The sequence below is a fragment of the Anser brachyrhynchus genome, assembly GCF_964034855.1.
Source record: "Anser brachyrhynchus genome assembly, chromosome: 7".
In the NCBI taxonomy this organism is placed as follows: Eukaryota; Metazoa; Chordata; class Aves; order Anseriformes; family Anatidae; genus Anser; species Anser brachyrhynchus.
Window position 1 is genome coordinate 12,209,691 of NC_137701.1, and position 58,135 is coordinate 12,267,825.

Sequence of the window (58,135 nt, forward strand, 5' to 3'; positions counted from 1 at the left end):
GATTACTCTACACTTGGACTGTGTTTGCAGAAATATTTGCCAAGGTTCAGCAACAAGGTTCAGAGCAAATTCTGAAACCAGGTGTATAATGCCTTTCAGGGAGTTTACTGCAAAGTCCATGTACACCTACAGAAGATTTTCTACCTGCTGAAGCAGAGCACTGCATGCTCAGAGGTGGGGCATGAGGCAGATCAGGAGCCTGCACTGCCATTTCTTCTCATGAATTCATTGAGTAAAGCATTCAGGGCAGCTTTATTGTCTCTGGTTAGCTCTGCGACATCTGTCCTGACAATACAGAAACTTGGTAAAATGCATACAGAAAGAATGTCATAAGTCCTTGGGTACAGAAACCATTTTTTCTGTTGTATGCTGCACTATACCTAGCACAAGTTGCAGAGGTGACCTGAGATCCTAGAAAAAAGAGGGCCATGTTTCCCAATCCACACCACTCACTCATGATAAAATGCCTCTTTTTTTTAAATTTCGTTTTGCTAGAACATAATGTGTTTAACCAGCACCATTTGTTATCATCCTTTCAGCAGTTTAGACTGTAAAAAACAAACAAACAAACAAACAACAAAATAACCAAACCCCAAAACAAGAAAACAGTGCTTTTAACAGTAAGTTTGGTTTCAGCATTTTCAGGACAAGACATTTCCATTTCAAAATACACCAGTTCTTCTTAAAGGAATGCAAGCAGAAGAAAGACAACCTGCTCCATTTTATCCATTTGTGTTTTTAATCTAACTAAAGAAAACAGGACCATTAAAAAAAAAAAAGGAAAGAAAGAAAAAGAAAAAGAAGAAAGAAGTCAAATAAATTTGGAGGGAGCTGGCCAACGAAGAAAAAGATTTGCTATTCAAAATAGTGATCACTGAGCTCTTCAGCACCAGAACATCAGTAACTATGGGCTCATTTCAGCTTTTCTTTGTCTTCCTTATCTGAACCAAAAAGTGTCATGCCCAGACATTAGCTAGAGGGGAACTTAGCTTTGAACTTCTGTTGCAGGGGAATTTCTGACATTTCAGTGCTTGCTCTGTGCTCTGAAACAGCACAAAAAGTTGAAATTCCAAATATGGATCCAAGACCACTCTCCAGAAAACAAAAACAAGCAAACAAACAAACAATATATTTAGAAAAAATCAGAACTGACATGATATGTAGGTAGATTGAAATGTAGAAGGTCAAAACAGGAATTGAAATGACTATAGAATACTTACCTTCAAGTCATTACATTATTACACCTAATTTCCCCGCATGCTTTGTCTTATGTCGAGGGTGCACAACACCTACCCTGTTGGTGAATGGAAGCAGAGAGAGACTCGGGAGAGGGATCTCAGTACAATTTCTTTTTAAATTATTCTCCTTTATGTACTCTCAAAATCTAGTCACTGATTGAGAGGAAATAAATGTTAACTGAGCCATTTTATATCTTACTGCTTTTGGATGCTCTTCTTTGTAACATGGAAGCAGGACCCTAGATTAGTACTATTCCCATGGAGTTAGCCAGCACAAAAGTCACTCTTTGCCTCATGGGCACTGAGGTCCTCCTGAGAGCACAACCATAATAAAGAAAAAGATCTGGAGCTGCACTTTCCCTGGGGGAAGTTGAAGTGTATTCTGAATTGATTTGAAACCAATCCAGTCACAAGAATGAAATATTCCCCAATCTGGTCAAACTGACCAAAATGAAGTGTTTCATTTCAGGTTCGTCTCCCCCCACACTTCAAAATAAAACAGAAAATAATATAAAAGGAAGAACACTGAAGGTTTCCAGCACAATCACATTTCTTCTCCCTGGAAAACAGCAAATCCATGGAAGTGGCAAGCTTCCTTTGAAAAATCGTTCTCATCAGCACTTCTGCTCTGTGCATAACCTCCACAAAGTCTATTACCCCGATCTGGGAGCTTCCCAGGAGTTGTGGCTCAGGTGTGTCACCAATCCCCTGCAGACAACAAAGAGTCTTTGGCCATCATGAGTCTGAGACCATGACATACCTAAAATACAATTCCAAGGAACACTGATCCCCTTCCTTCTCTTTTACTTGTATTTCTGCAAAAATAAAGTGTGTGTAAACATAGAAGTGTGCATGTGTGAGTGCGTAAAATCACATTTTTTGGTAGAAAACACCATCAACTTCAGGCAGTACCAATGTCCAGCAGGTGAGGCAGAGGAGATCAAGACTTGCCCAGCATCAAGCCATTGTCTCCATTGCATGTGTCCATGGCTGAATGCTGAAACACAGCCATCTGCGCTGAACCAGGCATGACAGCAACACACCAGCCTCCTGAAAAAGAGGAGGAAGGCCTAAGGCATTTCCCTTTTCCCTAACTTCGCAGCTCAGCTTGCAGCACTGCCTTAATATCTTTCATATACTTGCTCCAACACTGCCTGGAAGCGGTGCAGTTATTAGCCCCTTAGCTAGCCCCTTAGCACAGTTATTGCAGGGGCTGCACATTATTCTTTGTGGCAAGCTGACACACTGAGAGATGATAAATTAGATTTTCAGAGGGTTTTCTGAGAACAGAAGGGATGAATTCCTAAATGCCTTCCCAAACAGTGCTAAGGGATGCTCTAGGGAAACAGCAGAGAGTAGGTGAGAGAGGGCATCAGTCAGCATCCAGCTGCTGAAGCACCATTTGGGCTCCAAAAAGCTGGCTTCCAGCAACCCCCTTACAAGGACTTTCTGTGTTATACCAGCTAGGCAAGGAGTTGTGCAATTAGATGTCAAAAATGTTTGGAGAACAAAGTGTGTAAACGGGATGTAATGCAATACTACGTGTTTATTTCTGAACATGAATCCAAGCAAATCCATCCATGGCTGCTTTGCAAGACAAATAAAATCTACCAGCTTAAGGCTTCTTGCAGTATTTCTTCTCTTTCCTCCTTTGCTAAAGAACTGGGATGAAATGTTTTTAATAAAACCTTCTTTTTTATACATATATATATCAAAGTTCAAATAAATCTTTACTATAATCAGAAGAATGCAGAGAATTGTAAAAGTTTAGAAGGGGTCACTTCTGACTGGCCCCTACTCCATAAAGTACAGTTTGATGTCCTGTAGTTTATGGCTGCACAAAGCCCAGCTCTTCTGCATTCAGATTGGCTGTTAATGTTGTAATGATGTTTAACTGCTGACAAATGAATTACAGGTGGGGAGCGCATTGCCCATTTAAGACAAGGACTGTTTAAGTAAAAAAATCTGTCATTTTTATTTGGTTGCTTTTTTATGTTTCTTTTTAATTCCCTCAAGCAAACAGATTAAGGAACATCATAGCCTGTCAAGTAATGTATGTTTGTAAAAACACCACATCTCTTTGATGCATCTATCATGTGCTGGAGAGGAGAGAGAGGGGTTTTCTTTCACTTGCAGTGTAGCTTCTTTTTATTTTTTGCCACTAATTATGGAATTTCTCATTAAAATAACAAGAAGCACGTCTGGCTGGGATTCCAGCACATGTTTTCACTTTTGCAAACCAATGGGAACCGTATGCTTTCCTCCTTCTTCCCTGTCCGATGCAGCAATGGCAGCACGCAGTTCAGCATCAGCACCCATGCACAGCTCCACCAGCCCCATCACCAGGCGCCAGGAGAAGACAATCTCCCAAAGGCAGCCCCAGCTGGGGAGCCCAGCTCACTCTGCACACAATGGGTAAGGCCACATTCGCTGACTAAGTGTAAACATTTATAAATCACAACATTCCCCAGGTTCTGGACCTGCTTTTTCTTTCTTCTCCCTCTTAGGCCTCTGTCCTCTCCTCTTCCTTTCCCCTCCCTCTGTGTCCTGTTGCATTGGTCTCGTGGCAAGACTCACACAGACCTGCCGTGGTTATTTATAAACTCTCCTTGAATGCCAAAGCGCCAAGAACAATTGCTTTCCTCCAGTTTACAGGAACATTCAAAGTGCTCCGAAACATATTTTCAACATAACTCATCACTTTGAAGATGAGTCCAAGCTTTTGTTCATGTTTATTGACAGGAAGTTGTTTTTCATTGCTCAAATCAGGAGGGGGATGACGGGGGAAATAGAGGAGGAAGGGGTTTGCCAAGTGGTTGAAGCAGCACCCTTCAAAACCCAACCCTGCATTCCTGGTGTGCGTCTTGGCTTCCCCCTGCCACCCACCACCCAGCCCTGCTCACTCATCCCCTTCTCTCCAGGCCAGGATGAACTCACCCCCTTTTCTTTTCAGGAGGGAAAAATGCCATCGGAGCGTAAAAAGGGGTAAATTAGAGCAAGGACTGATGCAGGCAGGTGAGAAGAGAAGGAGAAATTTCCATCATCCAGCACAGCTTTGTAGGAAGAGGGTGTTTTTGGGGGCACCACTCCTTTCCTTGGCTCTGGAGGGCAGGGGTGAGGCACGAGCACCCATTTTGTCTCCTGGAGTGAGGCTGCACTGGGGACCAGGCCAGCACAGCAGGATCATCCCCTTTCGCAACTGGGAGGCTTAGGGGAAATGGTGACTCACTGGGGGGAGGAGTGGGGACAGGACTGAATCACCATGCCGCTGCAGCGCAGCCATCGCCACCCCCAGCTCGGGGTGCAGGCGCTGGGGTTCATGGAGGGGCTTGTTGGGGTGCTCCTTGTGGGGACAAGAGGTCTGCAGGGTGGCCAGCTGAGGATGGGAGCCCTTCTAGATGGGTGTCCCCTGAGCTGAAGAGCTGGGGAGGAACTGGGGGGAACCAGGCAGATAGTGAAGGGAGAGGGGTAACCCAGACATCACTGCTGCACGCCAAGCAAAGTCTTTCGGGCATACCCTGTGCTAGCTTAAACCATCCTCAACTTCAGCAAAGAGCAGCATCCTTTCTCGAGGGGCATGCTGATACTCATCTCCTGCCTTGTCTTGTTGAGGAAACTAGCAGAGGAGGAGGACAAGTCCCCAGGGTTCACAGGGAAGAGGCAGCAGAACCCAAGGTGTGGACCTCAGCCAGCAAAACAGGACTCCCATCACAGGGAAGCACCATGTGAAACACCACGGACCTGTTGGTCCTGACCTCATGGACGCATTTGAAACCACTCAGCAGCTCTGGCACAAATCACTGCTGCACTCTGTTTAAAAGGGAAAAGAGAGATTTTAAATAAGGTTGTATCAACCTTTTTTATATTGACAATGGGACTGGTTATTACATACTGTGTGCCTGAGGTTCTTCCACTGAAAGGAGCATAATGCAACACTGGGGGCAATTCTTGATTCCACTTACTCCCAATAATTATTACTTTTTGGCTTGTTCCTACACTATATAGTGTAATGTTATTGCTTGGAATGGTATGTTAACTTAGTTTTTACTGATACCATGTGTTCCCCCTCTTTTATCCCAGTAGTGTGTCAAGAACTGTTTTACTAAGGATGGTCAAGGGAATATGATTCTAATATTACTGTAGATGATATAAAAAGTTTTATAGACAGTATTCCACGTTTGAACTGGGAGCCCAGAATTCAGACATGAGGGCCTTAATAAGACATTTGAATTGCGTGTTTTGAAGGCACTTACTTCACTACAGGCAATTGCCATTTTCAAAGTCTAGATGCTAGAACTGCACTTAGAGAAAAACAAACAAAAAGAACAAAACAGAAATATCTGAAAACTAGGCTTTCGATATGCAATTTCAAGCATCATTTTGCTCTAGAACCATGATTTAAGTCTGAAAAATGCACAAGGACAGGTTTCTTAGTATGTCATTCCCATAAGCAGACCTGTGAATCTGTGCCTGTTAATACAACGGTTCCTGTTTTTGCCGGCAGAGCTTGGGTAGAACCAAGGTCCTCCATATCTCAGAACAGAAGCAACCAAAAGAGCTACAGAACCAGACAAAGTGATGATTAAAGAGGAGTTCTGCATAGCAAGAAGGTGCATGCAGAAGGGGACTTGTAATATGTATGATGCATGGACTGAGCAATGACTCCATGTTGGCACAGGGGGAGGAAGAGGAGGAAAAAGAGAAAGAGGAGGTAGAGGAAAAGGAGGAGGAGGAGAAGGAGGAGAAAGAAGAAGAGGAAGAGGAGAAGGAGAAGGAGGAGGAGATAGTAGGACTACACGCTTGTTTGTGGCACTTGGGGTGATGGCTGGGCTGAAAGAGTGGAGTGGAGCTGGGCTGCTGAAACTTTCTTCTGGGACTGGAGCACAATCATCGTCTCTGCTATTTTCTCTGCTTCATGCCAACATTTTCAGTGCCATTACTTTCTCGGGTCTGCAGCTGAAGTTGAGGTTTATCCAGCTTGGGAAGCTGCTGGTTCAGCTATTCAGGCTCCTGTGAGAAACTGCAGAAGACAGAGACCCTGCACACTCCTCTCTGTTGCATTCAAGATTTCTGTGTTTACTAACAGCATGCTTTCCTTTCAGTCATCAAGGTATTTCTTTCTATATTTTATAGCAAAACAGCTCCAGCGTGCAAAAGAAGGGGACTTCGAAGGCAGATAGCAACAGCAGGCAGAGTTTTCCAACCCTGTTAAACTTTTACGAGCACTTCCATAATAGCATTTCCAACACTTGGGCCACAACTGCAGTGACAGTTGACGCCTAATACATCATAATCTGCTTTCTATTTAAAAAAAAAAAAAAAAACCACCACAATGATGCTGTTTTATTTATTGCAGGTGATTACCTTTGCCTGGGACTAACAGGCCTGGAAATTCCAACACTTTCGTTTCAGCAGCAGGCTGGCTTGCCCTGTCTGACAGAGTGTTCATCACTGGGGCTGTGTTCTCCTAATTTTGCAGGTCACTTGATTGCCTTGAAATACTACACAGCCTCCACTGCTATGATAGCTGGAACTTCAGAGATTTCCTGGGTGTTTCTAGCACCCTTGCGTGTGTATTTGTGAGGGCTGAGAAGCAAACCTTTCCTTCTAACCCAGGGGAACTTCAATTGTACTGCAAGCTGGCAGTGCATTTTCCTGACTTGGTGACCGCTTATGCAGGCTCAGGCAGACATACATCTGTTTTTCTCTCTTTGGACCTTTCCTTTATTTCACTTCTAAAATCTCATCGAAGCTAACTTCTGGGACATCCTGTACTAGTCATCAATTTTTCCACCAATTGCTTGTTGCAGTTTGCATTGACCACAAAGGAACTAGAGCTCTCTCTCAGGAGAACCAGCTGGTGTGGGGCAGAGCAGCACAGGGTGAGCCAAGATGAAGGCTGGGAGAAGTCCTGCCTAGTCAAGCAAGGAAGGGGGGCATGGGGGAATGTGGTGGAACAGGAGGGAGATGAGGCAGACTCTTGATCAGCCCCTTGCTCATCAATCATCAGGATGAGAAGAAGTGGGTGACATCAAACCTACCTGTCCCCACATATGCAGCAATGAAAGTACTTCTACTCACCACCTCATCTGGAGTTCCTTACTTTATAAAATGAAGGCAAAGTTTGTTAGCTGCAAGGCTAAGAAGTCACCAAGCTGACGCGAACACATCATGTACGAAAAGCTAGGTTAGGTGAAGTCATTAGTCCACAAGCTTCAGCCAAGCCACTGACTTTGCAAAGCACAGCTGGGCTTAAAGCCGGACAAACACCTGCTCTGGAGACCTTCCAAAGCCAGAGCTGTCCAATACTGACTGTAACTGCCTAAACAAGACCTAAGTATCTCCAATTCCTCCTCTTCCTACTCATACTTGAAAAACTCTCTTAGAAACCACAGAGAGTACACATCTGTATGTCTAATCCAAATGAGGGAGCTCTTACGCATCCCTCTCTGGCCTTCTGAACATGCCTCACCCCATCTCCTCCGAGGCTTTGACTACCAAACTACAGGACCTGCTGATTCATAGTGCATTTCAAAACCTGGCAAAAATTTCTGCCCATATATTGCAGTCTGGCCAAATCAACCCATTTCTGCATTGACGTAGCCTTTGTGTATTAAATAATAAATAAATAAATAAATTGCCAAGCAAGAGGTTCCCTTCAATTTCTGCAGGAACAAAGCTCCTTCTTTCAGCTCAGCTCCATCAGATCCTGGTGAGTTCATTGTAAATGAGAGCTTATGTCTCAAAACCTTCAGACTCCGGTCATGGAGATGACCTGTAGGATCCCTCACCAGCATGAGCTAAAAATGAACCGCTTGGACCACAGACATATGCAAGCTCTGCTGCATCCCTGACCAACTCATCTCCCTTTCATTTGTTTTCTTGTGGTGGAAGAAGAATACTGCTGCTATCCACACAATCCCTGCTGGGATTTAACGGCAAAGAATCCCACCTTGGGTTCCTGGGAGCCTCATTTAACTCCAAGAGGCAATTTGCTTCACAGTGCTTCCTGGCATCAGTGCTGGGGAGACCTTGGTTCTGTTTTCAGACAGTTTTTCTTTGCACCCTCCACTCACTCCATCTCTATAACTCTCTTTTCCCACCTGTAAAATCAAGGTAATGATCCAAAAGCCCTGTATAACTTGCTCTGAGCATTCTGCAGGAGAAGCCCAAGGCGTTACTATTCTATGGACACACTGCTTTGAAAGCTGTTGGCCCACAGGTTTATAAAGAACATAAGAGATTTAAGACAGCACAGTGTGAAGAACAGTCTATACGCGAGATTACAGCTACTGCTCCTGGTTTCCCTCTCTCTCGCTGTATAAAATATAAAAAGCCCAATTTAAATGTGAATGGCTTGCAAATGAACCATGGCGTTTCTTAATGAAGGGAAAAAGAAGAACAATCTCCACACATGTCCACAGCCAGGCTTTGCAGAGAGTGCCTGAATGCGGGATGCATGCTGCACACACACTGGACAGGGGAATTTGGGGGCCCTAGGTAATGCTGGGAAGGGTTGCTCTGCTGCATTTCTTTTTCAAATGAAAGCCCGACCTGGAAAGCATCAACATTGTTCCAGCATGAGGAGGCAATTTTTTTCTTTTTGGGCCTGACATGCAATCTTCTGAAGCTGAAATTAAAATTTCACGCTGCTGAGAGCTTGGGATATCTTTCAGGGATCAAACCAGTGCTCATCTCCAGTCCATCCAGAGATGTGTAATGAGGCCAAATGTTTTTCTGGAATTAGCACAAGGACAAAATGACACTGTGCTGTGGAGCCTGCATTTTTGAAGAACAAATTGGATCTCTTTGTTATTGTTGTTAGGTTCAGTTATGGGGTGGGGTGGGGAATCCAACAGGGGGGAGCATCCTCCTGGTGATCTGGTAAATGCATCATCTAAATACAATCTGCTCTTGCAAACAGGCGAGCCCAGGGAGATGAAGGAAACCACATTAAAAACATGATGAAAGTTGCCTCGAGGCTCCTTATGTCACACTTGGGCTTTGGGCAGTTGGGGTTTTTATTTCTTCTCTTTTTCTTCCGTTAATAAACCAAAACCTAGCATTCTTCACTTTGCTGTTAAAGGTTGAGAAGACCCTTCAGCTTCTCCCCCCAAGAAGGCACACACACGTGTGCGTGTGTTCTTGCATGTGAAGGATGCTCCTTGCTGCTGCCCAGGCTGCGAGCCAAGGGCACGGGAAAGACTCCAAGGTGAGAGGGATTTGGGTTCCTGGCTCTCACTGGCTTCTCTGGGCCTTTCAGCAGCTGCCTCCTCGGGTGGAAACAAAGCTATTTGCATGGGAAGTATTCTGCTAAATGCTGGTCTGGGCCCAAACAGATAACTCCTGTTGACACCAGGATCCCCTGGTGTCCTCAGATGGGGACGAGTGACACCGAGAGGAAAGGGACAGTGTCAGCACACCCCATGGTTTCATCCCACAGCACATGATGCTGGAAAGGGGAGAAAAGAGGCAAACCCCAAAGCACCGCACTGTGTTTCAACCCCGTTGTGAACTCTCTTCAGCAACAGCGGAGCTAAATAAAACTCACACATGGTTTATTTTTGGATTACCCCCTTCCCCCACCCCCTCCATTCCCCTCCCAAATTGATTTATGGCGCTATTGTTCTGTGCTCCGACCTAACACACCGAAAGCTTTGCGCTTTGCAGCTCTCTCCCTGCTCCTTCGATCACACAGGTGTAACTGCTGTAACAGCACTGGAGAGGGAGAGGAGGGAGAGGGAGGAAGAGAACCGAAGAGAAAACAAGGGGAAAAAGTCGAGGCTGCAGACACACACATCTGCTTTCTGACTAATTCAGGGTATGGCACACCCGTATGGGTCCCTTTTTATTGCTAACATTCCTTATAAGTTAGCAACATTTTTACCCCCGCCCCCCCTCCCCACCTTTCCTCCAAACTTCAGATGTCCCAGAGGAATGTTTAAATTATTATGGAATCCCAGAGGAGTTTGCCGCTTCCCTTTTTAATTTGTTCCATGCTAGTCACTGGTTTTTTAAGCAGCGCCCAGCTTACTGCTTCCTAAAGTCAAGCCCAGGGCTCCTTGTTCCGGCTCTGGCCCGGAATTCATTGTAACTCTGCTCCCAAATCCCTATGGGTTTTATAGCATGGCTATAATGATTTACTCGATGTTGAAATTTGCAATTACCTGCTCTGATTTTTGAGCTTTTGTTTAAGTAGAAACGCTAAAAATACCAACTAAAGCCAATCAAAAAAGGCATTATTGGCTCTTTTTCCCTTGGCCGGCTTTCACAGGCGAGCTGCCGTCCTGCAAGGCCAATGCAATGGCTGGTGTATCTAGCCCAATGAAGACAAGCTGATGTCTCTTTAGGGAAAAAAATCAATACAGAGTGAAGAGGAGAAGGCTGAGAGCAGGTTTTGACCTTCATGGTTCAGTGACAGCAAGCAACTGGGTTTGCAGGAGCACAGCAGGGGACTTGCTGTTTTCACCTCAACAGCCCAAGCTCACAGGTAACTGGATATAAACCTGATGCATTTGTGGTAATGCACATCCAGTGAAATCCATATTCTTACGTCCTATTCTCCTTGCAGTCTCTGCAGCTGCTTCCCTCTCCCTCGTGAATATGAACCTGTAGATGGACAACTGCAGGACCCGATAAAAGGTGCCTGGCCCCGTGGTTGATGCTGAGCCCGGGATGCACAGCAAGAGCAGATTTTTGTGCTCTGGTCAGACAGTGCCAGGCTTCCTCCCACCCTACTGCTGGTTACAAGACCTCTCTGCCCTTTGGCCAATGCTCCAAGGTCAGGGAGCAATGGCAGAAGCCAAGATGGGACCAAGGGCATGCTGAAAGTGTGTGGCACTAGAAGGATTTAAATTTACCCTTCTCAAAATGCCCTGGTTTTGAGAAGTCCTCTGGCTTTGCAGCCTTCTGCGGCTGCTGGCCTTCCTTTATTTTTCCATTACCAGCATTAGCACAGACCTACTCTCCCTGGCTCCTATTCCCCTGTAATCCCTTTGTCTGGAGGGAAACCATCTCATTGGCATTATGGATGTCCCGTAGCAACAGTTGTTTCCAGACTAAAGGCATAAAAGTCTCAGACACAGAGCAGCAAGGAGATGCCTGCACTAGGAAATGAAATTTATAAAGCGAAGTATTTAAGGAGTCTTCTCTAAACACAGCACTTCCCTAAATACTGCTGGGAGGAGTGATGCATCTTGAAACATCCCTTATTAATTAAGAGAAGATAAGCAAATACTGGCCACACATGTCATTAATAGAGCCAGTTAACACTCTTAAGCCCAGCATTTTGTCAAATGAAGTATTGCTTCTGCATGTAAGAGGTTAGTTGTTTCCCTTTCATTAAGAAAACACACTTCAGTGAAAACACAATGCTACATTTCTGTTGGTGAAAACTACTTTCCACCTAGCTCTGTATCCAAGTGCCTTTGAATATTAGTGAAGGACTTTTCCGTGTCACGAATGAGATATAGCCTTTTGGGGAATGACAGTGGGGAAAATGTTAAAATAGTTGTTTCAAGGGAAGAACAAGGATTAAGGTACTGCTCTAAGAAATCTGCTACTAGCAAAGTGGGACACGACTGAGCAGGAGAAAACATGGAAACAAATAACCAAACTCAACCATGATTTGGAAGGCAGCTGGGAGAGATGATCTAACGGAGCTTGTCCATGTCTGTGCTATGCTTGACAGTACAAAGGAATGGCATTCCTGCCTAGGCAGGAGGGGCTGCTTCAAGTTCCTCAGAGCATGACTGGTACACACCATGCCAGGTCCGTGATCCCACAAAGGAACAAGCATTTAATTCCAGAGGAAGACCTGATATCCCCACTGCATAAATGGGCCGTGAAGCATTTTGAGCCAGAAACCCAGAGGTGACTTAAGGACATGAGAGCTACAAGGGGCTGCAAGAGCCATCCGAGGGGCCATGACAAAGAGGGTGATGTTACTTTCATACATGCTTGTTACTATGAGTTGTCTTTGTTTCCCAGAAGAAAAACAGAATTTTCCCTGGAAAAACATCTCCCCTCGATTGGATGCTCATTCCAGAAGTCCTGGTTCACTGGGACTCCAGACAGGTCCAGCATACTACAATGTACCCCTTGGGTATTTTGCACAGGGTAGGCGCTGTTTGCATCTTTCAGATGCATTTATTCAGGGAAGTACCTGCTTTGGAACGGTCTTTGAGAACGGAGCAATTCAGTGCATTTCTGCCCAGATAATTAAAGCTTCTCTTACTTCATGGAATCCAAAAATAATTGAAAAGGGAGCTGATACTAATCCTGAAACCTGATAATCCCCTGTGCAGTGAGATGTTACTGCTTTTCTACTGCCAAGAGCACAGCTAGGGCTTCACTGCTTTGTGTTAATGTTACGAAAGTTTGGCAAAGAAGATTTTCGTGGTACCATCAGATGGGTGAAATATTTCCCCTGCCACTCACAGGCACGTGCCCCTTGCTTGCTTTCAGATCTCATTACTCAGCTCAGTCCCTGGCTTTGGTTAAAAAACATTTCAATCAAACCAGCTCCGTTAATTTGGCTTGCAAAAGGTACTTTTTTTTTTTTTTTTAATTTCATTGTGATCATGTGGCTCCACCCCTGTTCTGCTCTGAAAGACTCTGTTCACTGGTGCTCACAATCAAAGGTAAAACTTAGGGGTGGGCAATCCCCAGGAAATGAACATCCACAAACTCTCCTGTGAACTGAGACAGCTGAAACTACGTGCCTTTATGGGGAAAATTAATTTTATGTATAATTCTCCCTTCCATTTCTATGTGTGGTATCCATGCTGTTTCAATTTCACTGTGACAAAATGTATTATTGATAGGAACCAGACCTGTGGCTGCTTTAGTACTTAGATATCTAAATACTTGCCTGCAAGTACCATCTATCACTAAAGTGAAAAACCATGTCACTTGCAATGTCCTTTGGGGAGGAGAAAACCACAATTCTTTCAAGATTTGCCAGTTACTTTACAAGTTAAGCCTGTCAGTTTAGCACTAAATCTTAGACTTAAAATGTTAAAATGAAAAAAAAAAAAAAAAAAGGTCCTTGTTTAAAAGCTGGAAAATTGAGCTTGTCTGAGATATTTTATGCTTGTGTTTGGGACTCGTGATGATTGATTCATGGGTTTGGGAACTGTGTGCGCTGACAGCTCTGAGTGTCCTGCCTTCACTTCTCGAGCATGGATTAGCTCTACTATAAACAGGCTGAAAAGGAAGAGATGGGTGAGTAAACAAGAGTGTTTTCCAGCTTGCTATCACCTCCCACCTGTCAGCCATGGGCTTTCCAAGCAGCCAGCGTTCAGCTCCCCCAGAGAGGTGAGGGTCTCCCTGCTTTGCCATCAGGCCTATGGAGATGTCCGGAGCTGCCTGCAGGCACTTACATCAACATTGTCATTAAGACCTGAAGCTTGCATCCCTTCCTGGATGATGCCTTTGCTGGAAGAGAGCTGAGGGTGTAAAAACTGTGCTTGTCCCATGGTGAGCTAGCAGTCAACCTTATTTCCCCTACTGTCAATGCAGGGCTGCTCACTTGGTTGGGACAGAGAGGCACTGGTGCCACTGGAGCAGTGGCTGGTCACCACATGCAGAAGCATGCTCAGGGAGCCTTTGACCTTACCCTTTGCAAGCACATCAGCATATGTACCTTAAAATATCACCTGCAGCCAAAGACACCAACCACAGATGACACATTAACAGACTGTCTCAAGAACCTGCTCAGATTTCCTGTAATGACTGCAAATGCACATGAGCTGCATCCCTTGTAGGTGGCATTATCAAGGCACTTTGCTTTGGTCTAAATGCACTGTCTGTGAGTCAAGCAAACCCTGGATCTCTCATCCCGGGAACTTGCCAGAGTGGTCCTGGCATGGTGAAGAAAGCTGGGGAAAGGAAAAGGCAAGGAAAGGTGGGGAAAAGAACAGGCTATATTTATACTGCTCCCCATCAGGAGAGAGAGAACAGGATTTATGTTTGAAAGGAAGGGGTCAAACATTCTCATTCACAACATTTAATAAAAATCATCTTCTTTTTCCCTCCCCCCCTCCTCCCAAAATGGTTTTCATGGAAATGTCAGCTTTCAATTCCATTCTGGGGGGGTATACTGAAGAGCAGAGAAGTCCATCTTTTTGTTAATAAAATAATAAAGCCCCTCTATGTCTGAGGATACGAAAGTCAAAATAAGAAGAGTGAAAGAAAAGAGAGATTTTCTGAAGAAGGCTTTTTTCACTGCATTTATTTTTTCTTTCTTCAAATCTAATAGCATTTTAGCTGCAGTTTCTAGCAGAGAATAAGCCCTACTTACTTTATAACTCCTAGGGGTCTAATTGTCATTAGAGATTAATTGTATCTTGGCTTGCTTTGCAAAGAAAGAAGCAGCCTGTGCTGGCCATCAGAGGCAATCATCTGCTCTTTTGATATGCATGTGTGTGCGCTTGTGTCTGTTTTCTCCTTTCATCTTTATATAAACTAGGAAGTGGAAGCCGCTGTGATCCTTCCGCACCTGACAGCTTTCCCTGCTCCGACAGCTTTACAGCCCGCTGCTGGGACTGAACCCACAGTGTTGCACAGGGCTACGACCGAAGCTGTCAGAACCAGACGCAGCCTTGTGAGCCGTTCTTTTTTCCTCCTGCCACCCCTGGCTGCAGTGTTCAGCAGGTGCTGCTCTTCCTTTTGTAGCAGATCTTTTTGAAATCACATCAAAATCTTCATTCGGCACAAGAACAGGGCATAAAAAGGGATGTTTGCTTAGGCTATATTTGTTCCCTAATTAGCACTTGTAATCTGGCATTACTAACAAATGGAAGTGGCTGTAATGGCTGCATTTTTAAGAGCTTAATGTATCTGAATCAACTTTCAGATTCGTAGCCAGATGAAACTCTTGTGTTTGTGCTTGAGCGCAAGTTGATTTCAAGGGGAACAAAACGGGTGAGCACAAGGGAATAGCATCCTCTGTTTTGTGTCATTTAAACTCATCAAGGTGCCAGCAAGGAGAGCTGGGAGGCTGAACAGGGAAGGAACCCACCACCCCTCGAAACAGGCTGGTGCTGGTCCAACACAGCATCCATCAGCTTTGCAAGAAGGAGTTGAAGGGCTCCAGGCAGACTGCATCAGAGCTGAAGCATGCCCTTCTTTCGCAAGTGGCAAAAACCATGAGATTTTCCACAAACTTCTTTTCTACTTAATTACCTTTCCTGGTCTCCTTGGGACTGGCTCACCTCCTGGGGTTTTCTGGCTGCAGAGGCTTGGCAGTGCCTTGGCTTCTCCTCCATGCACCTCCTTACAGAGTGGCTTTGTGTCTGCCCATCGCTCTCTGTGCTGTGAGCACATGTTGGGAGTGAAGGGCTTGATTTTTGGGGCTGTGGTTTAGCTTTCTAACGATGCGTGAATGCTGGGGGCAATTTGTATTTTTGGTTTTATAAATAGATGTTCTGTTTCCTTGGATTTCTGGTGGTGTGAGGTTTAGCACATTTATTACTCTCAGCATTTTAGGACCCCCCAAAAAAAGAAAAATAATAATCAGACAGTTCATGATTTTTCTTAATAGCATCCAGGGGAAAGAAAGCAACTTCCTCCCCTGCCCCATCCCTGCCAAAGCAACAGTGATTCAAAACATGAGGGCTGAGTGAGCAAAGTCATAGCATTTAAAGAGCAACACCAGTAGCAAAGTCTACAATTCTTCCCCTGTGGCTAAAAAGACAGTGAAAAAGGTCTGGGACCAGCTGTACCATCTAAAATGTAGATGGATTCAGGATGATCGTTACCAAAACAGCATTATCAGCTTTACTCTGAGACGAAATTTGTTCAGCACACCAGTTCTGCTGCCCCTCATCTAACCCTGCATACACTTCATGCTGTTTGGGAACCATCCATATCACTGACCTCATTTAGAGTTAAGGGCATGTTTCAGTCCTCCAAAACCAGGGGTTTCTTTAGGCACATGGAAACACCCTTCAGAATGATCACAGATGCAAACACAAACTGAGGTGTAGCTGATTTCCTACTGATTTCAATACAATCAATAATATAGGTCCTGTAGTAAGACAGCAGTGACAATTGCATTCATTAGCATATGGCTAATTAGCACATTAGTGTTTCTGCAGATGATGTATAGGGGAGTCAGGAGATGGGATAAAACTCTGCTCATTAGGAGGAGAATTATTTTTGATCATGCCTACATATACACTTCTCTCGAGCTGTCTAGTATGAAGTATTTTATCAGATACAACCAAAGATTAAGATGCAATGGGTGCCTTTCAGTTGCCCTCACATACCAAAAGTGCGAGGAATGTCCTTGGGTTCTTTCATACTTCCCTTCTCTTCATTCTGTAATTCAGAGAGGTTCCTTCCTATCTGAGCACTGCAGCCATACAAAAGCTGAAATTCTTCTGCACTACCATGCCTTTTGTTATATGAGGTTCAGAAATGCAAAAACAACTCCTAAAAGAGCCAGGAAGGAGCTTTCTGTGCTGTGAAATCTCACTGTAACCAAAGTGTTGAGCTGCTGCTGAGCTGTCTAAGTGTTTGGATATTTCTGGGAAAAAATTCCATTCTTAATATGTGGTGGTTTTACCATTAGCGGTGTGTTGGACTCTCCTGGCATCGTGCTTCTACAAACCTCACAGCTTTGCTGGGCAGTGCCTCCCCTTGCAGGGTGAGAGGAGAGCTCTGTCCCTGCTCCTCGCTGATTGAGGACAGCAGTCGGGAGGCCTGCTGTTCATCAGCCTTGCCCCACAAATTAACTGCAGTTAAGGTCAAGTGGTTTTGGAAAATATGAAGACCATCAAGCCAGCCGTCTGAGCAGGCAGTGAGCCTCCACCATAAAGAAACCACAAACGTAATCAAAGCAAACAATGCACAGCCCGCTGACCAGGAGCTGCAAGTAGTTCTGTGAAGAAATCTGGAGTTTTACTGAAATGGAGAAATCCAGATCATCATGAGGAGGTGGCTGGGAATCAACTGGATGGTACTTTTTGCTGTGCATTCTTAGCTCCATGACTCATGGAAACCTGTCCCCATCGCTTGGCACCATCTCTGCTAGCTTCCTATGACCTTGACGGCATCTCACGTCTTGGCTTGATGTAGATCAGCAGATCCATAGTCTTCTCTGAAGCCCTCTATAGCTGTGGGAACCAAACTGTCTTTTCTGTAAGTAATGTAGCACAGCATGTAATGTGGCATACAGGGATTCTCAGGGATTCCAAGGGATTGGCAAGGCGCAGAGACATGAAGGAAGGGGTACCTCTGCTGGAAAGAGGAGTGGGGTCCAAAGCATGTAGGGTCTTTCTCAGCACTACTAGATCTGAGCTGCAAGGTCATAATCAGAACTGCAATCTAAATTAGGCACGGTGACTACTGCACCAAGGACCAATGCAAAACAAACAAAAAAACAAACAAAAAAACACTCCAATTGCTTTTTCTGTTTCTTAGTAAAACAACCAAGACAATCCTGCCTGCTTAGCCTTGCATTCCCTCTCCTGCCTTACCACATCCAGCCTTTTCCCCAGACCTGGAAGCACGGCACGCTGTGGGCAGCCAAGATGCAGGGTGAGGGGCTCAGGCTGGGGGAATCTGATCGCTGCCGGATTTCACCTAGCCTGTTTTGCTGCTGGGACACACGGCAGGCAAGCTACGTGTGGGCTGCAAGTTGGACTGCGTCATTCCTCAAGACACCGCAATCTTCCTGATTGCATGACTTCATCACAGTGCTGAAAACTTCACAATTTATGGGGATTTTGATGCAGTTGGCTCTTGTACAGGGTTTCTTTTCTTCTGTATTTATTTCACATTTTACACGACTTTTTGCATTTTTTTTTTTTAATGAGTGGCTCCCTTTCTCATAATGCAATGCTTTATTTTTTTGCAATGCGTCCAAGTAACCATAAGCCAAATGCTCCTTTCTGGAACAAAGGGAAAGAAATGCTGTACATATCACACAACAGGCAAAGTCTCTGCAGCACGTCTGGGAACATTCCTTTACCAGGGACCAAGCCGGCTCTTCAGATACACTTGGTGGGCCATGCACTGTAATTGCAACACACACACACAGACTCAACAGCAGCGTGACAGTGGGCCTGTGGAATGAGTTGGGCTGCATTTCTTCTGCATTTTCTCACTCCTGACCTGTCTCTGACCTGGTAGGAATCTGGCATCTCACACACCACCATCGCATGGGTTCTCCTGGCTGAGCTCCGGGCATGCCTGCTGGGTGTGCAGTGCGTGGCTGGAGGATGTGTCCAGGCAAAGCCCACCTGCCTGCCTGGATGGAGAGAGATAGAGAAGCCTGCATCGGGCCTCTAGTAGATCTCCTCTCTGTCTTAAGATAAATATCACGGCTCCAGCTATTTCCAGTGGTATTTTTTCCCATCTGTGTACGCTCTGGCAAATGATCACTGCCTTAAGGTGCACAGGGAACTGCAGCTGAGTGCTGGATGGAGGAAGAAATATCACATACACTTCTCTTGAGCTGTATTTTTCTTTCAGCAAGCGCAGTTGGCTAGAATTGCAGGAAGAAGTGTGTCTTTCATCTGACACTGCCTACTGACTCTCTACTGAAGCACCCATTTTCTGCGCTTCTGTTGGTTAGGGGAGTAAGATATGCATCAAGCAGCTTAGCCTTGTCAAACAGATGTGGTTTCAGAGCCATCAAAAAGGAAAAGTCAGATGCAGGAGGAGTCAGAAAAGATATTTCATGCATTGGCTATACTTGTACAACAGTTGCCAAGAGAGTGATTTTTGGTTCAGATCATTCAGTTCCTGTCTAAAGCTCCAAGCCTGCTCCTCACATCTGTGGGGAAAAAGAAGAAAACAGGTAGGGGGTTGCTGAAATAATAGAGGTGAACACATATAAGTCCTGGGGCACATCAACTCATTAATCCTAGAACAGTTCCCAGCATGGTTTCTACTTGCTTGCTTATATGGTCATTTACTACTTCTCTAACACCTCAAAGTCCCAAAGTGTTTAAAAACAGAAAATCCACAGAAGAGAAGAATTCTTGGCTTCTGTGAAACGTGAAATACACTTTTTAGCATCCTGGAGACTATCCTGCCAATATTTCTGCCTGACCCTGAATCTTGCTTTCAGTCCTGAGTGTACCAGCTGTTCCTGAGTATGGAGTGCAGCATCTCTAAGGACCACACCTGATCATCACCCCACTGCATACAACAGGAGATGTAAGAAGTCCGTGCAGACACACCTATAAAGGAAGACAATTACCATACACAGATACCTGAGTACTTTCTGCTCCTATAAAAGACAGCAGTAATGCTGTGCATTTCTGAATGTCATCTCCAGGACCTTCACCCCTTTGTTACTCTACCTGTCTTTACCAACAGGTCTCCCTTGGGCCATTAAACACTGTACAGCAGTCATCGTTTGCAAGCACAAGGCCTGCTGTCCACAAATAAGATATTAAATTTTTCTTTTTTTAAAAGTTAATGAGTTTTAATTTTACTGAGCTATAAAGCCACCTAATTGAAAAGCTCTCCACATGGATGAGATTAGCCTGTCAACCAGGAACTGTCACTGTTAGCTGAGTGGGAGATTTGCATGGATAGTTCTCATTAGAGCTAATGCAAATCATATGGGACAAGAGTACTCTTCAGAAGAGCTGGGTTAAAGAGCATGTGTAGTGAAAAAGACACGGGATACTTGGGTGAAGACTGGGATTGCGTGACCTTTAGGTTAAATAAAGCTTGTCTGACAGATGTCCCACAACTCCTAGGAACTCAGCAGCACAGCAAACATTTAATGTGCTCCTCACATCCCCTTCTCCCCCGGGGCTCTAACCAGTGTTGACCAGTATTTGCCATCTGCAGTTGGTGATACCTGGAAGCTTAGGTCAGGGTGGTGTACCAGGTGTACAAACACATCAGTTGGTCCATGCTCTAGGGAGTTCACAGTCCAAGAAGTGGGCAGATGCAAGGAAAATGGAGGGGGAAAGATGGCAAAGAAACAATGACAACTAGCAAAAAGCGCACAGACAAAATCCCAGGTATCAGTGATCATCAGCAATTGTATTAATTTTCACTGCTATTACATCTATGGGCCTATTTTAAGGGGGAAATTTGGAGAAGGATGGCAAGCTTGATTATTACAGGACTACTCACAGGAGCAGAAACACGACAAGGAGTGGTCTGGAGGACTCCCCACTGACATGACTGCAGTCACACAAGAGACAGGAGCAAAGCCGAGGTGTTTTTTTTTCAGAAATCTTTCCTATCTTCTCAGTCCTGGATGAGTGCTTTAACAACTGATCCAGGTGCCCTTACTTCTAACACTGGAGTCTGAATGCAGGTGGTCGGACACAGCCAGCACCTTTCTCCAGGACTACTTACCACTAACAAAGAGTTGCCTTCACCACAGGTTTGCTGGTCTGTTTTTGCCACTTCAACTGTGTTGTATCTGTCCTTCACCTCTGCTCCTGTCCATTCATCCCTACTGAAAGCTACAGGACCTTTTCTCTTGCTACCTCTTGAATTTGCAAGGTTTTTTTTTTTTTTTTTTTTTTTTTTTTCAGAGGCACAGGGGGTTGAAGGCAAACTTACAGACTTCCTCTCTCCTGTGTTTGGCTTCATCTCAGCCATGTGGGAAGAGAAACTGCCAGTGTTGGCTTCTCTCCTTACTGCCAAACTTTATTCAGAAAGAAGAGTGAAAAAGAGAGATGTGTAGCTCCTGTTCTTCTCATGATTCCTTGGTAAATGGCATCAAAGCCTTGCCAGAAGACCCAATGCTCTTCCCTCTCTCAGAGGCTAACCGTTGCTTTTTCCTGTGCCTTAGTGTGTTGCCAGGCGTCTCACCTGAAAGCATGACAGAAGCTGAAGGACAAATAGTTTCTCCAGTCACCTCCTGGGATCCTCTCTCAAGTCAGAACAAAAGGCAATCAACATGGTATTTGCTGCTGGCACGCACAAGTGTCCTAAATTGCAACCACTTCCAAAAAGTTCTAGGTTAATGCCTTTGTAAATGCATAAAAACATCTTTCCATCCCTAAAATAAATGTATCTTCTGAGGAAAAGGAGACTTCAGCATGCCCATCACCATAAGCATTTGCCCCTGAGCTGATCTCTTTTTCCCCAAGGGAGACCACGAAACAGAACAGTGGTGGAAAACTGACATGTTGACAGTCAAATTAATTAATCCTGTCCTAGAACAAATTCTTGGTAAATGCTGTAATGAGCCAGCTAAGCATGTTGTCTACAGAGGAAACAATAAAACAATAAAAAAAGTTACAAAACAGATTCTCTTGCAAAATCCTTGCCCAAGAACTCCAAACCTGCAATAATCTTTGGCTCACACCACAAGAAAAGGTACCTCTGGCTTTATCTTTCACCCAACACTTGCCTCGTTGCCAAGTATTTTAAAACCTCACAGCAATATACTTCATATGTCTCCCAGACTGACTGCAGGTCAGGGGGGGAAGGGGAGGGAAGGCAGGGAAGTGAAGCAATTAGGCCAGCAGATGCCTAAATGCCATTTGCTCCATGTACCTCAACCATCGCTGAATTTTATCCCTGGAGCAAGACTCCCCCTGACAGCTTCTCCATCTGTTTGCATCTAAGAGTTCCCCAGCGGAGAAACCAGGTGTCCTATCCGAATGCATGCATGCAGTCAGCCACCACACATTTAAAAAACTGAGTATAAAACAAAACCAACAGAGCATGCCACAGTCCATCAGGTGCTATCTACCTCATTGCCTGGGGAAAATGGCTTCAGTATGTGCGACAGACGTGAAGCTGTCTGTTCCCAAGGTCTCAGAGCCTGTAATAAGTCCCTTTCCCCCAAGCTGCCCTTCCCCCGGCTCCTTTCAACCACCAAAAAAAAAGGGATGTACCTGCTTTCATTCACTTTAACATGCTTGAGCATATGTTGACAGTCAGTTCACTTGCTGTTGCCATTGGGACTGGCAGAGTTGGGGCTGCATTGTGAGAATTGCCCCGAACACATCAGGGAGTCAAACTGGAACCAGATGGATGAAGTGTGGTATGGACAGCAGGAGAAAAATGGGGGATAAGTTTCCCTGCTCTTCAAGCCTGACCCTTAGCCCCCGCTATCGTTTCTCGCAGCCCTCCTCTGCTCCGAACCACCCTTCTATCATCACATTCCTTGGCCTTGCACAAGGCACTGCTCGCTGCTACACTCCCCTTGTATTCCTCCAATGAGACAGACCAGTGCTTCCCACCTCGCAGACGACTGCAATCGCTGTATGAACTGGACCTTTCTCACCGCAGTGGCTGGCAGACTGAAGAGCAGCAAGGAAGCAAGGAAAGCTCCTTCTGCAGTGTTGGTCTGCAGCACAGGACAAGTGGCTGCAATGTTTTCCTTCCAATTTTCCTTACAAAACCTTGAATGCTGCTGGGGAGGTGATGGAGGTAACACATTGTGTCGCTGCAGCCCATGCATCCATCACTGAGGGAAGACAGGCCTGGGCAGTGCGAGTTAAACCCAACAGAGTTACTGGCGCTGATATTAAGGGGTGGTAAATCAAGGGCAGGAATTCAGCTCTGCTTCTGGGAGACTCAAGGCAATGCTCATATAAATCCAAAAGAAATTTACTCCTGGTCTCTGCTCCTTTAGTTTTAGCTCCACCGGGAGAGCAAAAGTAAAATTCACATTGAGGAATAAGTTAACAAAAAACCCTTGTAGGTACAGAAGACAATTTCTTCTTGCTATACCCAGCAATGAAAGTGTCTGAAACACACCCAAGCATCAACTAGTACAAGGCAAATACTCCTGCTGAAGTTAAGTGTTAGTCTGAACATAAAATACATGGAATAGCACTGACTTCAGCATAGCAGTTGGACAGATAAAACTAACAGCAGGCATGGTTAGTTGAACCTACATTAGTAGTGGTGCAAGAACCAGAGGAAAGCCAGCTTGGACCCCAGATCCTGCCTCCTCGCAACACACCAAAAATAGGTAGATAAGCCTTCTTAAAAAGTCACTTTTTTTGTACCTGAACTGAAAATGCAAATGTAAATCACTCCCAGGATCTCTCACTGGATCCTTCCATCTACCACTTGCTAGGACTGTTTGAAACATTTTGAGGGGAAGCAAAGCAGTAAGAACCACCTCAAAAGTCACAAGAGACTAGAAGCCTGTTGTTTTAGTGTCCCTGCTGCATTTTTGTTTTCTCTTTTTTTTCTTTTCTTGTAAAAGAGTTGAAGGGAACCAACAGAACAGACTCCTTTCGTGAGCTCTGGGTGACCCCTTTCCCCCGGATGCAAGTTAGTCACATAAATAGTGTCTCTAGCTGAATTGTCACATCTTGGACGCTAGCCTAAATTCACAACGGAGAATCTCTGGAAGAGCCACAAAGTGATCAGTGCCTTCCCAAATCCCAACCCATCAGCACGGGAACATTCTCATTATTTGGAGCTCATGTTCGTTTATGACACTTGAGATAAATGGGCCAACCTCCCTCCAGCCCATCAGGCTTCCAGTGGAAGTTTATAGATCAGGGAGACACTCTCAAACTTCAAGCTCTGTCTACATTAGCCTTTTTCAAACCAGAAACATGACATTTACCAGACATTTTTCTTCTCTATCATGGGCATTCACAGTGGCAGTAAGTTTGGTTACAAATGTGGGATTTAGTTTGGTTTAAGAAAACATTTTAGGAACTGGTTGAAGGGTGGGGAAGGAGAAATAACTTCAGAATTCCACATAGTTTCCTCTGGCCTCAAAAGCTGTATTCTTATTCCCCCATTGTCATAAGAGATTTCTCCTTTAAAATTCATTGAGATTTTGAGGCAACTCCAACTGCAATAATTTTATGATTTAGCTATTAAAAAGATGCTTTTGGCAAGTAGCCATTGGCTAGAAAAAGGAAGGGTAGATATGACTGGGAAAATGTTAACAAAAAACCCACCAGCCCTGCACATGAGAAGATAGCAAGAAAAGCATCAAACTTGCTGGCATTTGGTTCTTTCATGGCCTGTTTGGCAACCTTTCCAGCAGAAGTCATGCAGGGGACGAGACAAGACAGGAAGCTGTAAAAAACAAGAGACTAGTCTGAGTGCAGTTAGATGCTGGAGATGACTGAATGAATTATATGTTTTCATGTTTTTCCATGAGAACTTCAAGGGTCATCAGTGGCTCCTGCAAATTAATCTGTGCTCAGTGTGTTTGGAAGAGCTTGGCATTGCTGATCTAAGATCAGAGAGAGGCTTTCTGACCCTCCTGGGATGTGCTGTTCTGAAGGACACCAGCATCAAATCATCAGCTACACAATGCCATGGTACAGCAGGAGGCAGTGAAGCAACTTCAGCCCCCTGTAGGTGAGACCATGGCCCCACAGCCTGGCATATTTTGAATGCCAGTTTCCACTAAAATGTGATAAAATCTGGAAAGTTCTCTTCAGCCAGCCGCCACTGGCAACAAGTCAAGCAGCTCTGCTGTACAAAACATGCATAAAACCCTCCAAACCCCAACCCCACTTGCCCAAATTCCAGCTGATGGTTGGCTGATCCATCAGCTTCTGTCTGTACGGGAAGATGGTCTGTGCACGTGTGGCGAACAAGTGATGCAACTCCTCCTACAAGCTTGCCTCCTCCTCTTCACCTGACTCCTGATAGGTGTCACAGCTCTGAAAAGCCCTGAACTAGGTCTGGAAGCACCAGGAGACATCTTTACCTTCTCTGTGACCTAAACACGTAACATATTTTTTCATACATGAACCTGATGGTCCTTGCAAGGGGAAGAAAAAAGAGAGGAACAGTAACAAAGAGATCAGGTCATACACCAATACGAAGGGCTTGGGATAGCTTCTTATTCTGAAATGAAGAACAAAAGCAAATTCAAGTTAACTTGGCTTTACTCCCTCCTTTCTGTCACATGTTGTTGTCTTTAGCTTCAAACTGTTTCTTGAGCAGTGTAAAGGAATTATAATGACTCTGTGTAAAAGTTATGAAGAACCAGAATTGGAAATAATGGAGCCATAGTTTTTCAGTGCAAAGATAGGTCTAACTTCCATGTAAAAGGCATTTTCCTGAATCTTGAGTGTGATCTAGTCATGTAAGAAAGAAAAGGCATGCTGAAAAGGCAGAACAGTTCAACTTTCCTCTCAGAGCTACCCTTTGCAATGGATCTATGGGCAGGTCAGCCACAGGGCTTAGACCCAGCTCTTGTTGGCCTACTATACATTGAAGAACAACCATGTGCTGTCGCTGAACCAACCATGGCTCTCAGTATCAGCTCTTAAGCACCCATATTCAATCCCAGCTACAAGCCTGCAGTAAAGAAGAAAAACAGCTCCTGGAACAGACTGTTGAGTGCTTTTGACAAGATCTGTGAGGCTTTTTCCCTCCAGCTCAACACTGTCATGTTCTAGTTTCCTGAAATCCCAACAGACTACTCTAAGCCTCCAGCAGCTGGCTAAGAAAGAAGCATCCACTATAAAGGAAACGCTGGAGGCATCTAGAATAGTTTTCTGCTTGACCACAGTCCTGTCAAACAGGAGTAGCATTTCAGTAACACTTCAAAGACCAGACTTATCACAAAAGCACTTCACAAGAGGATCCTTCCTTCAGGGAATATGCATTCTCCTGCCCAGATCAGAACCCAGGAAGATGTGGAAGAAGCCAGAATATCAGCTGGAGTCAGAGCACCTCTCAGAGTGCCTCATTCTGTGATTTTATATGAACATGAGGTGCCTCAGAGCACTTCATTTCATATTTTTAAATCTTTAATTAGGGTAAGATTCCCATCACGCCTCCCTCATCTGTTCTTTTTTTTTTTTTTCCACCTGTCTTTTATTTTATTTCTGGCTCTTTATGGTCTCCCTGTCCAGCTGCTTACTATTATCACCTACGATTCTAATCCCTCCTTAACTGCTCACATAATCACCCCTTTATTTGGGAACCTGGATTCATACCCTTTGATCCACATGTTGTCCTTGTATTTCCTGATTCCGATTTGTTCCAGGGTGTCCAGTGGTTTCCAATGTCCTGCAGCTCTCATTTGTTTTAGCCTGTTCTTCTCTCACAGCACAGGAATGAAGTAAATAATTAGCACCAGAGCACGTGTGATTGGTCTAGCCTCTTTGCTCAGAGATGGACTGTAGTTTGCATTTGAATTCGCTGGATGCCCTCTCTCACATGTTATGGATAGGCTGCAGCACCAGTTCTGCTTTAGTTGCCATATGTCTTCTTACTACTTCAGTTGCGCCAAATGCTCTGATTCCACGTACCAAGTCTGGTTTTTCCTGCTCCTTCTGGCCACAATTGTCTGTGGCACCAGTCCTGCCCATGGCTACCCTGACTCACTGTTTGGGCAAACATCTGTGCTTACTCCACGAGATCTCATTTTCCAACTTGAGAGAGGCTCAAGACATATATATTGCTTCCAGGCTCAAACAGAACATTTTGACTGAACACTTGCTCCCCACTTTCATGATTTTACCCCTTGTCCACCACATCCTGCTCTGTCACCAAGACTTAAAGATGTCAAGAGGCAAGTATTGCTGCTATCTCCCATTTTGGCCAAAAACTTCCACTGCCATCCTTTTGTTAAGAAGATTTCTTCATTTCATAGTTCATAGCCAAACAAACCACTGTGGCAACCTACCTTGTCCTCACGTGTCACACAGACCAGAGGACTTCACACAGTGACCCCTGGAGCAGACACAATAGTTTACATCTGACTACAGCATACAACCCAGGAAGGCATCAGAGATATGACAGCACCAGTGCAAGCAGAACATGTTGATTCATCATGTGTGGTCTCCAAATGATGCCAGTAAAATAAAGACAAATGGAACTGCAACTCAGTGAAAAAATGCCTAACGATATGTGATATGAAAATATTACAGTGAATGTTTCTAACTATGATTTCAGAGACTCAAGAGAACAGACAGGCTAGTGAGAGGATCAGCATGTAGGGAATCTGATCTGGGCACTAACAGCATAATTGTTCTTAAATCGCCTTATGCATGTGCCAAGAGCTACTGCACAGATGCCAAGCAGCTCATCCAAAGCTACAGCTCAGCAAAGACTACTGTACTACCTAAGCATAAATGGAAGGGAGAAAGACACCAGTCCCTAAGACACAACAGAGCTCCACTGACGGTTCCTGTGGTTTCAGTGCCTCTGGCTGGCAAGGAGCCACATCAGATGTATTTTAAAGTTTGCATTTTCCTGATTATAACTTCTCCCTGTAATTGTTTTCAGATCTGTAGTCAAGGATGTTCTCTATAATTTGAGTAATACTCTCCCTCTTTTCACTACCCATTAGAAGCTCACCTAGTGTTAAAGTGCACTAAGATGAATGTGAAAAGGAACAAGGTGTATTTCTTCTCACACCCAAATGAAGCAGTTTTATTTTATTGCAATCCAGAAGAAGCATGGGAAGTGTAAGAGCTGAAGAGCACTTACGTTCCTTGCTGTAGAATCAGTAGACTTCTTTTGACAGTCTTTTCCTGAAGTGATACATCCCTATGTCTTCACCATCTGGATAAAACTCTCTTACATCCAAAACTGTCTACCCAAAGACGTATTTATAGACTAGGAAAGTCTATTTTCCCTCCTTATTTGCATACCCTCTGCCTTTTCTTGCATCTTCAGTTGAGGGTGGACTCTTACAGCTGGTATTATACGAAAGAGTTAGTAAAGAGAACCATTTTTAAATGACAGGTTGAGATAGATTGAAATTCTTTAATATGACCTGAATTAGATCCCAAAAGATATCTTAAAAGGAATTTGGGTTAGCTAAACAGCAGCAGCAATGTAAAGCATTGTTAAATATCAAGACAGCTGCGGGGGGAGGGGGATATTTTTTCAGTGATGGTGTTAACTGGGAATCTGCAAACATTTGAATTTTGTAACATGTAGATGTTTTGTTTAAGTGGGGAATTTCTAGTCGTTATTAATGTTAACATTTTTGTGTGATTAGGTAAAAAACATAATTATTCAGCATTCAGTTCTGAAGCAAGACAAGGTCATATCAGTTTCAGCTGGTCTTTTGACAACTTGTTCTAAACAACCAACTTTTATGGGAAACTGACCTGTACTTTGACAACTCCGTGAATGATTCACGATTCATCCATCTGATTCACTCCCATGTCCAGCTCCTTTTGCTACCACGATACATGCCACCTCACAACAAATTAATGTGTCATTTCTTCTTTCAAAGGATATGATTCAGCTCAGCTTATCGGAATTATATCTTCTACTGCAAATCAATATAACGCATGTATGCAGCTAAGAAAGTGGTTCAGTTCAGGTTTGGGTGATTGCTCTCTCCAGTTGAGGGAGGTGGTGGGGAACAGGGTATCTCTGAGAGGTACATCGCTGCATAACGAGAAGTCATCAAATCAGTATTCAGACTACATTTTATACTTCGGTCTCTGAGAGACATTCATGTTGTTGAGCCAGCCTTTGAGAGATGAGGAAGACATTGATGTGTTGTTATGCCAAAGTCCTTTTACATTGTTTTAGGTTCTAAAGGCTCCTACCAGGATATCACAGCTCATTTGATACATGAAGGATATGGAGCTCAGCCTGAGAGGAGCACACAAATGGAAAGTTTCATTGGCAGAACTCAATCTCTGCGAGGTACTTGGGCTTCTGGAATGAAGCACACGTCAGAGAAACTCTGGCTTTTGCTCGATCTCTTCTGTTACATGAATCTGTCCGCAATCAGGGTCATCATTCTCTTCCAGCACCCACTGAGGTTATTCAATCCCACCCTGGAAAGGAACATTTTCTGTGCCACCTCCTCACAAGATCATCCTTCCAAAAGAGGACTGATGCTTCTCATGTGCTGTGGTTAGGGCTGACTGCATGCAGCCTGGAGACTCAGCCAAAGCTGCAAGCTTAGAGCCACCCCATCACCCCATGGGAGGGACTGCCACCCGGGCACCCTGTCTGAGGAATTATTCAAAGTCTTTTTCGTTAGGCAGTTTTGTTAGGTGGTTCAGAATTTGCTTTTTCCAAGCCAAGGGATTGGTACTTTTTTAAAACCGCTGCAGGAAGGTGTAGCAGGTATGAAGCTGCGGGGCAGGGCTGGAGCTCAGTGTGGGTATTTACATGAGCTAACTGCAGTTCTTCTATGCTTCTAGTCATCTTTAAATTTTGCAGTGGGGCAACACCAGTGTAAAGATGTTTATGAACATGAGCTGTATACACCACAAACAATGCAGGGAAACTAAAGCAGAACCCTCTCCTGCCAGCCTTTATCTTAAAATTTCTTTAATTTTCTAGTCAAATTCCTCTATGAAAAAAAAAAAAAAGTATTTGTTTGCAGAAGGAATAAAGACACAGGTCTGTTTCTGGTTCAGTTTGCAGAGTACCTCCAAGCATGCTGAGCATCAGAAAGGCAACAGGGTAAAGTTATACCAACAAATATTTGTTACACCTACTGCCATGTCACATTCTGCACAGCTACAGGAGAAGTAGTTGGATGTATCCTGCCCACAGGACACAAAGTTGTTGGCAAAGTACTTTTTGAACTTCCACAATATGAATTCCTAAACAGAGTCACAAATGAACAAGATATTAATTCCATCCTCTCAGAAAAAAAATATATATATATTTTTTGTTTCTGTCTTACTACAAAAACACCTCTGGAGATTTCCAGAGAGGATACTACAGGTGAAATTCAACAGGCAACAGGCATGCCTTTGGTTTTAGTGAAGGTCAGATGCTACCACATTTTAAGGCTGCCTGCAAAATTAAACCCACTGTAGCCAGAAACCTACAAAATTTGTTAAGTGTTCTGGCAGTGGAGATGATCAATGTACAACACCCTCAAAGCCATACAACACCAGGGCCACCTGCACGCTTTTGTCTCTCACCAACCTGAGCTACACTGCACACAAAACGCCATGCCATCAGCTTTGCACACATGCTCACGTCACCTGATGTCAAAGTGCTGTGTTGGTGGGAGAGTTAGGCACTCAGAAGCTGAAAATGCCTGATCCAAGCTTACCTGGGCAGCCATAATTCGGCTTCCTATGAGTCTGTTTGGGAAATGCAGGGAGTCAGGTTACTAAAGTACATGCATCAAAGCACATGTGCAAGATTATAGTGGCAACTATAAATCTGGCATTTCCTTGCACTTGAATACTTAACTTAACCTATACAAATTTCAATGTTGTTTCTTTAGCTTCCTTGCGGGGAGTGGGGGAGTATAATTTAGTAATTAAAAGCCACAGTATGCTAGAAGCTTATCATCAGCAACGGGTGAACATGGAACCTCCACTGGCACCCCTCATGATATTTGCTCCATAGGACACAACTGCTATGGCCCAGAGGAGATAGGATCCTGTGTTAAGGTTCTTTGTTGTGGTCCATTCCCAGCCAATGGACTCTGAAGGAGAGAGAGGTCCCTCTAGGAGACCACAGGTGTGGGCCTTCCACACATCCATATCCTCTGTTCCTAAAGTACAACATATCATTGCGAGTCTTAGAGGGAAAACCCATAACAATATGGAGCTATTTCCATAAGCCTTCAATATACTTTTGAGCACTGCAAAGCAGAGGAAGGAAATGGCAAGTTGTGAAGATGATTAACTGACACTGCACATCGCTTACAGGATGAAGAAAGGATATTCCTCAAAAGCCCAGGATCATACCTCTGCTATATGGACAAAAATCTGCTTCACGGAAAGAACTGAGAGGTATAAGCAACTTTGACCTTCCCTTCCAGCACCCTGAGAAAATACCAAGTAGTTTTGTGCTGATGCAGTCCAAGACCCAACCCCATGGTGCAACAGGCTTCTGCTGTGACCCAGAGCAGGAGCAGCATCTCAACCTCTACTGCACAGATCCAGCATGCATATATCACTGGGAACAAGTCTCTACAACCATCAGACACTTCCATCTGCCTTCCTTCCTTGCTCTCAAAAACAGAAGACTGGGGGCTTCCTCTTGCATATGCTTTCAGTCATAGTCTCCTAGGTCTAACATTGCAGCACAAGATAGCCATGTCCAAGAACGCTGTCCTGGTCATTGCCTCTGGGTAACGTTGCCACTGGACAGTCCTCTTTGGGGGGGCCAGGTTCCTGGCTGTACAAACAGGCTGTTGCTCCCTATAAGGACCTTGTAAGTACATCCCACTCACTTCAAGACAACGCCATACCCCTGGCGTGCAAACAACTTTCAGCTCAACCCCGCTCCCCCCCACCCCCAGCATCAATATAATGGAAAAAAAAAAACACCCCAATCCCCAAAAAACACTTTGTTTGTTTTTTAAACACAAGCAGCCCCACAGTGGCTGCCTTATCCAGATGACCATTTTTATGGGCTTAGCAAGAGTTCCTTCCTCTTCTGACCCTGTTCCTAGAGCTTAGGGCTGGGGCAAACCAGACCCATCTCACAGGAGCATGGTTCTCATTTCCTAGGTAGGGTCCGCAGTAAATTCACAGTAAATTGCTCCTTCATGGTCTGGCTGGTTGGAGGAGTCCCAATTAGATGTCCATGCAGGGACGGAACAGCAGGGCTGTTCCCTTGTGAGGAAGTCATTACTAGGAGAGCAAGGAGAGAAACACTTCTGAGGGTGGCTGGGATTTGATTTTTAAGTGGCCAGGGTTGTTTTTGGATAATGTCTCTGGGGTTTTCACACCTGCTACCTAGTGCCAATTACACTGCTCTCTCTCATTTTATTTTATTTTATTGGAGAGCCACAGATTCAAGGCATGCTCTTGCTGCAATTACCAGTCACCCTGTATCAGGCTCCTTGCCATTGGCATCACCTCCAACTCACCAAGGATAATACAGGCACTGCTGCACACAGTGTCGAACAGCCAAAATTGCGTTTTCTTTGCCTACACCCCCAAACCACCCTGGTCAGAAATCTTTTAATCAAATCTAGCATTTCCTGGGACAGCAAAATTAAGGTTTCCTAATGTGTTTTCCTTATGTCCCACAGCACCACAGAATCGCCCCAGACTCCCAGCTCTCATCACACCACTTCAGACAAAGTCCGTGCTAACTCCTCCCCCTCGTTCACCAGAGACAGAAAATCTTCTGCCCGTGTTGTGGTTTAACGCTGGCAGATAGCTCAGCTCCACCATGCTGCTCTCTCACTCCCCCTCCACAGCAGAACAGGGGGAGAAAAAACAAAGTTTGTAGGCGGAGATGAGGGCAGGGAGATCACTCAGCAATTACTGTCATGGGTAAAAAGGACTCAATGTAGGGCTGCAACGCCGTGGGACCCGTGGGTGGCAGGGGGACAGCCTGCTCCACCGGGGGCCTCTCTCCTGCCCTCCTTCTGCACCGACCTCGCAGGCTGGAGCTGGCTCTGCTCTCACACGGGGCTCGGAGGCCTCCCTGCAGGCCCTGCCACAGCCTCACTGTGTACACACAGTGCACCCTGTAAAGCTCCGAACCAGAGGAGCCTGTGAGCAGCAGAAATCAATTCCTCCTTGGCAGGGAAATGTTTCTCTGACTCCTATGATTGGTATATGCCCTAGGGAGTTGTGACAGGGCTTCAGGCTAGGAGGTAGCCAGACCTGACATCCGATTGCATGAAAACTAAATACGAAGGTTACGCTGCTTTTTTACAGGCGGGGACATGAGGTCTAGAAACTCAGCCCATGAAAGACAAAAACTGTGCTTTAAAATAGCTGAACCACCATGAGATGAACTCATTAGTGATGGAAAAATTTTAAGAAGAACAAAAATAATATCATAGAGTTATACCTTGGGATCTTTTCCACTGCTGTAAAGATTCAGTTACATCTGGCCTGAGAAATAAACAGGTCTTTACAGGAATTTGAGTTTTCCCAGATCTCTGTTTCTATTAGAAATATCACGTCTCAGCTCCCCATGCTTGTTGTTCTTGGGAGACATTCAGTAGCATTCAGTAATAACAAGGGACTTCTTGGGCCTAGTCTAGTGACACAAGGTAACAAACCAAGATTAGGGAATGGTTTATTCCTTGTCACGGGTGCATCAAGGCTGGCATCTTCCCACCATGCTGATGTATAAATGAGGAGCCAAGTGGAAAAATGTTTTGAATTCTTTGGGACTGCTTTTTCCTAAACCTCCAGAAACCCATACAAGACTGTTCAGACTGGCTCGGTGTCTCAATGAATTTGTCTCAATTTGCATGATTCTTGCCCATTGAACTGCTTCAGACTTTACATGTGGCATAAAAACAGGAATGTAAAGGAAAAAGCTGGGCACTCCAAACTGCACATGAAGAAGAGAGAAATATCAAAATACCATCTCACCCTTTAAGGCCTAAGATACATATGCTCTTTTTCTCCCCCACATAGAGATTACTACAAAACGTAGAAGCCTAAGGCAAATAATTGCCCAATTTGCAACGATTTTAGATGAGATTGGGCACCTCCCCTCCTCAGTCTCCTTTGAACATCCACCCTTGCACCTGGCCCCTGGCCCTGGGGAGCGCTGGAGCAGTTATGTTATACTGTGAGACTACCAGCTGTCTCTGTCTCCTTCCTGCTCTGTCTCCTCTCCCCTCTCATTCCTTCACTGCAGCCTGCCACTGCTCTCTATCACAGGTGAGAGACTATGTGAACAACAGGGAGCAAGCTTGGGAGAATTATTTTTAAACCCATTAAGGGAGTCACCTAGAGTTTTATGGTGCTCTGGTTTTAAAGCTCTGGAGAGCCTGTATTTGATGTGTAATATACAGCCTGCAGGCATCATTTCACAAAGTATTCACCTTTTACCCCACGCTGCCGTGCCAGTTGCCAGTTATCTAGCTTTACTTTGATGTCTCCCACGCTAACACTGACTATTCTGGTGGAAGAAATCTCAAGAGATACTTCATTATGAAAACAAGACCCAGAGATACAGCTGATGTCTTAAGATCATAAACATCCTACGGAGAACAGGGAAATATTCCAACTTCAAGGGCTCTTTGGCTTTTTTACTTTTCATCTCACCAATTTCATCCGGGAGCAATTTGCAGCAATGCTAATTGTATGTTTTCCCTGAGCTGTGCAAAGTTATAGGCCAATTATTTCTCTTCCACCCTTGTGATGCATGCGGATTTCTGCAAAACAGTCTGAAAGAAGTCAAATCTTTTTGTTCAAGAAACAAATTCGCACCATTCCTTAAAGACAGTGAAAATGACATTATCAAAATATAAGCAAGAAAATACAAGGTAGAAACAGCTTTATCCTGCCATTGATTTCAGCAGAAAAAGAGTTAAGCTGATGCCAAACACTTCTGAAGATGAGGACAGGAGGGAACTTTGCAGCAAAGAGAAGTGCACATTTTCTGTCTGCCCAAAGGTAGAAGGTTCAGCATCACATTTGTTTCAGTGACCTCTCATGAATTGTGCAGTCACTCAGTCCTTAATAAACCTAAAAAAACCAAGAGAGATTTAAACTTACGCCTCAAAAAGATCCGGATGCATTAAGGGAATATACAATTAAAGCACTCAAACATCCTAATTCTTTCTTGCTTAATAGCTGGGAAATAACCATGATTGTGCGTACACTGGTTGTTTTTAAGGACCCAGATTAATCTGTTTTTAAGATAAATAGAAATGTTCCCAAGACTTTTTCTCCTGTTACACCATTATTTAGAACTTCCGATACACTTTAACATATTGTTGTGTTATTAAAATACAGAGTACCTACATGCAACCCCCCTGTCAGAGAATGTGGATGTCCCTGCTGGATGGAGCTGGCTCTGCTCTCACATGGGGCAGTGCCAGGGCTCTGTACCTCCCTGCAGCCCCTGCTGCCACAGCCTCATCACATAAATCCAATAAAGAGAGGTATGGCGATTTGTTCAGCTCTCTATGGTCTTTTGTTTCAGAGTTAATTGTGTCCGTTGCATTTATAATTTCAAAATGTTGATATTCTTACAATTTAGCTTTCAATTTATGAGTTACAATTCTTCTGAATAACCAGAATATATTTTTAATCACATCAAATGTTTGGAAAGGCTGCATGTTATCATCGTAGGATCTTCTGGGATTTAAAAAATGGTCCCATCATCGGAGAAGATTCAATTTGTAAAATGCAGGTGTACTTACAGAATTAGCTAGGATAACTACCCTATTTCAAAGTTTTAAGTTTGAAGATGATAATCCTAGGGTTTTGCACAAAACTAGAAAGCCAGCTCCTTACTTTAAGAAATTCAGCTCTGCTTTAGGTACAGAATCAGAATTTTAGTCAATATAGACAAGTTTTGGAGAAAGGACAGATAAATGTTGTGAACACTAGATACTACAACCCACACTTCTGGCATTTCCTATCTAAGTTCTGCCAAAACTTTGAGGACACTTTTAAATGTGACCATTGATATATGTAACATAGCAATCAAGACAGAAAAGTCCAGGCAGGAATACTGGCACAATTCAACGTGATGCAATGGAAACACTAGAAATGCATCATTTTGAGTAATACTGAAGGTCACTAGAAATGCACTTTCTTGAGTGATGGTGAAGACTGTGACATGTAGTAGTTATTTCTGTTACAGAACCATATGTGGATATCACATTGTCTTTCAAGTTCCCATGTCTCTTGCAAGTCTCATAGGTCCACCATGAGGTTTGTGAACTGGTGTCTCCCAGATCTGTTTCCTGAGTTATACTTAAGTGTCCAGAACAACGCTAGTTTGCAGCCAAAGCCAGCCTAATGGATTCTTATGACTGGCGTAGTGCTGGAGTCACCCAGAACAGGGTTTTGGCAAGGCCGGCTGAGGTAGAAACTAGGGAAAACAAAAGGTAGATATTGTCATACAGTGCAGTAAGTGCACTGATTCCCCTCACATTGCACCATGAGTGTCTGGGAAACAGATAAAGACATGCAGAGCTGCATTTCCACTACACACAATCCACTTAGTGGACAACAGTCCCATTGGAGGAAAACAGCATGTAGTTACAGTGTCAGGCAAACAAACTGCCCACAGTAGCACTAGAGAAGAACGATAGCAGTATATAATAAAATATTATAACCGATATTAGTATGTCCCATATTAATTAATATGACTTATAACTAGCACAAAACCAACAACTCCCTTCCTCAGACCCATACTCTGGCTAAAGCCTCTCTGTTAGTGCCCTTAAATCCAGATGCCAAGTTAATATACCCTACCCCAGACACCCACAATGTCAAACTCCAAGGCTCCTCCTCTCCACACCTCACCATCAAATTTCATCCAGGCTTGCCTTACAGAGGAGAAAGATTTGACCACAAGAGCTTGGTAAATTTACTCACCTATGATAGGGCAACCCATCCTGTTCCTGCTGAGTTCACAGTCACCATTTGCTTCCAAGCTCAAACTACAAAGATGCCACACTCCTTATCTCAAAAAATGTACTTTTTTTTCTCCCCCAGGGATGAATTTTCTGTCAATTTCTCCTTGCCAAGGAAGGCAGACACACAACTTTTGCCCTGACAGAATGTTTATACTGCACCTAACACATCTGGGCTCTAACACCAGAGATGATCTACAAAAAAAAAAAAAAAAAGGAGCAACCAGCAGTGCAAAGATCTAATAGGGTAGAGGATGCTCTGAAAAGTACAAGGCTGAAATGCCTATGCTGTAAAGAAATAGCACCAGGAGGGGAAGACAGGCCCAGATTTGAAAAATCTTTAACACATGGACAATGGCAAAGAGTGAAGCAGATCTGAATTTTAATGAGAAAAGCAAACCTAGCAGCTGCTTATCAGTCCTGAATAGAAAGTGTTCTGCACTATTCTACATGGACAAAGCAACTGATCTTGCCTGTGAGTCACAGTGTAAGATTCTCCACTAACAGCTGAAAATACATGGAGGTGCTAAATAATACCATCCCACAGTAATAACAACAAAAACAGTGTCACAGCAATAATAAGCTATGATAGATTTTTTTTTTTTGGTGTCAAAGCCTTTTTCTACTTGCACTACAATGACACAGAAATTAATACCCTGTTGTACTGGGTGAATGGCAAAATGATTATACTGGTATAAATGATAAAAACAATCTCTACTGCAAAGGTGAACAATCAAAGAACATTCCTGCATCTGTGGCCACCAGTCATAGCTGAAAGACTTAACATCCACATGCAAATCACTCTAGAATCATAAAATCATTTGGGTTAGAAAAGACCTTAAAAATCACCAATTTCAACCTACTGAGGCCCATCACTAAACCATGTCCCTTAGTGCCACGTCCACATATCTCTTAAATACCTCCAGGATTGGGGACTCTCCTACTTCCCTGTGAATGCTTGACCAACCTCTCCATGAAGAAATTCTTCCTAATATCCAATCAAAACCTCATCTGGTGCAACTTGAGACTTTCCTTGCATGAGAAAAGAGACTAACATAGGCTTTTATACTTAGGTGAAATCTAGACAGCCAACTTTGCCTAGAGGCCCAACTAAACCAGGGTGATTTGAGTCCCAGCCCAACTGATGTGCCCAAGATCACAAAGCAGGTTAGTGTCACAGGTCTTAATGAAAGCAAGGCGCTTTTAGGTCAGTGGGACAAGGAGGCCTCTCAAAACAAAAAGGCCATCAGGTCTTGTTGACCAGACCTCTGAGAAGTCAGGCTTGCATTGCAATGCCAAATAGTACCATTACAACATGGATTCTTGCTGCGTTGCAATGCTCTGTTGGCTATTACAAGTAACCCAGCCAAACTGAAACCAAAAGAGGCCATCTGTTTGGAGGCCAAAGGAAATAAGCATGTTTACCACACCCTGCACTCCACCCTCCCCTTCCCCTTACCCCACCACATTTCTACTGGGAGAACCTCTTCAAGTAAGATTCTCCAGCTACATCGGTGTGCCTGTCAAATCCAGTGATGATGCTCGTTTCAGGCGGATGCACCACCATGAGGCCCTGGTAATTCCTTGGCATGTCCATTAAGACCACAAATCCATTGCTTCTCTGCTGTGATGACTCACTGTAAAAAGAAGCAGCCAGCGGGGTTCAGAGAAATGATTTAGAGGTGAAAAGCTCCTTAACCTGTTTTGAAAACTCCACAGTCCTAAACTGCACCGTCTGAGATACAATATTTATGTTCAGCTTATAGACCACAATAAAAGCAACTAGGCCAAAGACCTATCAGCTCTTTTATGTATACTTGGCAAGGTTACAAGACAGCAATCATATCCTTGGGATCTTTTACTTTCCTATAAATTCCAAGAGCCACATTTAAAAGTGAATTGGCACATGCATTCTTTATTGTAAGGAAATTTGTTTTGCCTCAGCAATAGGCAAACATCTTCAACCATAAACAAGGAAAGGGAGGGTAGATTTTCACTGAAGCCAGCCATAATAGGCTAGCGGTATCTTCATGCAGAAGGAAAAGTTGGATTATGTGGTAATATACAAGGAAGGTCTGCAGAAAGCTGAATAACATTTTTTGTCCGGAAACCCAAAAGTGCAAACACTTTTGGAAGGCTATGGAATGTGTTACAAGTTGTAATCCTCCCAACAGAACCTCAAAAGCCTTGGCTTGTTCTTCTCTTTTAAATTCAGAACTTGACAGCTATTTAACCAGAACCACAAGTGTTAGAGGTGGAAAAGGCCTAGGGATTATCTAATCTATTCCATGACTTGAACAGAGAACACTAAAACTGTGCTGCATAAGTGGTGTAAAAATTCGTGCAGAAGAAAGAATCATCAAAGCTGATGCTGGAAGTCCAAGGAAGCACATTCCCTTTGACTTGAAACTCATTAATTAATCTTTTAGCTTAAGTAACTGCGGTAATGCTGCTCTTGACTAGAAGGATGATAGCATTGTAATCAGTGCTGCTTCAAGGCTGCTGCTGATTGCCCACACATGAAGAATTAATCTTTCCAAGTGGTGTCACCCGCTGAGCAGGTTCCAAGCTAGGGAAGAAAGGCAATGGCATCCATCCACTACCAAAACACGCATCTTTAATGCTTTCATAGGAATGTTGCTTTGAGTCTTAAGAAGCAAACTCTCTATAAATCACATCATTAAATATATCCAGACTGATGGTTTACAGTAAAGCTCTGCACTGTCAAGGTTTTTGTTGTTGTTCTGTTTTGTTTTGGTGACAATCCAGTTTAAGAAAAACAATTTTCTTCTGATGTTGAAGGGAGGACAGTTTATTGTGTGTGGTTTAAAAATCTTGCTCACGGTTTAAATATTTGAAGTTCTATCAGCCACTGGCAACTGAATTCCACCACCACCCCCTCCTTATTTTATTGGGATTAATATCTGTGCTTTGCAGGTCTGCTATAACATGGTTTGCAGTTTGCTGAACTTTTTACCCTACTTTTTCCGCGGGGTTGGATGCATGCAGGGGGACAACTCGATGAAGTTACTGGCCTAGCAGTTAAGAAAAGATGGTCTAGATCTTGACTCATGACTTTATGAGTCTTCTGAATGATGGCTTAAAGATACCTGTCTCTTTCTCTAATGGAGCAGGTAGCAGTAGGGTTGGATAGATGAGGAAGAAAGTCATGCAGAAGTCCAGCCCTGACTTAATGCTGTAAGGGAAAAGCACAGAGAGAAAGTTACTCCAAATACCCATATTTAAGGGCTGTGCCCCTCTCTCAGCTACTTACACTTACATAAATTCCTCTGCAGAGGAATCATACTAGGACTGCAATGAAGAAAAGCCATTAGATGAAATAACAGCAACAGGAAATAGAGTGAGATCAAGTAGAGATTCATACACCATTAGAAATCCATTCGATTCCTAGGTGCCCTCAATAACAGGTCTTAGGAACTGGTGGGCAAGGGAAGTCCACGCAGCCCTGTGTTGCCACCAGTTTACAGACCTTGACCAGCACCTTCCTTCTTGGATACACAAGCAATGTACCAATAAAATCTCATCTCTTGTTCAATCCTCTTAGTTCTTGGTAGAGAACCTGAGGGAGATTTTTGCCCATGTGGGCTTTCTTGCACTTGCAGATGACCTTGATGCTGGAGGATGAAGTTCATGTGCACAGTAAGTGCTCATGAAACAACAAGTGCACCCACCCATCAGACTAATATACATCAAAGCAAGAGAAAAAGTCTGCTTTTTGATCTGTTTTCTGCAAACTGGTCCACCAGGAGCCATAGGTTAAAATCCAAAGCAGTATGTGGCCATCTATATTAGACTGCAAAGAAAATGTGGCTCTTCCCTCTGCCATGCTACTGCTCTCTGACATGAACTTTGGCATCTTAGCACATGATCAACTCATACGCAAGGCTCCTAGAAGGGCTTAGCTTTCCTTGGATGTACCACTGGTGGTGCCACCAACATCTCTTCAGGAAAAGGGAGGCTTAACTCCACCCTGGAAGCCAATGAAGGCAGAGTCAAACTTGCCGTCTGGGTCACTCCCATTCCTCAGATGTTCAAAGGGGGAGTAAAGCTTTGCTTTTAAAGAAGGTTTTGGGTATGAAGAAAGATGCTAGTCAGGTTTCAGAGGGGGCTTGGTTAAGACCACACATTGCAGCAAAATGGCAGCCCATCAACGAAGTCCTCAGTGCCACTGAAATGGCCTGAAATGTGAATCTTGAAGCTTTGGCTTTGACATCTGCACTAAATACGCAGAAAGCCAATGCTTTCACATACAGAAAATCTGCAAGCAGATGGCTACCACCTCTGGAGCATTCAGCAGTCCTTCCTCTGGTCTTGACTTTGCGTGCCACTGTCCTTATCAAAATGAGTAATGACACATCCCCAGCTGGAACACAGGCCGTGTTGGCATCCAGCAGCCCAGATGCTTTGCTGAACTCTCCAAATCCCTCCAATCTGTAAGACTGTGCTGGAAAGATCAGGAGCAGATTTATCCTGAGATTTCTGGCACTTCTCCTTCCAACCGTAGCTGGCAACTCCAAGAGAAATGCCTCTCTTTTATGTTTTGGCACTTCCAGTGTTGGCAGGATGCAGGAGGGAGGAAAACAAATCTGAGCCTTCCAGAAACTTCATAAACAAACAAAGATTTCTTTTCAGTATGGCTCAGAAGATGGCCAGAGATCTGGGAAGCAAAAGGCAGAGGGAGGATTATATCCTCAGCATCACTAAGCATTTCTCCCAAACACAAAACAAATAAGAGCTTGCACCTCTCCTGCACATTACACCATTGTAACATCCATCTAGGACAGCAAGGTGCTCTAGCTGTGAGGGAGAGATCCCTTGACAAGCGCACAAAACGTGCTTGCCAGAGGGTCTGCCTCGCCTGAGGGGCTTTGGGTAGTGCTGGCAAGCTGAGAAAACATGCTGCTTATGTTGAAAAAAATAATAATAAAAAAAAAAAGGGACAAGCTTGGGCATGCCAAGAACTCCTAAGAGAACCTGAGGGCATTTTTAACCCCTGTCCATGGGCAAGACACCTGAGGCAAGTGCTTTTCCAGATACAGAGGCATGTCCAACAGCCCTGCCTGTGGGCTGCTGGGTCACAGATGAAAACAGAGCAACATGTACACTTTCACAGTAGCTCTCCCAGAAGTTTTTTTTTTTTCTTTTTCTGTTTTCCCATTACATATTGAGGTGGTCCAGTCAATAGCTGCTGTTCACCAAGCTCTCACAGCAAGTGAGGCTGGACTTGGGGCTGTTACAGAGCACAGTGCCAGAAGAAACAGGCAATTTTACCTGGACAGCTAAACCAAGAAATTAATGCTGTCATAATCATGAGCACTGAACTGCATGGCTTTTGTGAGTTGTACTGATGAAAACCTGCTGGCCCTAACCTTAATCCTAACCCTGTTGATAGCACTATTTTCTTATATATCTAAACCAATTAAACTGATTCACCATCACATACTGCCCAAGCAACCCAAGGAAGTGCTACTACATAAACTGAGCTTAGAAAGAATTTGGATATATTTTTCTCAGAAATGGTCATACCCAAATAGATCCAGTTGTGAAAAGATGATATTTGCCACATTGATTTAAGAGAGAGTAAGGTCAGGCGATCACAATCTGAAACACACCGGTTTAGTAAAATACTGCCTTCTGGCCAAGCATGCTTTTTGGCTGTGGAGCTGCTACTAGACAGATGCAATCTGAAAAAAAGCCAGTTGGTCAGATAACAAGAGCTCAGCTCCTAATCCCATCATTAATGAACATGTAAGTCATGAATGAGTCACTTCTACTTCTCTGGCTTAGTTTTCTTGCTAATAAAAATTAATAACCTTTTCTTCTCCTCCCCCCCCCCCAATCTGCTTCACTGTGATGTTCTGCAGACTGATTAATGAGGTGATTTTCTGTGAAACAAGACAAAAGGATGCTGGTCCTGGGAATGGTCTTGTGGACACACTGCTGAAGAAATGCATATTGTCCAGGGGTGACACAGCAGAGAGGCCAGTGATTCAATTTACTGCTCTACAGCCTGAGGGCATTATATTGCTTTTTCCCACCCAGTCCTTTTTGCTTTTTGGATTGATTTTGTCAAAAACAGCTAGGGATTCCTCAGAAGGGGACCTTTTGCAAGTTAATGAAACATGCTATTTAATAAGACTAACACTGCAAGAAAGAGTGTTATTCTCTCCCTTGAAAGCTGCACAAAGTACAACATTCAGCTTGTGGACCATTCTTGAAGTATGCATTTTCCAGGAAATGGATGCGTATATTTATATGTACATACATATTTGCTTTAACATTGGCTTATTTCTGCTCACACTCCAGCACAACAGCTCAACCGCCTTTTTCTGCGCTGCTCTTGGAAGCAGTTCACACAACATCACAAAGGGAATATTGCAAACTTCCGCAAGAGTTTCGCACGATCGATGGGGCTTGCTGTGGGAAGGGAAAGCACACATGTACCCAGCCTTCTGAAGGTTCGGCCACATTTTCTGAGCCACAGAGCTGGATCCTGGTATAAATTAACATTTGTCCGTTCCCAGATGTTCGTTCCGCCTTGTTGCGACACCTCTTACCTAGTTTCAGACTGACCTTGCACTGGGCTTGAGAATGTTCACGAGTTTTTTAGTCATTGTTAAGAACAAGGAAAAAGAAACAAACATCTGGTTAGCAGAGCTGCCAAGTGCACATTCCTTCGTTGTTTTTCAACCTTTCAATCCCTTTGTTTTTTGCTTGAAATTCCGTCTGATAAACGTGCGAAGAGCCACAGGGCACTGATTAGATGAAATTCCGGTTCTGATCCACGCCACCGCTCCACCAGCATCGACTCAGTAGAAGCGCTGCTGACATCCAAAGGCCCCAAATGGCCCAAACCAGGAGTAAGACCCTGGTGAATCTATCCCAATAGTGTTTATGTATGGAGGCCTGATCCCACTCCCACTGAGGTCAATGGGAGATTTGCCACCAACTTCAATGGGAACAGGATGGGGCTTTAATGTCGTTACTGCACTGAAATGGTGTTCGAGTCCATCCTCTGCCAAGATGTGGGGTTCTCGGTTTCTATAGCTGTAATGGTTTTTAATTGGAAACAATGACTTTATTGAATCTTGGCCTGCGGTGCTGGCACAGCCTGACAGACCAGGTGGGGTGGTTCCAACAAAAGCTCGTGGAATATCAAAATCAGGCAGCTCGTGTGACACAGCTTCACCTTCTCTACCTTTGTTGTACAAGCTTCATCCTGCTGCACCTCCACATGGGAGTATCTTCTCTGAACCACAGCTGCTCAGAGCTGCATGAACTCAGCCCTGGATCCATCCTGCCCAGCTACGGGCACCTCCCTACAGCAGCTAAATTAAGGAAAAGAGTTGCCCTAGATTTCATTGATAGTGATATACAGATTCTCCAGGGATTGATTGAAACCTAGGGCAAGTTGTGCCACCTTCCAGAGACACCTGTCTTTTGCAGGAGCATGCCAAAGTGAGGCTAAAATGTCAGTCCAGGAATCCAAGCACAGGAGTTCAGTGTGAAAAGAACCTTTGATTACTTTCCGAGAGTTATCGTAAGGAAAAGGTAAAACACAAAAGGACTGCCGTGTTCTCTGTCAACGAGATGTCTTAACAAGGCATTGCATTAGCTGTTGCTCGGAATACCAAGCATCTGAGTCTTTTAAAAGCTTCCCTCTGTTTTTTATTTACGTGTGAGTGAGTCTGTGTCCCTGAAAACCAGATTTGAAGATCATTAATCCGAGACGAAAAAGCAGGCAGACTTATGCAATGCTGTCCCACCCAGTTGTCAATCCTCTGCAAACCCAATCTACGCACTGAGTGACGCTGTGGAGCGGGATTGTACCGGACTGGAAAGACGCTCATTTCCGTCAGAGATGCCAAATCTGCAGCGTGTCTTTATGATCCATATTGACACTGGCCATGAGAACAATTCTGTTTTCTCCCCGCTGGTCACTTTCATAAATGCCAAGTTTTGGGCAACGCAATGTACGGCATTTCCAGCAAACCGCTCAGTGATCTCATTTGCACTGCCAGTTATTTTTTACTTTAAATGCCTTTTCGTTCAGCCAAATATTTTAGTTTGAGAAGTAATAATCATACAATCTCTCAGGAAATCAGGCTTTCAAAACCAGGATGCGAAGAAGCATGGCCCAGTGGAGACCTGATCATACAGACTATAAAGCCCTGCAGCCACTCACTGGACACCCTTTTTCATGCTCTACGCTCTTTGTATACATGGACATTAAGACTGGTTTCAGCTTTCAGGCCATACTCTGCCATTGTGAGTAATTTTTTTTTTACCCAAGCCCTTTCCAAGGGTTCCCTCATTCAAGGAAACAACAGACTCAGGAGCTAGTTTTTAATTTCATTTGTGAATGTGCAGTCCTCATCCAGCTTTGACTCCAATTTTAAGTGATTTCTGAGTGAGGAAAATACAGCCCAAAAGAGATCTATGGACTGCTCAGTTCCTTCACACAGGAGGTCTGAACATTGCTGGTGAATTAGTTCAGAGGGTTGCCATTCATATTGGAGAAAAAAGGAATTTTGGGTGATCTTGTGAATATAAATGCAGGAAGAGGCTGGCATACCTGACTTGTGCTGGTATTTCATGAGCCTAGACAGCAACACTCTTTTATGATTTGCAGAGAAGAACAATGCCACTCACACATGGATATTATACGATATTTTTGTCAAGAAAGATAGACAGGTACAGTGGAAGCTACTGGTAAGCTCACTTTTGTGAAAGGAAAATTGTTAAAACTTTCCTAAGCTTTCTATTAGTTCCATCTATTGAGTCCTACCAAATCAGAGTGGTTTAACAGCCTCTGCAAACCAGCAAAAATGCACTCATAAAATCTTTATTAAAGAAAAAGTTTTGGAAAGCCAATTTGACCAGGTCTTCTCCATATGAAGGGACTACATTCAAGCTTTGGAAATTCTGCTTCTGTTTTGTACAGATGCCCTCTCACTGACCCACAACTTCATTTAACTCTCCTCAAGAGGAAGAAAAGAATCCCTGCTAAAATTATTAGCTTTCACAAAGAATATTTTCTTTGAGGAAATGGCCAGCACACGTGCTTTGCTTTCTCAAAGGACTACCGTGAATATAGCACTAACTCTGTACTCCTGCAGCTAGGAGACTTCCCCCCCCCACCCCAAAGACAAACACAGATTAGTACTGTGTCTACCCTGTTGCACTTCCCATGAAGATGCTCCCCTGGTTTTCATGCTCTCTCTCTCATAGTTAATTTGGAGGTCTGGTGTCCGTTGGTCCCATATCTCACTTCTCTCAAACCATCTTATTTATTTATTTATTATTATTATTTTTTACTGCAGAATATGAACCCCTAGGACCAATGCATAGGGTGTTTGCTGGGTAGCAAAAATGTCTAATAGCTTTGGTTCCCTTTTCTTCAGTTGCTTGCCCGCCACCAAGAGTGCCACAAAGTGGGAGATTTAGACCTGAAATACAGCCCAGGGATATTTGCTAGAGGCCACCACAGCCTCATAACACAACATCTGCCCTAGCTTTTAGAGGGGAAAAACAAACCAGAAGGAGCTTGCGCAACATGTAATCAAACACAGTTGCTCTAAAAGGCAAGGAAGAAGAAATTCGTGCTGTCCTCCTAGCATCCATCTAGAGACCTATGTCCCTAGACTCCACCTAATGTGATCCTGTTCAGCTTCTTGGTTGTATTTTCTGCGTGTAGCTGGAGGAGTTTCTTTTCCCTCTTATGGAGGTTTGCTAATCATGAGAGCTGCAGAGAGCGCAGAAATATTAACAGCAGTTGACAGAAGAGCTCTCAGTGGGACACAGAGGCTCCTGGCTTACCACTCAGTGTACAGGCCCTTAGGATAACACATATCATCTTACTGTTATAATTATTACTACTTTCATTAAAATAGAGGAGATGAGAGACCCATAAGGGGAGGAGAGCCTGAAATCATGCATACCTTTTTTATGACACCCAATGCAGCCCGTGCTCCTAGCCAAAGCACCCAGACAGGCTATCTCATCAAATTCAGCAGTAGTAGTGAAAAGAGACCTACAAGTTATTTGATAAAATGCCACATTATGAGGTATCATAGCCTCAGACACAAGGGACTTCAAAGCTACTCCCAGGCCTGCTTACAGCTGTTACTTGGGGTTGCTGTGTCTCAGTCTGTGTTCAGCTTTCTATTTCGGAGCATACAGAGGTGCTCTCCAAACTGAGGAAATGCTGCCCATTCTGCATAGAGTAAGTAGGTGTCCTTTTTTTTGAATGGATTAAACAAAAAATCATCTCCATTTCCCCCCAGCGAGGGCTCTTTTCACATGCAAGGCAATGCTTTTGACACCATGAAATCAGTCAATTCAAATATTTCACCCTGAGACTGACTGTTTTTAGTTGGAGCATGTATTCTGCTAAATAAACCCTATGGCTGCTGAAATGAAAGCAAGAAGCTAGAGGCTGCACACCAAAGCCCACTCTGTTCCTACCTCTTGTTTTCGGAAGGGTGCAGGTTTGAGAACAGTGACATCTTCTGCTGGCAGAGCCAAAGGGAGAACTGTGGCAGCAAGAAGAGTTGGGGCAGGCAGAGTGAGCATCTGTCCACAGATGAAGCAGGCGCAGCCTGCTTCATAACCATAACCAGCCATACTATGAGGAAGAGACAGCATTTCTCAGACTGTTACAATTTTGACTCCAATGAGTTCTAACTAAGCCAGTCACATCACCCAGCCGACATAGGTACAAAGCAAAGTGTCCCTGTTTCCTAGCACGGCCAAGTGCAAACTGGATGATCACTGGATGATTTGTGTTGCACCTTCTCATCATAATTCAGACAAGAAATCAGCACAAACCACAAGTTTCCCAAATAAAAGGATGTTCATTCATGCAAATGTCATCTCTGACATTGCAACACATAGCTTTCCCACTTCTTCTCAAGGCTGTGCAAGTACCACCGCCCCCAAAGCAGCTGACTTTCCCCATCTTCTAAATGTTCCTCACTCTAACATGTTATTGGCAGCTCCACACAGAGAAGTCCCATGCATGCAACTGACCTTGAGCAACAGTGTCACCTCCAGCACTGCCTCCAATGCACATTCCTCAGCACCGAGATGACACATCTCAGATTCTGCAACAGTGAATAGAAACATATTCATCTTTCTGATCTGTCTTCCTCTAATCCACCAAGGAGTGTCCTACAGCTTATTACCCAGTCCTCCCAGAACACATTAATCACTCTAAGTCATAATAAAGCTTTCTAATGATGAACAGACTACAGCTGTTAAGAAACTGCAAATGCTAGGCCAGCTTTTGAGGGCACCGTGCAACAGCGCTACTATAGTGAACTTACGATTTTGATGCATGCAATTGACATTAATTAGCACAATCAGAAGGCTACCTTTATGACTATTCTAATATTTTCATTTTGTTTGTTGTACAGGAGATGCTAGAGAACATTTCTCCATTGATAGCAATGGGAGGCAACGAGGTTAGGCTACGAGGTAAACACTTCAACAAACTAGATTTTAACCCAGGTTAGTAACTTCAATTAGTCCCAAACCATTAACCCCACATACTTATCTTTACCTTCACGGCATTCTCAGTCCAATACAGCAGATACGGCCAAGCTGCACAAAGCCATGTACTATAGAAATACCCAGGCTTATCTTAGTAAAGGCGAGTTAGTTTGTGTAGAGCTTGGAGTCACTAAAGTCACTGCTACCAGCTTCCTCATCTGTGACTACATGACCCATTGGTCTGAAAAGTAGCCCAGGAAAGGGAATGGCAGGAGTTCAAGGACACATAATCTATGTGGAAAAGTGAACGGGAGCCTTGCTAAGGACATCAGCTAGGTAAAAGGCTGTGGGAAAAAGAAGGGGACAGAATATGGGGACAAACTAGGGAGTCACAGATATCAGTGGAATCAAGGGGAAAACCAGGTTGAATGTCAGGAAACTTCTTCTACTGGTAAGTGAAAAACACGAAGAGTGAGGCTGCAATCACTGCCAGCCTCTAAGAACAGTAGAGACATATATTTTAAAACTGGAAAAGTGCCATGGGTCGTTTGTTAGGGAAAGAAGAAGGGTTGTATGGCTTCCTGAAACCATCTGCAACCACACTACCCAGCAGACAAATAGACAGAGTCAATGTCCTATTTTGAGGATTTGGGGATTGGGGATTTTTTCAAAGAGTTTAATTAATTATTTAATTAATTTGTGCAACATACCTGATTCTCTGGTGCTACTGCATTGCTTCTGACTGAACTGGATGACTATGACCAATATTAAACTCCATGTTTATCGCTGTATTATTCCAGCAAAAAGACATGAACACAAACCTGATTTCAGTCATTGTTGAGTAGCAGACTGGTTGCTAAATCTTCAGCTATAGAGCAGCAACTCAGTTAGGCAGCTACAGGTAAGAACTGTTTTTCCCCTTCCAATTACAGCTGGACAGGTGCAGGGAATATATTTTAAATTATGCTGATCACAGGAGCATCACACCTACTAAACCAGCTGGTCACATTCACATTAGGTTTAGCTGTGATGATCTGAAAAGCATATCTGAAAAATAATTTATATTCATCATCTGAAATAAGCATAACTTACTCCCATTCTCCCCTAAACCTTCTATACTTAAGCTATTCAGCTATGGTTTCTGCTCACACATCCTTTTGCAGAAAAGCTGTTCTAAAGGTTAAGCTAGTCGGAGAAATATATTCTCTTGCACATAGAGGGGAAGACAGCTCTAATGTGCTCTTCTCAGGACTCATTCATCACCTATTTTGGGGGTCAACTGGTCCACAAAACTCAACAGCCTGCCTAGGACATGCAGTGGTGCAGACTGAGGGCAGCACCTTTCCTTACCCTAGAAGCCAACCTGGATTGTGGGTTTTCAGATCTGACCTGCACTTGTGAGGGTTGTTAAACAACCCTGCTTCTCAGATCTGCTGCTAAGAGCTTGGATAGGGTTGGCTTATAAGAGAGCTAGAATGCTCTATCAGCAGTAGCATGCATGCGTGCTGTAGCATGCAGGCTCTGGCTGCAAAATGACTTGTTGGATCCCCAGTTCTCTGGGGCAGGAAAAAGTCTGGTAAATAATCTAAGAGAGGCAGAAAGTGCAAGGGAGCAAATGAACCTGACTACAGAGTTTCTGCAGCTTTACTTCAATGATGAGGTTTATCAAGAAAGTGGCTAAATGAAGAACCAGAACTGCTTTTTCAATTCTCTGTGTTTGTGTGTGTGTGTTTGTGTGTGTACATGAGGAAGTTTGTTCTCTTTCATTGTGGGTTTCACTGGTATTTCCACCAAAAAGGACAGTACTTTGAAGCTGGGGAGGCTGGGTATGTTCCTTAAGAACTGGGGGTGATTCCAGAATGCAATTATATTATTAGTACAAATAAAGCATGACATTTCCTACAACAGCACATCCAGAAGGAATTTTTACATAGTTCATAAGACTCCAGAGTAACTTCAGCCCAGTGCAGGCAGCCAGTCACGCTGGAATACCAGCTGCTCAGAAGAGCAAAGACTAGTTAAAAGAATGAAGTGTTTAAAACTTCATTTTTTAAAGAAGTGACTTTTCTTTGTCTTGCTTCACTGATTTTCAGTGAGATGAATAGATTGTTACTGTATCATGAGCAATAGTTGAATTATGATCATGAAAATTCTTTTCTTTGGTGAACTTGTAGAGAAAATGAATACCATTTTTTTCACATACCTGAGGAATAAAAGCACTTGTGGAGAGGAATCTTTCCCACAGGGAACCCTGGTGTACTTTGCAGTAGTATTTTATTAAGAGCTGGAGAGTTCAAGGGTCTCACAAATGTAAGTTTTCAATTAGCTTTCCATTGTGTCCCAAACAGTCTCTAAATACTTAACTAAACTTTAATCCAATCACTTGATTTGACTCCAAGCATGATTTATCTTATAATCATCATCTGTTCAATGAGGGGGAAAAGAAAGCAAACTTGTTCTTGGCCCATCATGACTCATACATGAATTTACTCTGCGATCAGAGTTGTGTTTTCCTTTTGGCTGATGCCTTGGCAATTGCAAGCATTGGCTTTGGCTTTCTCTTTAGGTATGATCATTCCTGCTCATTCCCCCCTGCCCCCACCCCCTCCCCCAAATACTGAATAGCACTGAACGTCTGTCCTTTATACCTTTTCCCACTGAGGCATGTGAGGTTTTTTGCTTTATCTTGGTGTTTCATTAATCAAAAGTGTCTGCTGTTTGACCTGCTCTCACAGTATAAAACATGTTTTAAACAGGAGGATCACTATTTTAAATGAATGACATTTTCCTGGGAGGACATACTACAGAGAGCATGATGACAGCGAGACACGGACAAGCCAGCCTCTCCTGGGCATCCACAAACAGCTCAGCTATGGACACTGGGTAACGGAGACAGAACACAAGGATGAGTCTGATGAGATTTTTTTGACTTTTTGACCTTCTGAGCTGATGGCACCCATGGTGTGCCTCAGTTTCCTTATCTGAAATTGAGGCTTTCATGCAACAGCTTTATAATACTGTTTACCCTTTCATAAATTCTGCATAAAAGCTGAATGCTATATGGCCAGCACAGCATGCAGACCAGCTCTCTGAAGGAACTTCATGCTGTCCCTCTGGGATCTGCAGCTCCCTACACACCAGCCATGGCATACCATATTATGACATACCTCCCAAAAACATCCTAGCCACGTGCTTTTGCCTTCACGCCGTAGCAACAGTAAAATGCACCTCTCCAGATAAAATAAAAAGTGGACCCAACCTTTGCCCAAGAATGGCGTGAAATGCAGAACCTTTGAGGTCTGAAAGTGTTGTGTAACATCTTCCCATGCATTATTATTCATGCCAGTGGCTTGTGCAACTCGCAGTTCCAGCTGACAGAGGGGACAGAGTTTGCAAACACTGCTCTCATCACAATTCACTGGCTGCCCAGAACTATGAAGTAGCAGGACTCCCCAGGGTATACAAGTTTCTCAAGAGATTTCCCATTTAAATGTTCCTTATAATTCACAATGGCTAGAAATTTCAGACAAATTCCTTGAGGCTGCCACTGACTCAAATTTCATTGCAAGGCTAATAGTGCTTGATAGTCTTCTCTGAATGCCAAGTTTTAGAAAGAGAAGACTTCTTGAAAAGCTCAGGTTTCTTCCTTCTTTCTCTTTCTTTTTCTTTCTTTCTTCCTTCCTTCCTTCCTTGCTGGTCATGTTAATAGTTTCTCTGTCATCTTCCTCCAGCTTCTGACAACCTGCAATTTAGGGACTTCTGGAGCTGTAGCTGGTTCATGCTGAGGCTATAACTATTTCAAAAATCAAGAATTCTTTCTTCCTGGTTTGAGATCACCATGCAGTGCTAGCCTCGACAGCATAGGTGACACCTGCTTGGGGATAGGTATGTAGAAAGAACCATGCATTTGTAGACACTCAGTTGCCCAAAGCTTCAATAAATGGATTTGCTTGTCATTTGCTGAATAAAAGCTCAGGTAACAAAACAGACCCAGCTTAGCAGACTGTAGGCTTTGTTCCCCCATTCATAGCTGAAAAAGAAAAATTAGTGGGAAGCAATTCATCCCACCCCACTGCCCCCTTCTTATTTGCTCCCAGCATTGGTAACAGGAGCCCATCCAGCCAGTTCAAGTGTCAACATCTCCTCTGTAGGCAGCTAAAGTCAGGCAACATGACTTTGTGGCCCAGCTTCCAGTGCTAACTAGCTAATGGGCAGTGGTAATTGGGTGTCTAATTGGGGTAACTGGGGAAGCAGCACTGGACTGTGCTTTCTTGGTCTGTCTCTACTGGCCCATTCCTAGGGCTGCTGCTGTGCAGCCCAGAGGTGCTGCTGGCAGAGGTCTTGCTTGAGGTCTAGCTCTTCCCAGAAGAGCTATTTTATATATTCCCAGGTTTTGCTATTGAGGAAGGTGCCCTCTACCTTTAGAGGCCTGCTAATTAGTTCCCCAGTGCCAAGTCATTTTTCAAATCTGACCTTTCAGACTGGGGTGCTTGTCAATGTAGGCACGGTAAGGTCATCGGCTAGGAAATCAGATGCACGCTTTCAGCAAAGACAATAATGGCCTATCAACATTTGCAAATCCTTTGGTGGTCTATCTCTTGGGGGCTTTGAATGGAGACTGGATGTACCTGTTTAAAAAATGTCCTTTTTCAACAAGAAAATCCTACTGGGCTTGGGGCCAAAGTTGCTGGGTAACAACCGAAGATGTGTGTTATCACGGCAATCAGAATAGAGGATCATAATGATTCCCTTCTGGATTTAAACCCTATGAAAACTCACTTCTTGTTAATGCTGAATTCATAGAGCAGGAATTCACACTTGGGATCCTACCCAAGAAGACTGGCAGCCACCACAGCAGATCTAAACACTTCACTGCTTTTACGGTGGGAGGCTGCATTCGTGCTGCTGGGAACAGCTCTCAGATCTTTTACTTTGATGCTCACTTGCTTGCCATTGCCTTTTTCTCTCACGCAGTCAAGAAATTGTAACCTTCCTGGCCTGCAGAGCTGCTCCAGAAAATAGTGCCCCTGTTAATCATCACTGATTCAGCTCAGGGAGGGAAGGGTGGAAGATGGTGACATTATGGTTATTTTTGACACAGGGTGATTCATCTGATCCAAATCTTCCCCAAGACTCTGGCTCCCTTCTCATTGCTGTGAGACACTTGTCTTTCACAAAATGACTTTTAGCTACTCTCTTCGACCCAGCAATGACCTTCTGGCAGGAAAAATGAGTAAACACCAAAATATCAATGTCAGCTGAGCATCTCTGAAAGGGCACCATGATGCTGGTCCCCCCAAACCTCTCAGGTAGGGCATGCATATAGAGCCTGGCTGCAGAGCTTTGTCCTCAACAGCCAAATTCAGTAAACAGCCACCCAAATGGTTCCAAAACTGCTTTTTAAGGCTTGATCTTTGCATTTGCCATGGCGCTGAGGAAACCTCAGTGATGCCAGCTGGTGGCATTAAGTAAATAAGTCTCTTCCCTTATGCAGTGCAGCAATTTAATAACATGGTGTGACAGCTCTCCAATAAAAGCAGGTTTTAATGCATGCTCCTTCCATCCACTGTGTCCACAGAGGTGGATGCAGAGACAAAGTAGTTTTTCAGAGGGCAGACCTTTGTACAGCTGCAGTTTCTGGTAGGTTTCTTTTCACCCACAGCCTGTTCAGTAATAAGTACCCCTTCAGCAACATCACAACAGTGCTGCCACAGTTCAGTGCCTTCTTAGAGCCTGTCTGAGTCAACCACGGCTACAAAGGGCTGAACCAGGTCCAAAGCATGTTAAATGTGGCTGGTAACAACTGGGGAGAAGTTCAGAGAGCAGGGCTGAAGCATCTCACACACGTGGAGGTTTTCTGAAGCTGTTGTTCCTGTTTTATAGCACGAACATGTGCTGACTTCCCATAAAGCAGCAACAGCTGTCAGTCAAACAGACATCACTCTGTAAATCTGCCCCAGCGACTCTGTTTCCAAACCCAGGGTCTCCAGGCAGGTTTATGAGGTGCCGCCTGCATGATTAACTAGTCCAGAGGACCACGGTGCAGGTGCAGTGAGCAGGAGGGAAGCTGGGCCGAGGGAGCCAGGGAGCAGGTCCCAGCCATCAGGGCCCTGCCACCAGCCACACCAATCTGGACTTCAGGCCCTACACCCTGGTCTGGTGCATGGCAAGGGCCTCAGGCTCAAAAATCCCACAGATATTGTACATTAATGGGAAACATCATAAGATTTCTGACTGGGGTGTGAGCTGGAGATGTACGAGCACGGGTCTCTTTTTTCTGTCCCATCCTTTTGCTTGGGCCCAGGTGTGTCTTCTCATCACTTCTAAGTTTCTTCATTAGCTTCAGTACAAGAATGGGAAACAGAATCCACGGGCTTTTTCATTTTTAATGATTTTTTTCCCCATTCAAACAAGACCATAAACAATTCAGATATACAGGATTGCTTGTACCCAAAGAAAGAGTGCCTGGCCACCAGGAACGGATAACCCACCCCTTTAAAAAATTCATGCACATTTCAGAAGACATCTTTTTGACAGTGGTTTTGCAAAGGAGCTGAGCTAAGTTTTACTAAAGGAGAAAGAGGCAGAATGGTTTTCTTAGTTCCTGACTTCCCGAGAGCTGATTGAACTCACCGATGATTTTAAGGCACTAACACATGAATGGGAGAGGGGCACCCAAAGCCATATCTTTGACATATCTTAATAAAGCCTTTATTAACCGCACAAATTGAACACTAATCACACAAATTGAAGGTTTTCCTCTCCCTGGAGATAATTCTCACTGGCTACAGAGATGAGGATGGTCATGGGCATGACCTGTAATCCTTGGAGGCTGTCTGATGTTAACCTTCCTGAGGTATGTTTTGGGTGGCTGGAGAAGACACCATGCAATGCAGGACAAGCAGTCCTCTTAGGGCCATCACATAAGGAAGTTTCCATGAGCACTTCACTTACCTTGAGATCAAAATTGTACAGATAAGCATAGGCTAATGAACGCGTTGTGTCCCAAAGACAACTGTTCACTCAAACAAGCAGCCACACACCCCAGTGCAGTGACTTGGATGAGGAACTGTTTGGCAGCAACAGTCCAAAGGTCATCCCTCAACTCATAAAAGGCTCAGTGAGAAAGGGGAAACCACGAGTGACTGTTTTTATTAGAGAAAATACCTTCCTTCTTCTAAGGAGACTGGGATTAATTTTCTGTAACTTTGCAAACACCCTGAAGAAAAGTTAAAGTGACTGTGTTCACTTTTAAACACCAAAGACTTTGAAAGCAAATGCTATCTTGACTAGTTTATATTAATAAAGAAGTAAATAAAAGTTATGTTAACAATCATTCACCAGTGCCTTGCTCCCACAAACTTTGAGATCTAATGTTTCTAACCTGTGAATAGGAGGTCCTGTTACCTTTTTCACTTAAAATCAACATCCTGTGTATGCTAGGAAGGTTTCATTTCACAATTATTTGAGCATCTCAGAAACAGCCATCATCCCTTTGAAATTCTCTTGCTCTGGAAGTCTTTGTTCTGCTTCTCATTACATCGTTTCGTTTGCTCTTGGTTTAGGTTAAAAAGAAGCACATTCCATTTTTAAATGGTAATACTTGTACTTTCTTTTGTCCCCAGCGCTTCACAACGTGCTAAGGAGTTCAGGAATACCAGGCATTGCATATGGCTCAAAAGAAGGTAGAGAAACCTGGTGGTCCACCACTTAGCTGCAGCTATAAAGAACTCAACCAATGCACTTCCAGGCCAGTTCAGGTCCTGTAAATCCTTCTCTTCAGCTCTAGTTTGGCAGCACCATTTGGCTGTGCACTCCCACCTGGATAAAGCATTCCCCAAAATTTCTGACCTCTTTCACCTCATTTTCTCTGTGCATTTTGGGACCTACTTCCCAGGTCTGCTTATGAACACAGTGTCAGACCTATGCAGCATTGGCTTGGATTAGCAGCAGTTACATGGTGGGCTTGTACTTTGGAGTTACCTAACCTGAAAGTAGAGCACCTGGTCCTTTCTACTTTTGTTGTCTGTCCAGGCCAAGGTCTGACTCCCTTTACCAAACAATTAAAGATGGGGGAAACATGCTCAAACTAAATTCCCAGGAAAAGAAATGCCATTTTGCCAGAACTGGGAGGTTTCAATGATTCCTCTAAAACTGGTTTCATTGATTTCCTCTAAAATTTGGTAAGGTTCCCCAAGCTGAATCTGAAATACGGTCAATAAGTCAAGAAGGGGAGGGGAAGATCTATTTCCCAAATAACCCCAGAATGCCCTGTTATCTTTGATACAGGTACAGGGTAAAATCTTTCAGCTACTAAAACACTGCAAAGAAAAAAAAATACCAGCTGCAGTGGAAATATTCCCTGAAAGCAGGTTTATACCCCGAACTCTGTGAAACATACAAAACCCCAGAGTCTGCCGTGGGTTTGTTCAGATGATAGAGACAGATCAAACAGAACTTAGAAGAGTGGCTTCCAGCATGAACAGGGAAAATTATGCAGGGAGTCATGGATACCCAGACCTGGCAGGATTAAAATGCAAATACTAATGGCCGTAGCTCCATTACCTAGCATAGATATATACAAAACTGCTGCCACCTCAAGAATTAAGTGCTACTGATTAAAAGTGGCCAGTAAAAAAAAAATAATTCTGTATCCCACTCAGTCTGAAGATGTTCTGGGGAATGTGACTGTTGAGCAGATCTTGAAATTTTACCAAGATGTCATAATCAACAGCACCTTCGTTCAATGTGGCGCTGGTGCCATCTTTTTCACTGTTTGAGGCTTTACCATATCTTCAAGAAAAGTGCAAAACTGGTCCAACTAGTAATATATTATGTCCCCTTCTGACAACCCTGGTGTCAGAAACATTGAGAGTTCAACAGGTCTGAAGCTGTAGTAAGGTTTGTTCGTGTGAGTGTTGGGACCCTCAGCTTCTCTTCTGACCTCTTTCATAGCTGGCTTTCTAAGGGAAAATCTTTTCTTGCTTTTCTCCCTTCCACTCCCCTCCTCCCACTTCTGCTGTGTCCAGAGTCTCTCTAAGAGAGCCAAATTCCCCTGAACATGCTAAAAGAAGGCTTGCTGGAACATCTGCTCTCCATCTGTGGAGCCAGACATATCCCCAGGCAACACTATTAGCAGTGATGGATCTGGAAGGGAACATTAAGCACTGAAGAAGCATCTGCTGAGAAAGAGGAACCCAGCACATAAAAATATAACCATGCTATTTGCCAAGCCTCTTCATTTCTGCCCATTGCTCCCAGTGGACAACAACCATCTCCTCCAGAGTCCTGTTCAGGAGAAGACCTGCTATTCTCTTGCTGCTTTAAGTATTTTCAAGTGTCTTATGTTTGTGCATAAGGTAGTCAAATACGAACTACCAAGTGCTCAGTTAAACAGTGATTGGTGAGCCATTCAAAATGGAACTTGAAATCTGGGAACTGCAAAGCACCTGTGGGAAGCCAACCACACAGCAGCAGTGCCACAGAGGTGCTTTGGGCAGAGCTGGTGCCATGTGCAGAGGTAAGGAGCCAAGGCAGGAAGGCTTTCCCACTGCCTCTTTTCTGCACATTAGAGCCCAAATCAACTTACTAGTGTGTAGGAAGGACTGCTGGGATCAGACATGCAGGCCCACTGCCAAGTATGGGGACTGTGGTAAGTAATTTCTTTTGAGACCACTGCCTGTGCACAACACTGAAGAATATGATGGTATGGTTTAAAAGAAAACATCACAGAATGACCTCGGTGTTGACTGTCCCAAGTTCAAGTCTCAGCTCTGCCACCTGAGACTATGGCCATTCCTTTCACCTCTCCTGAGCACCTCCTGCTCTGTAACTGCCTTGTCCCTCGCTGTGATTCATTTGGAGCACAGGCTCTCTGTCGCTATGGGGTTTCACAGCAGCAGTATTTTGCCATTGGGGTATGTCTATATCATGGCAAGTGATTTAGTTTGTAAAAACCTAGTACCAAATTTGTGTCCTGAGCTCACCAGAGAAAACAAAATCATTCTTGTCATTTAGCCACTATTTACTCTGTCAGGTATTCATATTTTGCATTTCCCTTTCTCAAGCAAAATTTCAGATAACAGGTTCTGATTATTTTGCGTAAGGAGAAGAAATAATAAATAATAAATAATAAACAATAAATAATAAATAATATATAATATATAATAATAAATAATATTAGATAAAGAAATAAAAAATAAGA

At 43.9% G+C, this 58,135-nt stretch overlaps 1 long non-coding RNA gene across 13 annotated transcripts; it reads right to left on the reverse strand.

Moving 5' to 3' along the window:
- Positions 1 to 10,892: 10,892 nt before the first annotated feature.
- LOC308197952 lies at positions 10,893 to 49,178 on the reverse strand. Of its 13 annotated transcripts, none has more exons than XR_013953459.1 (5): positions 48,753 to 49,178; positions 47,470 to 47,543; positions 46,906 to 47,065; positions 41,965 to 44,134; positions 39,634 to 41,095 (listed from the first exon to the last, which is right to left on the reverse strand). It is a non-coding gene; the product is annotated as an uncharacterized lncRNA (long non-coding RNA). The 13 variants fall into 13 exon arrangements; XR_013953460.1 differs by lacking the exon at positions 41,965 to 44,134 and adding an exon at positions 46,380 to 46,471; XR_013953462.1 differs by lacking the exon at positions 39,634 to 41,095 and adding an exon at positions 46,380 to 46,471 and having other exon boundaries at positions 42,035 to 44,134.
- Positions 49,179 to 58,135: the final 8,957 nt, after the last annotated feature.